At 36.4% G+C, this 60948-nt stretch overlaps 4 protein-coding genes across 11 annotated transcripts; 2 read left to right on the top strand and 2 right to left on the bottom strand.

Annotated features, from left to right (window-relative positions):
• Nucleotides 1-16002: 16002 nt before the first annotated feature.
• On the top strand, nt 16003-21258 carry LOC137948435 (cryptochrome DASH, chloroplastic/mitochondrial). 3 transcript variants are annotated; one of them, XM_068794518.1, is made up of 14 exons: nt 16003-16414; nt 17068-17201; nt 17340-17489; nt 17578-17689; nt 18342-18690; nt 18850-19063; nt 19377-19466; nt 19604-19859; nt 19956-20068; nt 20138-20236; nt 20332-20379; nt 20519-20629; nt 20724-20814; nt 20891-21258. In XM_068794518.1, exons 1-14 carry the CDS (start codon nt 16165-16167, stop codon nt 20989-20991), a joined length of 2118 nt encoding a protein of 705 aa, XP_068650619.1. In that variant the 5' UTR covers nt 16003-16164; the 3' UTR covers nt 20992-21258. The 3 variants fall into 3 exon arrangements, with proteins under 3 accessions (XP_068650619.1, XP_068650620.1, XP_068650621.1); XM_068794519.1 differs by lacking the exons at nt 20724-20814; nt 20891-21258 and having other exon boundaries at nt 20337-20379; nt 20519-20574; XM_068794520.1 differs by lacking the exons at nt 20519-20629; nt 20724-20814; nt 20891-21258 and having other exon boundaries at nt 20138-20222; nt 20332-20352.
• A 6216-nt stretch (nt 21259-27474) lies between these two features.
• LOC137947621 (probable serine/threonine protein kinase IRE) lies at nt 27475-39049 on the top strand. The gene is made up of 17 exons (XM_068793418.1): nt 27475-27895; nt 28221-28288; nt 28365-28541; nt 28628-29950; nt 31242-31414; nt 31748-32003; nt 32208-32300; nt 32401-32541; nt 32623-32715; nt 32877-33087; nt 33211-33296; nt 36885-36973; nt 37701-37752; nt 37841-37897; nt 38018-38194; nt 38596-38676; nt 38768-39049. Exons 1-17 carry the CDS (start codon nt 27475-27477, stop codon nt 38852-38854), a joined length of 3585 nt encoding a protein of 1194 aa, XP_068649519.1. The 3' UTR covers nt 38855-39049.
• A 542-nt stretch (nt 39050-39591) lies between these two features.
• On the bottom strand, nt 39592-45835 carry LOC137948324 (arginase 1, mitochondrial-like). 6 transcript variants are annotated; one of them, XM_068794375.1, is made up of 7 exons: nt 44882-45835; nt 44470-44651; nt 43262-43421; nt 41784-41917; nt 41111-41320; nt 40468-40578; nt 39592-40159 (listed from the first exon to the last, which is right to left on the bottom strand). In XM_068794375.1, the coding sequence occupies exons 2-7, from the start codon at nt 44608-44610 to the stop codon at nt 39899-39901; spliced, it is 1017 nt and encodes a 338-aa protein (XP_068650476.1). In that variant the 5' UTR covers nt 44611-44651; nt 44882-45835; the 3' UTR covers nt 39592-39898. The 6 variants fall into 6 exon arrangements, with proteins under 6 accessions (XP_068650476.1, XP_068650477.1, XP_068650479.1 ...); XM_068794376.1 differs by having other exon boundaries at nt 45008-45835; XM_068794378.1 differs by having other exon boundaries at nt 45247-45835.
• Nucleotides 45836-51408: 5573 nt separating this feature from the next.
• Nucleotides 51409-53052, bottom strand: LOC137947805 (MYB-like transcription factor ODO1). Its single transcript, XM_068793589.1, has 2 exons — nt 52307-53052; nt 51409-52217 (listed from the first exon to the last, which is right to left on the bottom strand). The coding sequence occupies exons 1-2, from the start codon at nt 52567-52569 to the stop codon at nt 51719-51721; spliced, it is 762 nt and encodes a 253-aa protein (XP_068649690.1). The 5' UTR covers nt 52570-53052; the 3' UTR covers nt 51409-51718.
• Between the last annotated feature and the right edge of the window lie 7896 nt (nt 53053-60948).

The following is a 60948-nucleotide window of genomic DNA, read 5'->3' as shown; positions in this document are numbered from 1 at the left end:
GAGGTTAAAAGGGTTGGGATAAGAGAGAAGTAAAGTAGGGGGGAGAGGGAGATAGAGTGAGAGCTAGAAGGAAAAGTGAGAAAATGAGAGGAGAAAAGAGAGGAGAGAGGCTAGGGCGTGAATTTAATAGGGTAAATAGAGACAAGAAATATTTTAGAAATGTTTTGATTAATTTTTCCTTCAACCAACACCCCTATTTGTAATAGTATTTGGGAAACTCCTTAGTCAACTATGATCACAGAACTCAAAGAAAGGTTCTAGCAAATTGAAAGGATTATACGCATTTAGGAGAGATTATAGGAATTAAAATATTATAGTAATTAAAGATAAATCTAATCTAGTAGGATCTTCTCTTATAAAAAAGATGAGGGATTTTTTCCTTTTTGCCCACATGCCTGACTCTCCTTGGGTATTTTTCCTTTTTGCCCTCATTGCCCTATGCCCCTTCATTCTTAGAGGTTGCACTTTCTATTTTGTGGTGACATCTCTTTTTTATTTTTCTTCTTCCCTTATTCTCTTCTACTTTTCTTCTTCTTTTGTCTTCTTGGGAGTAATTTTGGGTTTCTATCAAGGATGCATATGGTCAATAAAATATACAACATAATAGAGAGGAAATAAAGTATATGAATTCAAAATGGATTGATAACTATCTTAATTCATATCAACAATAATATTAAACACCAATAAGTGATCTGAAGTGTCCAACAATCAAATTCAAGAGCTAGTATAACTATACTTAATACTAGTTTGTTTTGTTTGAAACAATAGGCATCTTAAACATTGCATAAAACTAAAATATATTTTACAAACTCTTGAACGGGTAGTCGTGTTTTTTTTAAATAATTTAGATCAATAAAGAAAGATAGGAAGTTACTAACGAAAAAAATTTAGATTAAACTTAGAAGAGTTATTTTAGTGAGATTAAGGTAGAGATCAATCAACCCTATGAGTTCAAATCAGGAGGTTTCGCTAACCTTCCCCACACTATCAAAGAGCTTAAGCTAACGCTTGACCAAAGCATTTTACCTTTTATGCATATATATTATACAATATTAGAAAATAAAATTTTATATTTTTATTAAATTATATGTTCATATTATGCTCAAAATTAGATCATATTATGCTCCAGATTAGTTTCATATATATTGTGCATGACATAAATTTCATATATTATGTTTAAAATTAATTTCATATTATGCTCAATATTAATTTTATATTATGTTCAAATTTTATTTTTATTATGTTCATGGTGTGCTTATATGTTGTGTTCATATTATGCTCACATTAGTTTACATATTATGCTCATCTTAGTTGAAAAATGAGTTAATTTGTTATCCTATTATACTCATATTAGATTCACATTGTGCTCAAACTATGCTCATATTGAGTTCCAATTGGGCTAAGAATATTATTAATATCAACCCCCCCACACCACCCCCCCCCCCCCCCCCCCCCCCACCACCACCACCACCACCATAAAGTTTATACGACGATCTCATTGTATTTTTCCTCCATGATAGAAAAGACTCCTTGTCACATAAACACTATTCTATTGCACTCCAAAATATAAGTAGTTTAATATTCCACATATAAACAGTCATGGGACATCATATACCACACAAATATATAATAATTAAATAACATTCATCATATGGACACCATTCCATAATACTCAAATAATAATACAATTTTAGTATACTTAAAAAAACAAATTAATGATATATAAAATGCACACATCATACACCAAACAAAATATATAACAATTAAATAAAGTCTATGCACCATGTGAAATATACAGTCTTTTGAGTAGAACCTTTTGAAAATATAGACCATAAAAATACATATAATTCATGCAATTGATGTAGATAATTAATTATTAGTATACACTCATTTATAGGTAAAATATTAAAACTATTATATAAATATTATAATTAATTACATTATAGTTTCATCAAATTGTAGTTGACTAATGTAATTTAAATAAATTACAATGTAATTAAAAAAATTTAATTAAATTATCTTATAACTATTTTTATCATATTTTCTTTGATTGAATTATATTTTAATAATTTAATTTAAATCAAATAATATTAATTTTATTATATTTTAATTAATTAAATTGTAATTGAATCACTCTTACTACACTTTGTAATAGGTTAAATAATAACATTATCATAATTAGTATTATTTAATTATATTATAGTTTCAGTAAATTATAGTTTATTTTATTATTGGTTAAATAAAATATAAGTTAATTAATTAATAATTTAATTTAATTATTTAAATTATTTTCATTACACTAAATTATAGTTTGACTAATTAATTCCTTAATTATTATAATTACTCTAATAATAAATAACTAATTAATCACATTGTAGGTTAATCAACTAACCACCCTCCCCCTACAACAACTTTGGTACCCCGTGTACGTATGCATATGCATAATATTACAAAATATAAATAGAAAAATAAAAAACCTAACTTTGTTGCCACCAGAGCAGGTTGTCGTTGCTAAGCACCAAGGGGTAACTGGCTTGGGAAGGTCAATTCTCATTTGGTGGTTGGGAGAGGAAGGATATAAGACAAGTAAAGCAAGAAAAAGAAAAAAGGTAACCCTAAAACTTTGCTAGTAAAATTTTATTTCAATGGCAACTGTTGGCAAAAATAAATGCACTTTTGTTAGAAATTTTTTCTCAAGGTGGGAAAATTCTTGCCATGAATCGTTTACCCATTGAAAAAAAAAATCTCTAATAAAGTGATATCTCTACAAATAAAAATAATTTTTGTAGGCAAAACTTGAAATCTATGTGTAAGCCTAAACATGAATTTCTAACGACATGAAATTCAACATATAAATTGAAACGGAAGCAAAGATCGTACCTCCTTCCATACGCTTCAGATTCCGTAAGTATCTCTCTCTGTTCGGGGCTTCCGATCTCTGAACACTCTCGGCGATAGCTAAACTGAAGGGGATTGAGTGACGAGACGAGAGACCAAACTGAATCCAAAAACCGTAACTTTGCCAACCTCCCATCAAGGTATTAATGGCATCATGTTACCGAGGGTGTTGCAACTGGTAACAGTTTGAGACTATACTTAATGAGAAACTGTTTCTCATGATAAAAGGGTTAATATTCTCCCACTTGGTCCAAACTTCTAATATAATCTTAAACCCATCAATAATCTGAATTTAAGTAATAAATACATGAATCATGGCGATAGGTCCTCTAATGACGAGTATTATCTTCCATGTATTACTATGTATTTATTTCTTATACTTTATGAATAAACCCTATTTTTACTCTTGGTCCAACACAGATGAATTTTCTCAAAATTAAGGTGCACATAAATATGAGAAAAACATCACAATAATTAAGAATTTCACTGAAATAACATTGTTCATACAATGAAAAATTTACATAATGGAACCAAGTCCCATATTCACAACATGATCCTTGAATTTAAATGGAGGCATGCCCTTAGTCAAAGGATCTACGAGCATTAAGTCAGTGCTGACGTGCTCAATGACCACTTTCTTTTCTTTAACACGTTCTCTTGTGGCCAAATACTTTATGTCGATGTGTTTACTTCAACTTCCACTATTATTGTTCTTGGCCATAAAAACAGCAGTTGAATTGTCGCAATACATTCTTAATGGCCTAGAGATAGAATCCATAAATCTAAGCCTAGAAATGAAACTCTTAAGCCATACACCATGTGAAGTAGCCTCAAAACAGGAAACTAACTCGGCTTCCATAGTCGACGTGGCGGTCAAAGTCTGTTTGGCACTCCTCCATGATATTGCTCCATTGGCCATCAAGAAAATGTATCCTGATGTTGATTTGCAGGAATCAATACAGCCAGCAAAGTCAGAATCTGAGTAACCAATGACTTCTAGATTGTCCGTCCGTCTATACATCAGCATGTAGTCTTTTGTTCCTTGAAGGTACCTCATTACTTTCTTTGCAGCTCTCCAGTGGTCCAACCCGGATTACTCTGATATCGCCCTAACATTCCAACAACAAATGCGATATCAGGTCTTGTACAGACTTGAACATACATCAGTTTCCCGACAGCAGAAGCATATGGAATGTCCGTCATTTGTTCCCTTTCAAAGTTGTTCTTCGGGCATTGGTTCAAATTGAACCTATCACCCTTCACAATGGGAGCTACACTTGGTGAACAACCTTTCATCTGAAATCTCTCTAACACTTTATTAATAAGGGTTTCCTGAGACAGACCTAAGATACCTTAAAATCTGTCTTTATGAATCTTAGTGTCAATGACATAAGATGCCTCACCCATATCCTTCATATCGAAATTGTTTTACCTCATGTAGAAAACCCTTATCATTGGTTGCTAGCAAAATGTCATCCACATATAAAACAAGAAAACAGATTTTACTCCTACTGACCTTCTGGTATATACATTGATCCATAATATTTTCTACAAAACCGAATGAATAAATTATATTATGGAATTTCAAATACCATTAGTGGGATTTTAGCTTGCAAACCAATTGCTCACCAGCACTAGAGGGGAATCCTTTAGGTTGTTTCATGTAAACTTCCTCCTCTAGATCTCCATTGAGAAATACCGTTTTCACATCTATTTGTTGCAACTCTAAGTCAAAATGGGCTACTAATGCCAAAATTATGTGCAAAGAATCTTTCTTAGATACAGGAGAAAAGTTTCCTTGTAATAGATTCCTTCTTTCTGAGTGAATCCCTTAGCAACAAGTTTTGCCTTGTATCGCTCAATGTTACCTAATGAGTCTTTCTTTGTTTTAAAGACCCATTTACATCCAATGGATTTAAATCCATTAGGCAACTCAACAAGATCCCAGACTCCATTACTCTTCATAGAATTCATCTCTTCCTGCATGACATTGTACCATAATTTTGATTCTTTACAACTCTTGGCTTCTGAAAAATACATCGGATCATTTGCAGCCCAAATGTCAGATTCTTGCAGATACACAATATAATCATCAGGAATTGCTGATCTCCTGAGTCTAGTAGATCTTCTTAATGTTGAACCATCATTTTCCTGAGAAGTATGTGGTTCGACTAGATGTTCAAAAGTGTTTGGCAACTCTTGAACTACCTAATCTATTGGAATGTCGTCAGCATTTTGTGGAAATTCAATGATTGGTTGTTCAACACCAGTTTGTACTTGAGGGATGCTGTGAATAATGACCAATCTATCACTTGAGGTGGAAGGTTGAGATTCTGAATGATCCTTCTCAAAAACTATGTTCCGAGTTGGATTCCTCCCACTGATCAAGTCATTTTCAAGAAATTTTGCATTTCTTGATTCCACAATCCTAGTGTTGGGAGATGGACAATAAAATCCATAACCTTTAGACCTTTCAACATATCCAATTAAATACCCACTAATTGTCCTTGGGTCCAACTTCTTCTCTAGTGGATTATAAATTCTCACTTCAGACGGGCATCCCCAAACGAGCATATGTCACAAACTCAGTTTTCAACCTTTCCATAATTCAAATGGCATTTTTGGAACAACCTTGTTTGGAACTCGGTTTGATATATACATTGCCGTCTTAAGTGCTTCAGGCCACAAGGATCTAGGAAGATTAGAGTTGCAAAGCATACTCCGTATCATGCCTAATAATGTTCGATTTCTTCTTTCTTCTATACCATTTTGGTCCGAAGAACCAGGCATGGTATATTGGGCAACAATCCCATGTTCTTGAAGAAACTTTGCAAATGGCCCAGGTGCTTGTCCATTCTTTGTGTATCTACCATAGTATTCTCCACCTTTATCTGATCTCACGATCTTAATTTGCTTACCGCATTGTGTTTCTACTTCAGCCTTAAAGATCTTAAAGGCATCTAATGCTTCATTCTTATTATAAAGCATATAGAGATATATGTATCGTGAGTAATCATCTATAAAAGAGATAAAGTATTTCTAACCATGTGAGTCCATGTCTGAACTACATATATCAGTATGTATGATCTCTAATATGGTTGAACTCCTATTGGTTCTGATACCAACTGTAAGCCTAAACATGAATTTCTAACAACATAAAATTCATCATATAAATTTAAACGGAAGCAAAGATCATACCTCCTTCCATACGCTTCAGATTCCATAAGTATCTCTCTCTGTTCGGTGCTTTCGATCTCTGAACACTCTCGGCGATGGCTAAACTGAAGGGGCTTGAGTGACGAGACGGGGAACCAAATTGAATCCAAAAATTGTAACTTTGCCAACCTCCCATTAAGGTATTAATGACATCGTGTTACCGAGAGTTTGAGACCATACTTAATGAGAAACCGTTTCTCATGATAAAATGGTTAACACTATGCCCATGAAACTTAATTTTGCAGGCAAGTTTTCTGTCAACCGAAGTGATTTTTCTTGTAGTGTAGAATTGCAAAAGGGGATTGGGTTTCTTAAAATGATTACCCATCATCGCCATATCTATAGAAGGAAGTCCACTTTCTTGATCCTCTCTCCATCATTTTTAGTGACAAATAAATACAATAGACAAATTATTAAAATGACTAGAGGTTACAGTTACACCTTTTTTTAAATAAAAAAATATCTTATGCTCATATTGAGATGCTTGTATTAAACTTTTGGCTAGATTTGTAAATATAAGATATAGGTTGTCATACTCATAAATATAATATCTTAAAGGGCCATGCAAAATTAAGAAATTTGTCTCCTAGACTTCTTGCTTACCTCACGATGAGTTTAGTTAAACTCTATGTGTCCCATGAAACCATCGGGGAAGGACAAGTCCCATGAAACCCATTCAACAATCATCTTTACTCTTCACTTTGATTTCTAATTAGTGTGTCCCATGTGTGATATCCATAGTTAGTGCACCTTTGAAGTGAAAGTGAAATGAAAAGTGAGGGGGGTTAAGTGAAAGTGAAAGTGAAATTGAATGAACTACTGAAAGTGAAAGTGAAAGTGAATCACTTGTTGGTATTAGTATGGTAGATATAAATTGCACCGGAAAACACATCCATGTGTTAGTGCCCAAAATGACAAATGTAGTGTAAACAAGAGAATAAGTTACTTTTTATAATATACTTAAATAGATCATATACCTAAACAGATAATTAACCAAAACAAATATGGTTACTACCCTAATATGTAATTTAATGTAGTATTAAAATATATTAATATACTAATTAATTAAATAAGATAGATTGTAATTTAGTCTAATATGTAATTTAATGTAGTATTAAAATATATTAATATACTAATTAATTAAATAAGACATATTGTAATTTAGTCTAAATTAATACAATAATTATATGCGACAATTAATTGGCGCGCTATTTAATTATAAAAAATAAGTAAAAAAATAACAATAATGAATATAATATAATATTTTATTAATAACATAAGACATATTTTATGTAGTATAAATTAATAATATATTTCCACAAAGTTAAAATCATTAGTTTAATTAATTATAAAAAATATAATTAATCAAAAATACTTGATCAAATGTTGACTTTAACAATATTTTAATTACCACTTTTAAATCAATAATTTAATATAGTATTAAAAATAATGAATATAATAAATAAATAAATATAATATTTTATTAACAACGTAAGATGAATTTTTACATAGTATAAATTAATAATATATTTCCACAAATTTAAAAATTATTATTTAAATAATTATATAAAATAAAATAATATTTTTTTTTATAATGAATCGAATTAATAATGAGCGAGAGCGAGAGCGTCGAGAGGAGAGTGAAATCCACTTTCGTGAGCTGAGACCCGAGTTCAGGTGGATGAACGAGGATTTCAGTGAGAATCCTGATTCACCCACTTTACCCATGGGTGAGTTCAAGTGGATGAACCCGTTCATCTAGGGGTGGCATCGAACCGAACCTGCCTATGTTCGAGCCAAGTTTGATTTAAATTTTTTTTTAACTTGAGCTTGAGTCGAGACCAGCCTCGAGCCTAAAATTCTTATCCAGCTCGAGCTTGAGCCGAGTTCGAACGCTAACATACATTTAAAACTTCTCAAAAAATACATGTCTCGAGTTCGAGTTCCAACATATATTTAAAACTTTTCAAAAAATATATATCAAATAAATTGTATATAAAATTATGCATATATTTTACATAAAATTGGGCATGACCTCTACATAAAATTAGGCATGACCTCTACTTAAAATTGGGCATAACCTATGTACATAATACCCGCATAAAATTGTTTATACACTCCATAAACACACTGCATAATATTATGAATAAACATTATACAATAATCAAACACAAAAAATTAAATAAAATATCAATATCAATTTACAATCACCCAAATAAAAACTATAAATCCAGTATAAAGTTATAAACTATATCTCTTTCACTTCATGCTAGACAACAATATACTAAGTCCCCGCATGAGCAAAATCTCCACCTATGACAAAAACAAAAAAATAAAACTTATTATTGTGAGATAAAAAAAATACTCTTCCACTACTAGTTACTTAATGTAGTTAAAAAATATTAAAATTACCATGATGAGAAAAACATGTAACTGGTAGCATTATTTCCATAATCTTCTTCTTAGGCTATAATCATAAAACAAAATTTTAATAAATAAAACTAAAAAATATCATAATAAATAATAATTTAAAAGAAATTCACCTTTTGATTTTTTTTGACACTGTGAAGAGCCCAAACCCAATCACTGTCATAATTCAAAGCTTGAACTATATTTGGTGCCAAGGAAGAACGATATGAATCTATTATTGTACCACCAGCACTAAAAGGTAGACTTTGAAGCTACTGTGGATATGGGAATTATAAGGATATTTGCTGTCATATTAGATAATACCCAAATTTTCATATGATTCACTTTCCACCATTTTAAAACATCAAAATCATATTGTGAAGTTTTCTCACAAATATACACACCTTCTTCAAGATAATTTTCCAATTCTAACCTTGGTAAATTAACTACTTCCACTTATTTCACATAAGTCATTAACTTTGACCAACTTGAACTTGATGAAGAATATGACCTACGAGTTGTGCAAAAGCCATAGAGTTAGTACTTGAAGCAATCCCTTCATTTCTAATATCCACATTATATAAGGATACATATTCATCATAAATCTCATATAAGGTGCATCGAAGTAAGTTTATACTCATCGTAGCATCCTCCTCAGAATATATCTCTAGAAAATACATTTTGATCAACCTTAATTTGACCGTTGGATCCAAAACTGAAGCAACAACCATCAACAAATTGCATTCACCCCTGTACTTCTCAAATTTCTCTTTAATTCTATTAACTCCTAATGAAACCATTTTCATTTTTAGAATAAAAATTCAGAACTTTTTTTACCCTATATACCTCACTAAGGTACAAATTATAAGTAAGGTAGTTACTCCCATAAATTATATTAGTAACTACATTAAAAACTTTTGGAATGTCACACACCATTTCAACCTTTTCCCAGTCATCAAGACTTATCAAACAATCATAAGTTGGTTTTCTAACTTGAAATCTAGGGAATGCATCTTTGAATTTTAATGCAAAAGACAACATGTCATAAGTGGAGTTCCAACTAGTTGGACAATCAATAACCAACCTTTTTTCACTAAGTTCTAGTTGTTGTAAAATTTCAGAAAAAAGTGTGAAGTTTAGCCTTGGATAGATTTATGAATTTAACACTCTCATGCATGTTCTCAATGATATCATTAATCTGAACAAGACCATCTTGGACTAATAAGTTCATAATATGGGCACAACAACGCACATAAAATAACTTCCCACCACAAACCAATTTTTTTTCTTGAAAAATCTTCTTTCAAAACTCTTACAAACAATATGCAGCATTATCAACTGAGATACTAAATACTTTATTTTTTATTTTCCAATCTTTCAAACACTTGTAAATAACATCTGCTATGTCAACACCACAATGAGGAGGAGGAATATGCACAAAACTCAAGACTTGTTTTTGTAGCTTCCAATTACTGTCAATAAAATGCCCAGTAATAAGCATGTATTCAATCTTTTGATTCTGGGACTTCCAAAGATCCGTGGTAAGATTAATCTTGTTAATCTCTTTTAATAAAAATTTCAATTTCTTTTTCTCTGCCTCATACACCTCCATACACTCCTTAATGGTCTAGCGAGATATTTTTTCATAATTCACATTTGCCATCTTCATTACAAAATTAAATCTCTCCTCTTCTACTATCATAAATGGATGCTCACGCATAAGAATCCAATGAGTAATGAGTACTCTCATTTTAGCTTGATCATATTTGCCTCCAAAATCCATAAAAGGATGTCCAGATGGACTTTGATCAACATTAGACCCTACTAGTTGAAAGTTTATGGTTTTTTATTTTCTCATTGCTACTTTTCTACCAGGACAACATTTCAAATGTCGATTCATATGTGTGGTCACTCTACTACTAATAACACTCAAATTGGTTTTACAATGAACACATTGAGCCTTTTTTGTACCATTAAGTGAGACTTCTTTGAAATCCTACCACACATGAGACCTTTTTTGTCTTTTTGAACTATGGGTAGAGTCACCTTCATCCTCATTTAGAGTACCTTCATCTAGGCTCACTTCTATTACATTAATAATTCTAGACGAATATGACTCTAGTGGAGTTGAGTCACTATCTATGGCCACACTAGAACTAGTGTTAATTATTGATGTCAATTGAGGAGGAGGTGTTGACATTCTTACTTCTAAAAAAAATTTACAAATTAAAAACATAAAAAAAAGGCAATCCAAACAATATTAGTAGTTCCATGCAAACTAGGTTTAAGCCCTAATTGAACTGGATAGATACAAAAAAACCGATCAGTACTGAAAACTGCTAGTTATTCTTCATAGTTTAAATTCCTAAGTGTACACTATCCTAAATCTGGATTCTTGAGAAAACCCATGAACAAACTTTATGCTAAGTTTGTGGCCATCTAAAGAAAACCCATACAAATACCAATAGGCAATAGAGAAGTGTAGGAAACTAACAAAGCTAGTTATCTCCATAATCTCATCTCTCACAGTTTAAAGACCTACAACAGATTTGCCTCTTGAGCAAGTTTGAGTACATAAATAAACTTGTTGAACCTTCTTCTATCCCATCAACTATTAATTTCAGAAAATAAATATGAAGGAAAGAACTCTAATATGCAGAAAATAGCAAACTATGAAAATCAATTTCAAGATTGCTGATTTTCAGGACTCCATGGATTTAGCTCATGGAGAAAAAAGGAGAGAAACCCATTGGGAGAAAACTGGAGGAAGAAGAGGTTATGAACTTGATATCCTAACCCTCCTCCTAAAGCCTCTATTTATAGATTAATGAAACTATTGTATTACAATAATACCCCTGAACTTAGGGTTTAGGGTTTAGGGTTTTAACCCTGGAACTTTAACTTAATTACATCAATGTCATCTCCATGAGATGATTCTTTATTTACCATCCTGCCATAATTGCATGTGGGCCTATGGGCCTTCTCCTTGATCTATGGGCCTTGAGCTCGTCTTCTATATCTCTTGGATACATGGGTTTTCCTTGGTCTTATGGGCTTGGGCCCATCTTCTAATACACTTGGCTATGTGAGTCTTCTTTGGTCGTGTGGGCTTGGGCCCTATCTTCCAACAAAGACTAAACATGAAAAAGGTGGAAGAAACACATGCTAGGCATTTCTATAGAAGACTATTTCTTCCAAACAGATGAAAAGGAATACTAGCAGACATAATCCACTCTCAGGTAATATTGCAATGCAGGTCATTAAGGCAATGCTAAAATATATTCTACTTTTACAAAATTGGCAGAGAGGAAATATATAAACATGGAAGAAAAAACAATGAGAAGAAAATAAAAGACATATCTAATCTTACCATGAGAAGACTCAACATCCAGAATGTGTGGGAAGAAGAGGTTGACGGGCTGTTTCGTAATAGAAATATATTTTTCTCATTACCCATAAAACTGACAGAAGGGAGAGTTTCTTTTGTGAAATAAGGAATAAATCTGGAATGAAAGAAAAACTCAAACAGAAGGGAGAATTTCTTACCAAAACTTTGATGGGATCTTCGCTTCAAACAGAGCTCTCCGAACCTTTTAATTTGCGGGAATAAGGTGAAGGAAACACACAGAGTGCCTCTAAGGAGCGAGAGGTGGTGAGTTAAAACATTAAAACAAAAAAATTAAAACGCAAAACACAATAGAACGGTAAGAGCTAAAAACATAAAAATCAACAGCAGGGAAAAATGAGATTACCTTTGAGAAATAAGGAGGAAGGATCTCCTAAAACATCATCAACATGAGGCATTCGTCCGATCGAAGATAAATAATGGAATACAGAAGATAAAAATGAAAAAAAAATAAATGTTACGTTGGCAATGAAAAAAAAACCCAAAAGATTAAGAATAAAACAATTTACTTCTTTCCATCACTTCTGTCAGGGATGAAGAAGTTCGGAGGAGGAAATCAAAGAGGAAAAAATCAGAGAGAGATTGAGAGAAAGGAATTGAAGAGGGAGAATGAGGAATAAGAAGAAGAAATTCCCCTATTTTCACTGAATCACAGCCTGACGAGTGATGAACGCCATTCTATGTTCCCCTGATTCCCGCCGAGAGAACGAATGTGGAAGAAACGAAGTCGAAATCAATCTCTCGCTCGCTCCTGCTCAGAGCTCCTGAAGTCCCACCTCCCAACTCCCTGAATCTTGTGCCGCACGTTAAGTTAACAAGCCGGCTCGCGAGCTTTCGAACTGAATGGTTCGGTTGACCTTTGCTCGTTAAATTAAACGAGCCTTATCTGGATCTCGAACTGAGTTCGAGATCTAGATAAATCGAATTGAACCGAGCCACTCACGAACCGGCTCGGTTCGATGCCACCCCTACATTCATCCACTTGAATTGGCACCTGGTGTGTGCACTAACGCATCTGGGTCAAGTGACATCGAACTAGGGAAAGTGAAAGTGAAAGTGAATTATTTTTTTGTGTCAGTGTGTTCAATGGAAAGTGCGTCGGAAAATACTTTGCTGTGTTAGTGTGCATAATGGAAAATGTAGTGGAAAAAAGAGAATAAGTTTATTTATAAAATACTCTGATAGATCTAACTTTAGAAGATTGTTGTATTTAACTTTTTGATTAAGTTAAATAATTTCACAATTAAAACAATATTAATTTACTTAAATATAACAAATAATATATCTACACAAACATGGTTACTTCTATAATATCTAGATATTTAATCAAATTTTGACTTTGATGTTAAGTTGTGGAGTCTAATTAACACTTTACCCTCTGGCATGGATTGACATTCGCGATAAGGTCGCTATGGGGTTTGGGAGCCCACGGCTGGGTCCACGGTATATTGATTATTGTGTCATTAAGGCCAGTTCGGGGATTTGACACTTGTAATCCGATTGTCCTAATTTTCTCTTTATATATAGGGGTGTCATTGTTAGGGTCTCATCACGTTGATGAGAATCATCATTTGAGGAACATCTCGAGTGGTCAGAGAGAAACAGTTGTAAGTGTGTGCGATCTTTCTTGTAAACTATTTCATCTTTATAGTGGATTATTGCAATGACGGAAGACAAGAAGTAGTCTCACCTTGAGGCGAACTTGTATAAATCTTGTTGTCTATTTTGTTGTTTGTTTTTTCTTCTTCTGCAATTATTATTATTTCTCTTGTTAGTTTGGAATTAGGGCACTCGATTCCTAACATTTCACAATATCTTAATTATCACTATTAAATTAGTAACTTAATATAATATTAAAATTTAATATAATAAATAATTAAATGGGATATTTTATTAATAAGATAGATGTTAGTTTAGTCTAAATTAATATAATAATTACAAGTTAAAATAAAATTATTAATTTAATTAATTATAAATATACAATACTTAAACAAAAATGTTTACTTTTATAATGTCTAGATACTTGATCAAATTCTTACATTTATAATATCTTAATTATCACTCTTAAATTAGTAATTTAATATAATATTAAAAGTCATGAATATAATAAATGAATAAATTGGATATTTTATTAAAAAATAAGATAATTTTAGTGTAGAATAAAATAATAAAATAATTAAAAAAATAAAATTATTCATGACATGGTTCGGTTTAGAGAGAGTGGGCAGCAAGACGAGAGAGAAGCAACAAGATAGCAGGGTTGGGTGAGGCCGAGCAATGACGCGAGGTCGAGCGAGAAAGAGGGGAGCAACAACGAGTTCGAGGGCGAGGGCAAGGCCCATCAGTGACAAGAAGGATGCAGAGAGTGTTGAGAGAGTGAGTGAAAGTGAATTACATAGTTCATTCATTTTTACCACACTAATTATTTTGGATAAGTGAGAGTGAATTCGAATTCACTTTAATTTTCCCTCATGGTGCACTCTATAAGAGTGAGATGTATTTCACTGTGGAAGAGTTAATCGACTAACTTTATATAATAAAATATCCTTCTTATATAACTATGTGATATTTAGATATTACAAAAATACAATTTGATTATAATTTTAATATTATAAAAGTAAGTATTTATTTAATTATTATATTTAATATATTTAATTAATTAAATAATATTAATTTAATTTTCTAAGTATTTTTTAATTTATTAATAAAAAGGTTAAGTAAAAATTATAAAAATAAGATATATCAAAATATTTTATTAATAAAAAATCTCATTGTAGTTTACAGTGCATTTTCCATTTCACTTTTAGTTTCACTTTCGCTTTCCATTATTTAAGAATACCTTAGGGGGTTAATCCACAATGAACTTGAATTGAAGTGAAGAATTGAATTGAAGTAAAATGAATTGATTCAACTTCAACTCTTGTTTGGGTGTTAGAATAGACGAGTTCAAGTAGCTGGAAAACAGATTTTAGTGTTAGTGCCCCCAAATGAAAAATATGATATAAAGAAGAGAATGAGTAACCTTTTATAATATACTTAAATAGAACATATACCTAAACATATAATTAACAAAATCTCATTTTGTAATAACATAAGATATAGTTTAACATTAAAACTCACTATTTTAATACAAAATAAAAAATACATAATAAATAAATAAATATATTAATTTATCAATAACATAATATATATTTTACATATTATTAATTAATAATATATTAAAAAAATGAAAAACTAATGGTTTAATTCATTGGATAATTAAACCAATTATGACGATGGTTTAATTTTTCCCAACTTCGGAAAAATTAAACATCGTCTTCGTCTTCCTCAACGGCGGCCCAGTGGGCAACGGTGAAGAGGTGGGCAACGACAACAGAGGCGACGCTCCGATGGTACGCTGAGAGGGAGAAAATAGGGAGGTTGAGAGAGAAGAGAAGTCGGGAGGCCGAGGGGCTCTGCGATAGAGGCTCGGCCTCCCGTGCTCTGCGACAGAGGTCGAGAAGGAGAGGAGAGGGAGGACGGCCGACGGGGGTGGGAGAAGAGGGAGGAGAAAAAAAACACTTTGCTGAAGGATCGCGGAGGGAGCAGAGATCGTCGGGAGACGAAGGCCAAGGAGAGGGATAGCAGAATAGCTGGGGGGAGGGGAGACGAAGCAACGTGCGTTGCCCGTGGAAAGCTGATGATTCGTAAAATAGATAGGAAACAGTTTTGTCCCGTTTTGCCTGAGTGAATGAAATGGTGTAATCTCACTTCAATTCAAGTCTTTTTACACTAACCCCATTTTTTTATAAACTAAATATTGAGGGGGGGATAAACTAAATATTGAGGGTGGGGGGTGTATTCGTTCCTTTTCATTGTGGAATAACCCCCCCTTAGTTTTTTGTCCTTTTTTAACTTCAATTAACCGTTTATCCCAATAAGGTCATACTTGTGTCCCCTTTTAGAATTCATTGAAACTTAAACCCTTATTCTGAAAAGCCCTTTCAGAAGGCTCCGCTTTTTCGCTGTCGTGGAGCTTCCCTCACCTCGACAAATCCTCCGATTCACCGTCTCCATGTAAAACGGCCGAAATTAAAATTTCAGACGAAAATGTTTCCCTCTGTTTTTTCTCTTCCACTACTGCATTTCTGGTTTGAGAGGACGTGAAATGAAACCCTAGATTTTCACAGAAGCAGAGAGTTCTATGGATATCTTCTTCACCTGGCGAACTCAGTTGCTGTCGCCAGTGTTCTCCAATGGCCTTTGTTTTGGGCCCCCGCGTTCAATTTTTTCCTTCTTTCCGCGTCTATCCTCGAAGACGCGTCGTCCGGTCGTCGAAGGCCGTGGCGATGGCGGAGGGACGAGAGGGGGCGAAGAAGGAGAACGGGGTGGCTTTGGTGTGGTTCAAGCACGACCTCCGTACCGATGATCACCTTGGTCTACTTGCTGCTTGTCAGTATCCGACGGTTCTCCCTCTCTATGTTTTTGACCATCGGATTCTATCTCGTGAGTGCCCTTTTCTGTTTGTTTCGGTTATTTTGTGGACATAGAGAGCTTTTAGGTTAGAGTGGACTGGGGAAGGATTGACCTGCTCTTTCTAACAGGAAAAAAAAATGTTTATTTTAATGGAAACAGCGACAGAAGTGGCAATGCAGATATATTCAACTTCAACTTTCCACATTAAAGTTTATATATATTCAAACATACAAATTCACTTACTTGACATGGTTTTACCCTTCGATATGGGGTTTCAAAACCTCATTCAGCCCAGGCCCTCAGCTAGAGGTACTCTTGCCTATAAAAAAAAAAGAAGCAAAAACTGAGGTACTTTTGTTCAAGAAAATGGCGGCAAAAAGAAAAAAAAAAGCTAAAAAAATGGCGGAAGGAATAAGGAAAACCCTGATTTTCTAAACTAAAATGGCAGCAAAGAGGGAATTCATATGCATTGTTTTTCTATATGTAGGTTATGAAAAAAATGCTATTTACTTCGGCAAAGAGTATCTCGTTTTTTTATGTTTGCGTACACTGGCGAGGACGTGAGGCAAGAAAGCCTCTCTCTGTTGATAAAATGGGAAATGTTACGAGCAGGAAATTACTCTTGCAGTAGGTTATGATTTCGGACAACTTGGGTTCCTTAAATCTCTTTATTCTTTGTGTAGGATTTTCTGATGAGATGCTGGAACTGGCTCTACTTGCGCTGGAGGATTTAAGGAAATCGTTGAAGGATCAAGGATCTGATTTGCTGATTAGTTTTGGGAGTGCAGAAAATGTCATAGCAAAGATTGTCAAAGAGGTTCTTTATCACATAGGCTTCTACTCATATTTAAACCTGAAACTCCAAATTAATGCGACGTGAACATTCATGTTTGTTTCTTTCCATGAGTAAAGCATCAGATTCTTGAGCCATTGGATTAAACTCATAGTACGACAGGTGAAAGCCACCCACATTTTTGTGGAGGAGGAGGCTGAGTACAATCTCCGTGTCATGGTTGATGCTGTTGAACAATCTTTATTGAGTGAAGCTGTTTTAGGGGGAAGACCTCAACTTGTGTGTTGGAGAACTCCATTTTATGATATCAAGGTTGCTCCTTTTGTTCATTTTTATGCATGCTTTTGAAATCCTTGGTTTGTGACTTCTTCATTCACAATATGAATGGGTTTATGTTTAGGACTTGGAGCAGCTACCTGTGTCGTACAGTGATTTTCTAAAGCTTAACATTCCTTTCACTACACCACTGACATCCCCAAATATACCCAGAATGAATTTGGGGTTAGATAGAGGTACACCTTGACCTTTTTAAGTTCTGCAACTGTCTTTCTGTAGCCAATAACAAGCTACTGTTGCTACTGATTATTTCATTCAACTTGACTGATAGAGGTACACCTTGATGACCTTTTTAAGTCCTGCAACTGTCTTTATGTAGCCAATAACAAGCTACTGTTGCTAGTGATTATTTCATTCTACTTGACTATGTGTTAAAATACCAAAATGATCAGAGTTTTTTATAGACTAGAAGTTTGTCTTTATGAATTTGTTAATGAGTAGGAATTTCAGTTTCTTGCTCAATTTAGACTAGATAATTTGACTAAGTCATGTGATAGATGAGTAAAATGTTTGAATTTTAATCTTTAATTTTCTTTTATCATGTTTGTCTGAGACAGAATAGTAACTGATTTTAGCAACTGCCCAGTGGTTTGATAATGCTTTTAGTGCCCCTGGTAAAAGATTGTTGTAGAGAAATTTGTTATATAATAGAGGAAGCAGACAGTTTAAAACCCTTTCCCCCTATTATTATTACTAATATTTTAAATTTAGTGCAATATTTACTTTTTATTTTTTTTCTAAAAGATCACATCAACGAGTCGGTCTAGTTTTATATTATACTAGCCAAAATTAAGAATAATGGTGGTTGAATTTTGCTCCATGTTTCAGGTGTTTTGCCAACATTTGATGATTTGAAGAAATACTTGACTGAAAGCTCATGCAAATTGGATGAGTCTTGGAACTCCAACAAAGCAAGATCAGCCCAAACAGTGTTAATGAAGAAGGACATTGATTGGGTTGATGTGGCAAGTGATTCTGTTGAACGGTTTTCTCAATCCAACTCAAGCAAAAGTAGACTATTATCATCAACTTCTAAAAATAAGAAGAAAAGACTGGAAGGCAGTGTTTTTGTATCAACGGATGGAAACATTGTGGGAGGTGGAACGGATGTAGTCTTGAATGCATTAGCTGCATATTTGAGATATCTGGAGGGGACTGCTAGAGATGATTGGCAAGAGTATGTGATGAGTAATTCTTCATTCTTCAAATATTTTATGTCTCAGTATATTTTCACAGATTTATATTTTGCAGTGCTCCTTTTTCATACTATCTGCTGGGTCGACTGCATCCTTGTGAAGTTCCATAAGTGTATCTAACTTGCATGGTATAATGACAGAGTGCACGAAAAAACACGTAATACCGATAGTAGGAAAGGAGCTTCATTTGGGGCCCTGTTTGGGGCAGCCCTTCAGCTTGGTACTGTATCAAGGAGGAGAGTCTACTATGAAGCAATCAAGTATGAGAAAGAACGAAATGCTGGGTTTCTATCTCCATTTGGTTATTCAGTCCATACGGTAGCAGCAGCTGTAGAAGGGGTATCCTCAATGGAGGTATGTGTCAAAGAGCCTTCCTGAGAATATAAATAGAAAATTATAAAAATCGTAGATCTTCTTAACATTCTATGAAGAAATCTGAAGGGAGAAAGACGCTTCCATGCTCCTAGCTCCATTTGCATGGATGCAATTAATGATGTGCTCACTGCACTTTGAAGAGGCTGGCCTTCTAGTACTCTTGGGTTGGCTAGACTGATGATGTTGTATGATTTACTTCTAAAATTGCCCCACATACTTTGTTAGATATTACATCAGCTTGTCATAGATTTACTTCTTAAGGTTCATTGATGTAATGATTTGTCTGTTCCAGTGGTATTCGCTTGTCTCCTTAAGAAGCCAGACATTGAGAGGAGGAAAATGGTCTGTTAGAGTGTGGCGATGGAAAGGACATCTGATTCAGGTAACTGCTATTGACTTCATGTTAGAGTTGATTCCACTCTTATCTTTCCCTGCTTTAGAGATTCTTCCTACCTAGATAAAGTATTTACTTAATTAACTCGAGCAATTGGTTATGATGCTTATGTATTATATTTCCAGTACACGGCTCTTGGCCATGAAGGTCCTGCTGTTCTCCTTGTTCATGGTTTTGGTGCATTTTTGGAGCACTTCCGTGACAATTTGTCCAGTTTAGCCAATGGTGGAAATCGAGTCTGGGCCATTACACTTTTAGGCTTTGGAAAATCAGAAAAACCAAATGTAATGTACACTGAATATATGTGGGCAGAACTGCTGAGAGATTTCATTGTTGATGTTGTTGATGAACCAGTCCATCTTGTTGGCAACTCCATTGGTGGTACTTGAAAAAGTCCTGTTTCCTACTTAATTTCAAGTCACTGAAACCTTTGCAACTATTTGATTTATATCTAAAATTTGCCTTCTCTCTGGCCAGGTTACTTTGCCTCCATTGTGTCTGGTTGTTGGCCTACTCTGGTCAAGACTCTTGTTCTTATCAATACAGCTGGTTCAATCATTCCTGGATATTCTCCTGTCCAATTCACTGAAGTAAGTTAGCTTTCTTTCAAAGACTAAATATTACAGTATAGGAATTTAGCTTTTCATTAATTGTTTCAGGTAGGACGGACAACAGGGGCTGTATCACTGGCAACTCGACTGCTTTTGCTGTTCTTGAGGCTAGGAGCCAGGAGCATACTGAAGAGTTACTACCCAACTGTTAAGTTTACTTTCCATAAGTCTGTTTATGCTATCAGAGCATGATATTCATTTCTAATCAGGTGGATGTTAACCCCATGTATAAATATTTGCAGAATAGTTCTCGAGTTGATGATTGGCTTGTCCACGAGATACTGAGAGCTGTATCCTCAAATGCAACTAAGACATGGTCACATGTCTGATTCTTGAGAATACACACTGCAGTGAATCATAACATACTAAGTGAAAAAGTGCAACCTATGCTGTATTTGTTGTGTGTGTTTTCCTTGACATGTAATGCAGTCGCATGATCCCGGTGCTCTGGTTGCTCTTGAAAGTGTTCTCAACTTGAGCTTGTCAATTCCGCTTAATTATCTATTTGAAGCGTTTGGAGGGAAAGTCTTGGTCATTCAGGTGAAGTTAAAAGCAGAAGAGAATGGTTAATGTTGATTATGCTGCCTAGAATTTGTCCTTTTGCATGTGGGCTTAACTTTTCCTTAAAATCTAGGGGATGAAGGATCCATTGTTGAAATCTGAGTCAAGAATATCCATGCTTAGGGAGCATTGCAGTGGCATCACCATCAAAGAACTGGATGCTGGTAAGTGTTTTAATCCGTCAGGAACTACATATCTATCTAATTTTGTCTCATCGGTTACAATGTTTTATTCTTTCAGGCCATTGCGCTCATGATGAGAAGCCGGAAGAAGTGAATTCTATTATTCTGGAATGGACAACAGTGATGGAGAAAAGCCTTCAATCCTTGCTGAGAGGTTAACTATGATAAAAGCCTTTCGTAATTGTGAATATGCTTCCAGGCATTAACTGGAGAAAAGTATTAAACCCTTAGAGTTTGAGTTGGAGCTTGCTCTCACCATTGGATTTTGTTAATTAAAAAGTTGCTTCTATCATTCAACCCTGTGATCGATGTGAATTGATTTGGTCGACTTTACACATTGAACATTCACAATTTCTACTGAAACAATCCTGAGTGGGGAAAAAGTCCTCTCTGATTTGGCTGTTGTCATATAAAGTGGATAAAGTTTCAATCCTTGGTTGTTTGATTTTATGTTTCAAATTTTTATGAATTTTAAAAGAGTACTTTTTGAACGCCATCAAGTGTGTGGTGTGCCCCTCCCTTTCCTATAATTTCAAACAGGGTCTTAACCAACTGCGTAGATTTGCACAAAAAATCTTCAGTTTATTACATATATCTGTTTACTGTTTTCATCTGTAGGAAAATTAAAATCTAATTTCAGACTGTCCTCATCTAGATGGGTTTCGGTTTAACTGAACGGTAACGATGAGAGAGTCTTGTGCAGAAATGTAGAGGAGAGATTGCAGAAAAGTTGGGTATATAGAGGATTGTATAGATGAAATGCTCCTACATTTCAGCTCTTGGCCTCATTCATGCTTCGGTTCTAGGCATTCATAGTATTATTTCCCTAGTTTGTTCCAATAGCTCATTGTATACATACATGTTTTAACTTAGGTCTCATAGCTCATTGTATACATACATGTGTTAAATTAGGTCTCATATGAAATGATCTATTATTTGTTGAATTGAACTACGATTTTGTATTAATTTAAAGTGGTATTTATATACAATTTTACAATAAAAATTACCTAAACCGATGGGTGATTCAGAGAAGTCAAAGGAGTCTTATTCTTATGAACGACTCAACTGATTAGTTTATAGAGTCAAGGTAATCTATTCTTTATGCCACCTTTGAAGATTAACCACGGTTAGAAAGACCAATCTTATCTCTTAGTAGCTAAAACTGTGAACGTGTGAATAACTTGGTAAGGAGATCAAGAAGTTAGTCAGTAGGAGCAATATGAGCAACACAAAGTAGACCAAATTGAACCTGATCACGGATGAGGTGATAATTAACTGTTACATGTTTCATTCTGGAGTGAAACATGGGATTGGAGCTTAACTGAGTGGCACCAATATTATCACAATAGATTATAAGAGAAGATTGTAAAATCACATTAAGTTCAGTAAGTAGATAAGCACACTCACCGACGTTCAGCAGTAGTAGCAGCAACTAATCAATACTCAACCTTAGTAGAAGAACAAGCAATAGTGTATTGCTTCTTTGAAATCTAGGAAATGAGATTATGCCCAAGATAAATAAGGTAGACACTAGTGGAAGAGTAATCATCTTTATTGCTAACCCAATCGGCATCTGAGAACCCATGTAGAGATATAGGAAACTTACGATGTGGAAAAAAACCCTTTATCCAATGTGCCACATAAATATCGTAAAATTCTTTTAATAAGTACCTAATGCTCGTTAGTCGGTTGGTGCATAAACTGGGACATCTTATTGACAACAAATGAAATATTAGGCCGAGTGAGAAAGAAATATTGTAGGTTGCCAACTACTTCATGAAACTGAGATGGATTAGAAAGAGGAGAGCTTAAGGTTATTGTGAGTGAAGAATAGTTCGTGGCAATGGGGTGACAATAGGTTTAACATGTTCCATATGAGTCCTTTTGAGTAGGTTTTTTATGTATCTGTGTTGAGAGAGTAATATGCCATTGCGATGCGAAGCAACCTCAACTCTAAGGAAGTAAGAAAGAGAGCCAAGATCTTTAAGAGAGAAGCATTGAACGAGGCAATCAACAAATTGAAAAATAAGGTCATCACTATTGTTAGTAATAATAGTATCATTGACATATACCTGTAAAAATAGAACATGCTTGCTAGTATTGAGAGTAAATAGGGAAGTATCAAAGTGAGAATTCTTGAAACTTGAACCCATAAGAAATTGACGCAATTCATGATACCAAACTCGTGGTGCCTATTTGAGACCATAAATAGCTTTATGAAGTTTATAGACATAAGTTGGAGGGTCTCAATCAACAAAGCCTGGTGATTGTGCCATATAAACATTTTTTGAGAGCCGACCTTGAAGAAAGGCATTGTTGATATCGAGTTGACGAATGGACTAACCATTGCTAACTGTAATACTAAGTACAAGTCTCACTGTGGTGGGCTTAACAACTGGGTTAAAAGTCTATTGGTAATCCACACTAGGTCGTTGATGAAATCCTTTGGCCACAAGACGAGCTTTGAATCGGTCAATAGATCCATCAAAGTGTCTTTTTATTTGAAAAATGCACTTACAAACAACAAGATTAGTGATATCATCAGGAAGAACCAGTTCCCACGTCCCATATGAGCAAGAGCATCATATTCTTTAGACATAACTCGATGCCAGTTATGATCTTTGAGAGCTTGAGTCATGGTAGTAGGTTCAAGTTCGGGTTAGGATGGTAGGTGTGTGTGAAGGTTGGATTTTTGAATTGGTTTACAGATATAGTTTTTGGCCTGAGTGGTCATGTGATATTGGATGAGTTGTCGGGTGGTAGATCATTTCTTGATGGATAGATGAGTAGTATTTGGTGATAGTTGGATGTGTCGTGGTTATTGCTCAATTTTTGTTTGATATGTTGGTGTCTCAATGGTTTATGAATTATCATCATCGATTAAGGGCGCCCTAGAGGTGGAGTGTTAGAAGTTGGTTGTGGTGACGAAGTTGATGAAACGTAAGCACATGGGGAATCCAAGTATCTATGGTGGTGGAGGTGGGAGGAGGTAAGTGATTATTAAGGAGGTTGTAATGGAAGACTGACTCTACAAACTTGACATGACGAGAAAAATATATATATTTGAAATAGATTGTTCAAAACACAAGTAAATATTTTGAGATAACGAGTATCCAAAAAATACACATGGTTTAAACCTTTGATCAAGTTTGTGAGATGTAAATGGACGAAGCCAAGGATAACATAAACAACAAAAAATATTTAGTTTAGAATAATTTGGACTTTTGTGGAAAATTAATTCTTAGGGAGATGAGTGTAGCGGTTGGCATCTTGTTTATTAAATAGACAACAATGGCAAAGGCATGGGACCAAAAGGAAATTGGGAGGCATGAGAAAGTATGGTGAGACCAATTTCAACAATATGATGGTGTCGTCTTTTTTAGTAGCCATTGTGTTCAGGTGTATGGGGGTGGAGTGGTTAGGGGGGAGATGTCGTTTAAAGAAAGATAATTTTTGATACCCATAATTGTTTGAATAGAGTTTGATAATTTTTCTTTTGAAGTTATTTTAGAAGAGCTTAATTGTTCTTTTGGAAGAGCGTGATGACCTAATAGATGATGGCAATTGGATGATGTGGTTTGACTTGAGAGAAAACAAGAATTAGAGAAGACATAGATTTACTAGCCGACTACTTATACATCTCTAGTACTTCCCATCAAATGGATCGGTTCTGTGTGAAGATCTTTCACATGAAAGGAAGATGGTAAAAATTCAACAAAAGCATGATTAGTAGTGCAAAATTGAGTGATAGAAATAAAGTTATTTTGTATGGTTGGTACACAAAGGACATCATTTAAAGTAAAGACAGTAGTGGGGGTTGGAAGATATATAGAACCAGTGTGGGTGATGGGGAGATTAGTGCTATCGCCAATCATAACATCATCAGAGCCAATATATGGTACATGAAGAGATAAATTTCTCAAATCTATTGTGAGATGGTGAGATACTCCATTCTCAAGTAACCAAGTCGGATTGCTGGTGGTGACTTTAGCAACATAATGAGCTCGTGGCTGCCGAAGTATGAGGTGGAAATCCAGTGTTGGGTGGTTGAATTGGTAGAAGTTGAAATAATGGACATCACTTAGCCGAGTGCCCTTCACAAATCTGACAAAATCCCAAATAAGGACGAGGTTGATGTCGGTTGTTGTAAGTTGGCCAGGGTTGTTTGGCTACAGGCACCAGCCCGCATGACCAGTAGGATATTGAGAGGGAGATCGCCAGTTGTTGTTGGACTTTGGTGAACTCCAAGTGGTATTTGTTCGATTTATTGGATTTTTAGTAATTGGAAGATGTGCATAAGGTGTTATGTTTGCATGAATGGTTGCTTCAAAAGATAGAAGTTTTTCATGAAGTTCATCAAAGGTGATAGGTGTATCTTGAGTTTGAACAACACGAACAAACTCTTTGTAGTCATCTCTAAGTCCATCAAAGACATTTTCTGTAAAATCTTCCTAATCCATTTGTGCTTTTAGTATGGCAAGTTCATCTACATGGGATTTAATGTATTGAAGAAAATCAATGATATTCATAGTATATTTGGTGGGATTTTTTAGAAGATTCTTGATTTGTTTAATGCGGCCACAAGATGGTTTGGTGTATGTATTGGCAAAAATAGTCCATGTTTCTCTAGAGGTGGTGGCTTGAGCAATGAATGGGATAATTGTAGGAGATAAAGAGCTGACGAGGCATTAAGGATCACTTGATCTTGTCGGATCCAAACATTGTAAGCTGGATTTAGAGAGAGGTTTGTAGTGAGGGTCTTTGGTAGACAAGGTTTGGAGCCAAGGAGATCATACAGAGTTTCAAACTGAAACTTCCATGAGAGAGTTGGTAGAGGTGAGTTTGAGAGGAGTTTGTGCAAAAATATTGATTGTAATAAGGTGAAAATTGTTGGTGTTGAGCACTGTTGAGTGCACTAGAGCATTTAGAGCTTCGTTTGTAGTGGACATAGTGATTGATTTGGTTGAGTCAATGTATGTAAAATAGGTAGTGAGTAGGTAGTCTAAGACCGTGAGATTTTTTTTTTCAATCTCTCTCACATGTGTGAAATTCAGACGTGCAGCTCACTTATGTGTGTTGTCTTCAACCACCCGTTGATGAAGTAGAGAGCGGTGATTGCAATCACCAAAAAAAGAAACTGGTGGAGTTAATGGAAGTGGATCGCATCGAACTACAATGACACCATCCGAAGGAGATATTTTACGGTGACGGGGGAGAGGCTAGATGAGCGAATGGTGGAAGTACTGATCTCGACGAGGGAGAGCAAGACATTCCTGCAGAAAGCGATACAAAATCAAGGTCGTTGACGAGTAACAACGCAGACCGAACGGCGAATGGCGCCTAACAAACGACGATGCATGCAAACAAATAATAGGGTCAAACGATAGTCGAGCAGAGGAGAAAAGGAAGAGAAAGAGACAACAAAGATTCTGAGTGGAGGTGGTTAGAACACAAATGCAACGAAGGAAAATTAAATGCGTTGCTCTGATACCATGAAAGGAACTATTGTTTGTTGAATTGAACCACAATTTTGTATCGATTTAGAGTGGTATTTACATACAATTTTACAACATAAATTACCTAAACAAGCAAGTGATTTAGAGGAGTAGAGGAGTCTTATTCTTATGGACGACTTAATTTATTAGTTTAGTCAAGGTAATATGTTCTTTATCATAATGTACACACACAAGTTTTATTAGAAAGATATGTCGATGAGATAATATATAAATATACTTTCAGGATAGATGTTACAACTCTAGGATTGTAAGATATTCAATTAGAAATACGATTATGATATTGCACATCTCTGAATCTCTCAAATAATATTGGTTTTATGCGTCATATGACGATCGTGCTGCATGGCAGCCGATCTTAAAGACCCAACACTACCGTCTGACTAGCAAGCTGAGGAAAATAGGAAGTAGGAGGACCTTCTTATTATTATTCTTACTTATTTCACATTCCCTCTTTTTAATATGATGATAATGATGATGAGATGATGACAATGATAATATCAACAATAACAATAATAACAATAATAATAATTATAATAATTATAATATTAATTTTTTTCATAATAGATATTACATAGCTTTGTGGAATCCAGGTCAATGGAGTTGGGTCGTCGATTGATTCGTAATGACATTAATAATTTTAAATAAAAAATCAATCGACGAAGAACTTGTATGAGCATTACAATATCTCATAATGATAGGGGAGGACTATTGTTTAAAAACAAAAGGGTGAGATGTGCAAACCCTCCTCACAATGTAAGTAAGCTGGTTAGCCAAGTTTGATCGACTTGTTTACAATAAATCCGCTAACATCAATCGGGTTTTATCTCCTTTCATTAAATAATTTTTATTTCTTAAAAGAAGAAACCTTTCTAATTTAGTAAAAATTAGCCAAAACGGACTTTATGCTGTTTTTTTCTAAAAAAAAGCGATGGTGTTACCCTTTAGAAGCAAAATGGTTTTACGCGCCATATGATGGTCGTGTTTGCATGGCAGCCGATCATGGTGGAATCGCCCACGAAGCCTCCTACGCCCTCATCTCCCTGCCCCCTTTCCTCGACCATCTCACTCGTTACTCACTATGTCTTGTATTCGCCATCCCCATCCCCATCCCTATCACTTCCCGTCCATGCCCTCTCCCTCTCCTACTCCTGATGACGCCTCTCTCCCCTCTACCTCCGACGCCCCCCACAATGAACCAACGCCGCCGCCGTCGGCCTCCACGCTGATGAGGAGCAAGCTGAGGAAAATACCCCATATCCCCATTCGCCGCGGGAATGCCGTCAAAAACGATAATGCTGAGGAGGAAACAACCGCGGATAAGCAACCCGAGCAGGACCATTCATCGGCTCCGATCGCTGCGTTCTCCCTCGGACTGAACCATATCCGCACTAGATCTACGCGTTTTCACCTTCGCTTTTCCACCCCTCCTGCTGCTGTTGATGCTGATAACGCGAAGAACAAGAATAAAGACCGCGATGTGCCTAAGGATCGACTACGGGTTAGGCTCCCGCCCCTTCCCCCGCTTGGTTCGTTTCTACCTGAACACGGTGAGCTTCTTTTTCTTCTTACGTGGGAAGCGTATTCTTTTATATTTTTCTTTTGCATGTTCTCGTCGCTACGCCAAATGTTCTTCTTTGGCTTGGTTGCGTTTTGCTATCGCCGTTGCTGCGAGGCACTTTTAGCAGCTCCTTTTTTTTGACTCTACGCACTTTAAGCTCATGCTTGACTACTAATCCGATTGTAGAATTCGCGTTATCCTGTCTTTGATTCGGGAAAATGCATGGAGTTGAGATTATTTAGTGGTTTCCATGTTGTATTTAACACTTAATGGGTGTGTCTGCCTCAATTTTATCTTCCATTTAATCTGTACAGGGAAAAAAAATCTATTCAATCAATCCAAATCCCTCAGAGGTCCATTCCCACCCTATCCGGAGGCTGAGGTAAATGATGTGGCTCGGCTGTTAAAGGTTTTATATATTCTTATGTTCCTCAACATGATTAGAACTAAATATGCAGGGTCATCTACTATTTGTTGACACAGCGAAATCACAACGTTTTCAGGCTATTGTCAGAGTCACCAGTGGTCGTAGGAAGATAACTTCTGCCAAAATCAAGAGCTATTCCCATGAATTGAATTCCAAAGGAGTCCGTCCTTTTCCTGTTCGGAAGCCTCGCTGGTTAAGCCATCCAGAGGTGCTTGTTCTTCTATCTTGTTTCTCTATACAAGTTTCTGTCTTCTGTAGTTCACTCTATTTTTTTGTTGAATGTATTTATTGCAGGATATTATGGCTGTTATCCGAAAAAAGTTTGACAAATTAAAGGAAGAAGTTGACTCTGATTTAGGTATTTTTGCCGGTGATCTGGTTGGCATACTTGAAAAAAATGTTGATTTTCTTCCAGAGTGGAGGAATGCCTTGGAAGATTTATTGGTTTTAGCTCGACAGTGTGCCAAAATGTCACCCGCTGACTTCTGGTCACTGTGTGAAGGTATAGTTCAAAAGCTAGATGATCGAAGGCAAGAACTTCAAATGGGTATTGTCAAGCAAGTGCACACGCGCCTTCTTTTTATTCTCACAAGATGCACACGGCTCCTACAGTTTCATAAGGAAGGCTGCCTAGCAGAAGGTGAACATATTCTTGGGCTTCATCAGCTCAGTGATTTGGGAGTTTATTCTGGACAAGTCTCAGGTTACAAGAGTTTTTTTAGTGGGAAGGATCTAACAGATAAGACAAAGAAGTCCTCCCATGGGCATGACCAGGATGGTACAAAACCAAGTGCAGACCAAGGTTCTGACACTGCTAAAAATCCTTATTCAACTCCAAGCAAGAGTAGGATATCTTCTTGGAAGAAACTTCCATCTGCAACTGAGAAGAATCAAAAGAAAGGAGAAGGTGCTGGTGGCTCCCCTCCCTCAGTGCATATAGTTCTGAGAGATGAGGCAAAGATGGTTATGGATGAAAATACTGAAAATGAATCCTTAGAACTTGCTATTGGGACCTTCACTAATATGTCAGATTCTTCCACAAACAAACAAAAGATTTTATGGAACATCTGGGGAGAGCAACACATTGCAGTTGATGGGGATTCAATGATATGTCGGATTTGTGACAACTCTATACCAACAGATCGTGTGGAATACCACTCTAGGATCTGTACCATTGCTGATAGATGTGACTTGAAGGGATTGACTATTAATGGCAGGCTTGAGAGATTGGCTGAGACTCTTGAAAGAATACTGGAATCTTATTCACCAAAAAGCACAGATACTTCAGAAGGCAGCCCTCGGGCTGCAGAGCGATGTATCACAGAAGACTGTGATGCTCCATTTCCTACGCAATGCAATAATTCTCAAGCTTTGGAGGAATTGAATGATTTTCTTCCAAATTCTGATCACAGTTTGATCACAGATGATCAAAAGGATTTATTGTCCACATCATCTAAAATTAATAATGCTGTAAGTTTCACAACTCGTGATCGGGCTCGGGTTGCTTCATCATCTGGTAGCATTACTCCTAGATCACCACTCTTGACCTCATGGACTAGCCAAGTTGGTATTCTTTTTTCTGGAAGCCGTTTAACAGTGGAGCTAGAAAATATCCAGGTAACTGTTTCCATACTCTACCATTTTGACCAGTTTTTTATGGTATGTCTCCATGCTAACTCGAAAAGCATTTTCTATATTTTCTGTATTTTTATTCTGGACAAAAAAGCACATTATCTTGGAGATGAATCATGATACTCTGCTACAAGGATCCTCTGTTCCTTTGCTGGAACCATAAAAAGTAGTATGGCATCATAATCACATGATTAGGAAGGAGAAGGTGTAAATTTTCATCCCCCATTTTTCTTAGGTGTTGATTTCACACCCTTTTCTTCTTTCTTTTTTTTTTTTTTTTTTTTAAAGAGAATGAGAAAAAGATTTTATTGAGAGAATTGGGACAAATTACATTACATTGGAGACATTTATAAGGAGTCTCAAATGACTAAAAAAAAAAGAGCTAAAATCCATAATCTAGGGGAAGAGCACTTCCTACAACAAGATGATTCTGGGAAGCACTGGCTTTAGCAAGAGAATCCAATTAGTTAGTCAAATTTCAAAAAAAGGAACTTCCAGTTAAATTCAAACTCTAGACATTATTAGTCTGCTTCTGGTTATTCAAATTTGTAGGTAAACTGGATCCATATTTGGATCATTATTTGGACAAGATACATGTGTAAGCATATATTCAATGGGTTTTGCTATCTCGTAGTAGTGTATAACTTGGGAACTGCTTGTATTTCCAAATCGGTTGAACATTGAAAGTCTTTTTAAGGCATATATTTGCACTTGAGCTTTCTTATATAAGAGGTTATCCATTCATCATCCTTAAGTGATTTTGAAAATGCATGGTGTACTCCAATGGCAGAATCTACAATATTGCATTAATCAATATACTGCAAGTAGTCAACTTCATGAGCTATGAGCAATCACTGAATTAAGCTGTCTTTAGCACAGAGTAGTTTCATTTGAATGATACAAAATGAACTCTAGCAGGATCTCTGACGTCTGAGACCTCTTTGTGAGGTGAACACCTTCCTCCAATGTTCCATGCTCCCACATCTGTACTAAAAGCCAATTTGGCCAAGGGTAATTTGAAGTATTTCTTCACATCCAATCAACTTCCGTTAGCATACAGATAGCTGTCAGTGCATGGGCCTTTTTCATTCTCTCAATACTATCATTCCAATAAAAGATGGCTTTGTGCTCTTTTCATTTAACTTATCTGTTTTCTTTGTAATTCTGCCCTTTGATATTCTGTTATGTTCTTTCCCCTTTATCATATAACTCGTTGTAAGCCTAAACTGCAATTCTGTTCAATTACTTTCTCTGCAATTATCATATGGTCTGGCAGATACAGACTCTTTTGGATATTACTCTATCCATTGCAAGAGTAGATAGTTATGAGCTCAGGTCAATGAAGCAGTTGATTTCTTGTCTTGGTGCTCTGAGAGATCTTCACCGGGATATGACAGTGAATGCGTTGTTTGTAGACACATTTGGCCGAAGGATAGAGAAATTATTACAGTGAGTTTTAATTCATAATAATATTGGACTAATGAATTTTTTTTTTCAGTGAGATTTACAGTCTTTTTTCATCTATCCTCTTTGTGAAGAATTCGTACTTGTGACATGAAAAATTTTAAAATCTATTTTCTGATCACTCAAGTTAAACTCTCATTGTTATTGTATGTGAAGTGAATACATATGATTAATTTTTCAACTTTACAAGATAGGCCCTCCATTAGGTTCATTGTTGTGTAAGTGGATCAGACAATTATTCATCTACTAGGTAGCCGTGTACTTGAATCAACTTCGTTTTCACTAACTGTATCTCAATATGTTGGGTGGACTCTGTAGGGATAAGTATGTAGAACTTTGTGGGCAGATGGAAGATTATAAATTGGAATGCTCAAGTTTTACAGCTGAAGAAGATAACATTGTGGTGGTAGAAGATGATATCAGCCAGAGCTTAAGAACTAGCCCCAGTGGTTCAAACCATAAGGAGCGGACATCTATTCAGGATTTTGAAATTATAAAACCTATCAGTCGAGGAGCATTTGGACGGGTTTTCCTTGCACGAAAAAGAGTAACTGGTGACCTATTTGCTATAAAGGTATTTACATATATATATATATACATGCTGCCAATTTCTCTGTTGTCTTCTCTTCCAATTTTCTATACTTAAAAAACTTTATTTTGTATCTTATTCATTTAAAATTTTAATATGCCGGTTCCCTTATCTCTCTTTTGTTTTTGTTATTATTATTATCAACTTTTGAATATGGGTTTCTCTGACAGTCTTTCTACACGTCTGTAGGTTCTTAGAAAAGCTGACATGATCCGTAAAAATGCAGTGGAGAGTATTTTGTCTGAGCGTGACATCCTAATATCAGCTCGTAATCCTTTTGTGGTGAGGAGGTTCTCTAACTTTGTGACTCTTTCAGAGGAGACATTTAAGTACCTCAATATACTTATTTGTTAACACTTTTTTGGTATATATTGACCTACAGGTCCGATTTTTCTATTCCTTCACTTGTAGGGAGAATCTTTATCTGGTAATGGAGTACTTAAATGGTGGAGACCTTTACTCTTTGCTGAGGAATTTAGGCTGCCTGGAAGAAGAAAGGGCACGAATATATATAGCTGAAGTTGTAAGAATATATCATATCTCTCTTAGTACGTTAGAGTTATTTCCATTTGAAATGCACGTTATCCTTTTTAACTAATTTCAGGTTCTTGCATTGGAATACTTGCATTCTGTGAATGTGATTCATCGGGACCTGAAGCCAGATAACTTGTTGATTGCTAGTGATGGTCATATCAAGGTGGGCTTGTTTGTTACAAAAATCTATGGAAAGTCCAAGTTTATTGTGTTCTTTATTGTGCTTAGAAGGATGTCATCAACCTACTATCCAAACAAATAAATTTTGGTGTCCTGTATATTGACTATATCATTTCTCATAAGGAGCAAATCCTTCTCTTACAGTTAACAGACTTTGGACTGTCTAAGGTTGGTCTTATAGACAGCACAGATGATCTATCAGGTCCCTCTGTCTTCAATTCAAGTCTCATTGGGAAGGATGAATCAAATTCAACTTCAACTGTGCAAACACAAAAAAGAGAAGAGCGTCAAAAGCAATCAGTTGTTGGTACTCCTGATTATTTGGCACCGGAGATACTGCTTGGAATGGGACATGGTATCTAATCTAATCTCAGGGTTTTGCAACTATTTTCATATTTGATATGCTTGATGGTGGCTTTAGGTTTTTGGTTCCGTATCTACTTCTATTTGATGTATTAGCTTCTTCTCTGTTTCTTAGGTACAACAGCAGATTGGTGGTCTGTGGGCATTATCTTGTACGAGTTGCTTGTGGGCATTCCTCCTTTTAATGCACAAAACCCACAGGTGCTTCATATATGATCTACAACATAATAATCTATTAGTGACTTATTATGATAGTTGTACTTTTCTTTGACGACGTTTTCCTGTAGGTTGTACGTCCCATAAGGATTGGTTAGTATTCAAGAAGTACATGCAAGGGTTTGTTATATTGATGAATAGATCATCCACTGCACATATGTTGAGCACAGAGGCATTTCAACCGTTCTAGTAGGCTAATGTATAATTTGCTCAACAATTGTCAGTTCATAACAATTTCAGTGTAGATTCCAGTGGGATTGTTTGTGGGTGAAAGTTTCACCGCTTTGTAGTTTTGCTTATATTCCTCGTCTTAGTCTAATCATTTTGAGAGTGAGAGTTGCTGTAGGAAAATAGTTCCATATTGGTTTGCGTTTTGAAAGCTCCTGTGCTTAATGGTAGGAAAGACGCTTCTTCCTAAGTGCAATTAGTCATTTTGGGAGAAGCAGACCCAACTTCAGTATAGTACTAGAGTAGGTCAAAGTCCATTTTTTTTTTGTTTAATAGCCTATATATGTGTTTTCTATTGTCTGTCCTGTTATGTTTTCCATATCTTGGGTTAGGTTGTCTGTTTAAACTTAGACATGGAGAAGAGTATTGTTAGGTAAAAAGTCCCACTATTTCATAGTTGTATGGGTTATCCATATCTTATCTTAGTTGTGTGAGAGTGAGACAAGTTGGTATTGGAAAATAGTCCTACAATGATTTGGGCTTGGAAAACCAAATGCTCTTTAGTGGGAAGAGGCCTCCTAATTTCGACTAGTCATTCTGAAAGGATTTTTTCTTATTTAATGTTCATTATGCATACATACTACACCCTCTTCACTGATGAAACTTAATTCAAGACTTCATATTAGGAACTCCCTTCCCCTCCCCCCCAAAAGAGCATACCTTCAATTGGGATTATTTACAGTCATGTACCATTAACTTCTCAGCTCAAAATAGAGGCTTATCTACCTTTCCTCGTACATTTCTTGTTTTCGTAGATAACCATTGACCTCGTTTCCTTTTGAAATAGAAGATATTCATTAATTTCTTCATGTTTAGTAGCTTTTGGACTTCACCCTACCAAAGGCACCTCCAATCCGGATGCCCTGTTCAACAAGGTCGACACCAACGCCGCAGTTAACTATTCATAGCTTGTTATCCGAGATATTCCTTGACAAGTGGATCATGCACTACAAGGTACAGCATTCCCCTTCATGACCGGTACAATCATCTGATCCCTCTTTTCTAAGGCAAAATGATGGTTCTGTAGAAATACAATTACCAAGGTCCATGTCAGACACCACAACGATCTTCCTGACAAAGATCAACATGTCCATCCGGTTACAAAGATCGAAAAGCCGCTCCCAACAGCCTCCTTTAATGCTGAAAAAAGCGTAATTACAAATCCACTTTACTAAATGGCCACAAGTGGTGGGACTTAGATTGTGATTGCACAGGGTGTCAGAACCCTATCGACAGTGACCCTGACGAGACATCAAGGCGTAAAAGCAAAGGGAAAAAGTAAAAGTCGTCCAATGATCTCCTCAAAGAAAGATATGAGGTTGTTAACCCTCAGGTAGGCTTCTTCAAAGACCCGACATGCAAGTTTGATTACTATGTCCTATACCCTAGTGTTGAAAAACAAGAACAAGGGCATTTTTGGTTATTTTACCTTTTCGTTATTAATATTTCTTGATGTAATCTTATTCTACATGTCAAACTATGTCTACGGACCAAATTTCATGTAAAGGAGATATAGAGAATTAGGGTTTTCGCTTAAAGTAAGAGCAATGTTGTAAATTGTCCTCACCTACTCAACCCTAAATCTATAAATAGAAACTGGAGGAAGTCCAACCATGAATTTTCAGTTTTCTTTTCTCAATTTCTCTTCTCCAAGCTCTCTCCTTCTCTTTCTCTCTCTTCAATCTTTCTTCTTCTTACTTTTTACATGGTATCAGAGCAATAGATCGCATCTGGAAAAGATCTTTGTAAGTTTTTTCTCCTCTTTGAACCAGAAATCTACATAAAGGAAAATCTTTTTCCAAGTTTTTGGTTTTTGGTCAGTAAAAATTCAAATTTTTTCTTTTTTTTCTCTGTCATAACCCTAGGGTTACTGGTCTTACTATTCTAAGAACATATTCTGATGTTCTAAACTACCAAAAGAGGATCTTTTATGCTGATATGGAGGTGTGCACCAAAATTCCAGAACTGTAGCTGCTGACGTCAGTCCTAGTGCAGGTTCCAGTGCATTTTTTCTTATGAATTTAATCCCCTTGTAGGATTTTCTTAACTATTTGATATGCACACATCTTATAACTGCCCTAATTATATTTTTTTACATGGTGGGGCCCACTAGAACTGGTTGATTTGGAATTTTTTGAAGGTTTTATTTGATCTTCTATATCTGATATGGCTGACTCTGGTGAGGTTTACACTCCAGTAAAGGGGTCATATAATCCTGATGGTAAAGATATGATCACTATCACCTCTGATAGTTTAAATGGTAATAACTACCTTACTTGGTCCAAATCTATTAGAATGTACTTGAAGGGCAAAAACAAGTTAAAATTTATTAGAGATGACCCTCCTGTTCCTCAGGATGATGATTGGGAGGCTGAAGATAGTCAAGTGATGACTTGGCTTATCAACAACATGGAATCTAATATCAGGAGTCAAATTATGAACTTTGAAACTGTTAAGGCTATGTGGCTATCCTTGGAAGCTCTTTATGGACAAGAGAGCAATCTTTCCAGGGTAATGAATTATATATTGATTTTTTGGCTTGAAAAGGGGTAACAGAACTGTGACAGACTACTATAGTTCTTTTTTGAGCATTTGGCAGGAAATTAATGTCTTTCATCCTTTTACTACGGATGAAAAGGAACTTCGAAAACAACAGAGTCAACTGCTTGTGGCGAAATTTCTAGATGGATTGGGTGCTGAATTTGACAGCATAAAGGCTCAAATTTAGGCCTCAGATGAAATATCTAACCTCTCAACTACCTTTAATAGGGTACAAAGAGCTGAAAGGACTATTATGCCTAGAGTTGGAAAAGATACTAAAGCGGGTACTGCCCTTAATACATTGGCTTCAACATCTAATTCTATTGACTCTTCCAATGGATATGATGATTATTATTATCATTTTTATTATAATTTGTATTATTATTATTATTATTATTATTATTATTATTATTATTAGCTGTAATAGTGGTAGTAGTATTAGTATTATTTGTACTTCTAATTTTATCTTTGCTGCTTGAATAGAGGCTTATATAGCTTTTCTCATGCATTTCTCTTTTTCACAGATACCATGGATCTTATAAAAAAGAACATATTCACAAACTCTTTTCTTGTTTAGTAGCTTCTGATGTTAGTTTCTCATTGTATGACATATATGTACATGTTTTAGTATTATATTGTCAAGTAATGCTCTTATGTTAGTAACTCTTAGATTTGTATTATGCTTTTTGAGGTTAGGACTATTACGACTACTTCTACTTGTTTACCATACCAGCATATCTTAAGTTCTGTAATGTGCTAATTTAGTTCTGCATTTGGCTTTACTTATTAGTCTTTTTCCTGCAGAAAATTTTTGATAACATAATGAATCGAGATATGATTTGGCCACGGGTTCCTGAGGAGATAAGTTATGAAGCATATGATTTGATTAACAAGTATGCCCTGTTGAAGAGCAGTCTACTTTTCCTTTATAATGTCCTTGGTTCTGACACAAGTGTCTTGCAATTCAGATCCAATTAAAAAAAGTTTTCTTTTCTTTCATGTGAGGCTAAATCTGTTTAATTTAAACCTGTAGGCGTAATGAATTAGTTGATAAGCAATGTCAAACAAGATTTCCAGTTAATTGGCAAGTCCAAGTGACCTGGACCACCCAACTTTCTGTAGTTAGGTTTGCCTGTGGATTTGCTTGGCTGGTCAATCTAGGTCAAGTGACATGAGCTGACTGGCCCCATATTGTGGCTTCTCAAACTTATCGCCCAAGAACTGTAATATTCCCTGACCTTGATCTGAACCAAAACTTTTTTTTTTTTTTTCCATCTCATGAATCTCCCTATCTGTATGTGTTTTCCTCATTTTTGGGTTAAGCATGTAAACCAGGTCAGGTTGGTCTTATCAGACTTTGACCAGATCTGTTCTATATTGATGTTTTTTACTGGGGGTAGTCTGGATTATGTACAGTCCCCTTTATTTATGACTCTGATGTAGTTCATAAATAACTTCATTATACGTTTTAGTGATGAGACAACCATGGTGCAAACCCCTAAAATTAGTGCCACCAGCCTCCCACTTTCATCACCTTATGTACTCACACAGCACATAACGTAACTTTTCAGTCAGAAGCGTCTAGCTTATTTGTGACCTCTAAATTTTTACTCCCTACAGATTGCTGATAGAGAATCCCTACCAAAGGCTAGGGGTGACAGGTGCTCAAGAGGTAACTCTAGTAAACTTATAGTTAAAATATTTTGCTCCATAGCTCGCCTCATTTCATTAGTTCCAACAAAATTTGATCAATGTCATAGGTGAAGCGCCATCCCTTCTTCAAAAACATAAATTGGGATACCCTCGCTCGGCAAAAGGTGATATAAATAGACATAATTTGATGTTGTCATCAACCATTCGCTACTGATGTTCAAGTATAAAAGTTTTTTTTAACAAAAAAAAAAATAGTAATACTGATGATCAACTCTTGCTTGTAGGCTGCTTTCATTCCCCCTATTGATGCCTATGATACAAGTTATTTTGCAAGCCGTTATATATGGAATCCAGCAGATGAAGAAGTGCTTGCATCTGCTCATGATTATGATGATAAGTGTGATTCATCCAGCGTTAGTTGCAGCAGCAGCAGTCCACACAGCTATGAGAATGATGAAGAGGTAAGAGTTGGATTTACCATTGTTGAAGATATATGAATGAATGTGCATATGATCAATATTGAGGGTACATAAAAGATTATCACAAAACAGTAGCAGGAACAATAAGTTTTCAGCATAAACTTCTCCAAAGCTCAGTCCCTAGTGCTGAAGCCAATCTACTAAGTCGGTATTCCAATTTTACACATGCATCTAGGCCAAAGGCATCTGATCAAAAGAGCTTCCATATTAGTGGTGGTGGCATGTTTAGAATAACTAAAATGAATGAACAATCCAAAGAGCTTGAAACAGTGATTCCTTTCTCTTTTTTAATAGTTAAAAAACAGGTTATATCAGACACAAGACCAGCTTCCATATTATTATGTATGACACCTAATCTTTGTTAAACTAATCTTCTGAAACAGGTAGACACTTGTGGTCATCTTGCCGATTTAGGTGGACCAAACCTTCAAGTGAAGTACTCTTTTAGCAATTTCTCGTTCAAGGTAGGAAAATGTTCCCAATTTTCAATTTGCTCAACTATTATATCTCTAGGACTTCAACAGCTAATTTCCTTCTTCTCTTGATTGTGTATAGAACTTGTCTCAGCTAGCTTCCATAAATTATGATATGATGAAGAATACCAAAAACCCGAAGAAGTCTTCTTATCCTCCAGTGCCATGACAGTGTTTACGTTTTTGCATGGAACGGAACTGCTAATATTTATACCGGCAAAAACAGGCATTCTGCTTGAGTTTCCATTGTGGCATTTGTTTATGTGCTACAAACGGCAGCATGACTCCATAGGAAAGCAAATTCCCGCCATTCATGTGGACGAGGAAGCTGGAATGATGGGTTATCTAGTTCATATTCTTTGTTCACTGGGCTATGTAATTGCAAAAAAATTAACTTCCAGTGACTTTGTAAATATGTGAGTGTAGATTGAAAAAAATTAACTGCTTATTGTTTCTCCTGTTAAATGTCGAGGCATTAAAGTGCAGAAGAAGGGACAGGCAAAATATATTATTCCTGTTGTTTCTTCAGCTGAATGTTGCAGAAAAATGGCGTAAAATGGAGCAACGAGATTCTTACAGATTTAACTGAAAATCTAACTTCATATAGGTAAAGCAGGATAGAAAATCCAGAACAAACATGTTTGAAAGTTTTTACTTGAAAGAGTTCGATCATGCTTGCTCTGGTCCTTTAGAACACATTGCCTACCTTTTCCCTGAAGCTCGTAACCCCTTTTCTTCTTAGAAACATGAAGCATTATTTATTTTATTTATTTTTCATAAAACGATAGTTACAGTAAGTGGGTCAACCATTTAAGAATAAATAGCAATCACAGACGATAAATAGCAATTTTTATTGATTCCTAAAGAATAAGCAACGTTAGGAGTCTGTCTCCAGCTCATTGATTATCATGAAGAAACACAAGCAGTAAAAACAGTTTGCCATATCAAGGGCAATAAATACCAGTTCACATGGCAATGAGAATTATCATACAGAAATTGGAAAACGGGTGGAAAGGATAGAAAATCCGAGTATTAATGGCTAGTCAGCCACTGTGCCTCCAAGTTGAATACAGAAGTCCATGTAGAAGACATGAAATTCACCTTTGGATTTCATCTTTATTATTCATGTAACACTGTTAATGACATCAAGGACATTTGAATTTACATTTTTTGTGTTTCAAACAAGTAGGTTTGGTTGGAAACCTTGATCAATTCACTTGGATATTTTTGCTGTAAGTTCTCTTACCAGCTTTGCAGCAACCATAGCAGTCATTCCATCAACAGTGTCTCGTTGTGGGTTAAATTCAACTAAATCTGCAGCTACAACATCAGCTTGGAGGTTATGGAGTATGTTGAGGACATCTCGGAAGGAGAGGCCTCCAGGTTCAATATGTGAAACTCCAGGTGCAAATGCTGGGTCAAGACAGTCTATGTCTACTGAAATGTAAACGCCCTTAACGCCTTCTCCAAGTTTCTGCACAGAGGAAAACAGAGAATCACGTTATAGCATTAATTCCATGAATTATCAATTGCCTGAAAATGGATTGCGTTGTTTGAAATTGAAGATTAATCATGTCAAGACTATGTGTGCAGCCAGAACAGGATTATTTTCAAGGATTCAACTTTCAACATTCAGGATAAGAAGAGAATGTCGGTAATAGACTTGGATATGTGTTTAAGTATGCAAATGTGTTTCCAGTTCTACAACATTCTATGGCCCTACTCAACTATATCAGCATTGCACAATTAAATGTTCTCATGGATATAGAGAGAGAGAGAGACCAAATTCTCTAACAGTTCACGATCTCTTGAGAAGGTACGCATTTCGTACTGCTCTACCCCAAATCTTTTCCCTTGCTCGCGTCCTTCATTTGTTATTGATCTTATACCAACCTTAAATCCAGCAAACAAAGAAAGTTTCATCACTACATCGAATGAATAGAAACTATAATCAAAGAAAATCTTTAAGAATTATGTCCAAAGGAAGAAGGCTTGGCAAATTAAAGCTTGGATAGAAGTTAATGTCAACTTCAAAATAAGTTCAAAAAGACCCTAGCTGTCTACATAAAACAGAAAACGAAGAACCCAGGAAGAAAATAATTTGAAAGGGTGACATGAGGCTGATAGTTCACATAAAACTTTTGGTCCAATATTTTATTCTTTCAAAACTGAAGATTCTTTGTTTTATTGGAAAGGCATGAAAAACCGATACTGATAGCACCCCCGGACACCTCTGATGCACCTTACTTGTTAAAAATGATAAGACAACTAAAAGAATGCAAAGATTGAAATAACTTTCATCATGTAGAAATGTGAAAGAAAGGTAGTAAAGGATCCAAGTCCCTCAGAAATTCTAAAATAGCAAGCTTTTTCACATCCTCGAATAAACTTTCAGTTATTAATAACTAGATATTATAAAAATTACTTGCAGAAGCCGCCGAGCATAACCACCCTCCATTATTCTTGCAAAAGAAGAAGCATGTGAATATTTATTTCCTTCAAAAGCATGATATATATCTGGATGAGCATCCAAATGAAGAATATCCACAGGTCCTCCGAGCTTCTCTGAGGCAGCTCTTACAACAGGGAAAGATATTGAGTGGTCGCCTCCCAAAACCAAGGGACGCAGTGGATACTGGATAACATGGGCATTATTAGCAATATTTTCAAACTCGAAAGAAAAAAGTTGAAAAGGAAAGGATACAATTAGTGTTATGAACAGATTACCATATGCATGTTATTTAGCTTCAAAAGATAACTGTAGACCTTGATTTACATGAAGACAGAGGCCAACTAACAGATTACTTAGAGAATTACATAGTAGACTGAATTAAAGATGCAGGTCCTCCCATATAGTATATACATTAATTGAGAAATAGACCAGCAATGTGAAACATAATCTGTTTATACGAGTGATTCAATCCTCAGGTTCAGAAAGCTGTCCTGTGAAACTTTGTCACCGTTCTCATTTTAATACATTTAGGCAACCATTTTGTAAATATTACTTGACTTTGAAAGATGCTCTCGAGGAAGCATTCTACAAATTTTTTCATGCATTAGAAGGCAATATCCAAATAATAGTATAAGAAGAAGTTTACTTCTTCCATTACTGACTTGACAGAGTCACTGATAATGTTCATCAATTTGTCATCATCTACCCCACAGTCTCGAAGTTCTTGTATAGGAACATCTCCAACATCAGTTAGCACCCGTGGATCATTTAATTCTTTCCCTGCATTTCATCAAAATTTAATTAACCGGAAATCTGAATTAAATCAACAACACAAAAAAACAGTATATCTGATATAAAGTTATTTTCTTAAAGGATCCAATATACAATTTTTTTAAAAAGAAGATACGATCATTTCAAAAAAAAAAAAAAAAGAAGATAAGATAGCCAAGAAATGTACCATCTTTCCTGCTAATGCAATATAAACAAATACTTCTTTACGCTCTCACCGAAGTTCAAGGAATCTGTCACCTTTTCTAATAAATTAGATATTTCTTTTCTTATCCTCTTTATATAATACAAAATTTAAAACAAGAATAATACAATCTCTAGCAACCTTATTTTCCCCATGATGATCCATAATTAAAAATATAGCATCTGACAATAACAATTGTATCACAACCTGGAGCACTGGTACCCACTTGTCATTTTTAGATAAGACAGACCTAAGATTATAAAGAGTGAAAACACAAGATAGAAAAGCTGCTTCAAAAAATTATAGTTTGACATAAGCACATAAACAGTGACTCCTCTCAGCAAGCGTGAGAGGCTGATATGTATTCTAGCAACTAGCTGAAACAGAAATGCATTAGCAGATGTAAATGAAGTTTAATGACTAATCATGCTAAGCAGTTACATCCAGCCCTTAAGAATCATGTCCATCAAAGGTTTCTACAACCAGCAAACATCTGCAACATGTTTCAATATAGTCAAAACTTACTCTTGTGACTACAAAGGATGTTACTACAAAGGAAGACTCAAATAAATGTTACCCAGAATATTGACAGCAATTTCTGTTCCATAGCGCAAAATGGATGAAACTATTACACATTTAATCAGGGTTTGCCCATATCATATCGAATACCACACCAAGACCTTTAAAATTCTGATTTGATACACCAATACATATCGTCTATCACATTGGGTACAACAGATAACAACAATTTATAAAAACCTGATTTCCAACTTTACCATTACAGTATTGACCACCTCAAAATCCAAAATACATATTACCTAAAGTGCGACATGTATCAGCAATGCCAGCAACACTCCATTTTTCATCATAGCATCAGAATTATGTGATAACTTCAATTCATTCGTAAACAGTTTTGGCAACAATTTACTAATAAGCACGAGTGAATTACAAAAAACATGCAGAAGAAGAAACTCCTTTTAGTTGGAAATCATTAAACAGTTGAATGCTACATGCAAGCGGAGGAAACAAGTTCTCACATTAGTGAAAAAAAAACAGGAAATGCTTTTTCATCATTTACATTCTAAAAATGAAACAGAGTAGCAGATCTCTAGGGAGGAGAGGTGTGAATCTCAGGGCTTTCAACAGCATACCTTCTTCTGTTGTGGAGTTCGTGCTACCACACCAGATGGCCTCCCTAATGCGAGGAGGAGCAAATGCAGGTCCTTGGAGATAAGAAGAATTATGACCCAGGGGAACGCCAAGAAGTGATGCAGATGCCACAGAACCTCCTAAAGCTCTTAAAAGCTCTCCCTGACAAAGAATAAACAGTAAACTTGAAATATAATCATAAATTGTCAACCAAGATGAAAGTGGAGCATAGTTAAGAATAAACTATGTTAACTTTGTTAAGTTGGGTCCAAGGCCCATCCCAAAATGACTAGCCAACTTAGGAAACCTCTTTCCGAATTAATACACTCAAGATCTTTGTACTCACTGATCCATGTGGGACTATTCCTTAACACTCCGCCTCACTTGTAGACCCTCTTTTGTCTACAAGTGGATATTTTAGGTGTAGGTCCTATTTTTGTGGCTCTACAAGTGGATAATTTTAGGTGTAGGCCCTCTTTTGTAGCTCTACAAGTTGATAGTTTTAGGTGTAGGCCCTCTTTTGTGGCCCTACAAGTGGATAGTTTAGGTGTAAGAACTTTTTTTGTGGCTCTACAAGTAGATAGTTTAGGTGTAGGCCCTCTTTTGTGGCTCTACAAGTGGATAGTTTAGGTGTAGGCCCACATATGAGTACCCACTCTGATGCCATGTTAAGTTAGGTCCAAAGCCCATCCCAAAATGACTTGCCAACTTAAGAAACCTTTTTCCCAATTAATATACTCAAGATCTTTGTACTCACTAATCGATGTGGGATTATTCCTTAACAAACTTATTCAATATTGGAACTGTGGTGCATCAGCCAACAGACCAGATATCCATACGCATGCATTTCATGTATTGCTGTACACATATACTAGTGCAGAAAGAGATCCTCAGATATTTATCATTGTTCATCTTGAATGAGGTCATTTTCAATGGCATATGCAAAACATTAAATTCTAGAGTTATTAAGTGAAGTATACTATTTCAGGCATTACAACCAAGAAACAGAGGGTTCTATTAAATGTCTGAATCATGCAGAATTCATGTAGTATTTGCTCAAGTTTGAAATATATCATCACACTTGAACAATCAACCTGGTTGAAGACAAGTATCTGGAAATGAACAGGGACACCAAGACATGGTGTAAAGAACAACTACACCAAAAGAGGAGCTATCTGATGTCATATATGGAGACAACATTGAGGAATACCTTAAGCTTTGCTCTCTCACGTATAAGGGTAAGGGAAGCATCTATAACACGCTTTTGCCCATTTTCTAGCAAAGCAGCAGGGACATTTGCAGTATTTAGTTTTTGCAAGTAGTGGACCCCCCTCCTAGCTATGATTGACATTTTGCTAAGTAGACTGCTCCACTTGTATTAAGTCTTGGATACTGCTTTGCCATACAAGCAAGGAAAAAAATTACAACAGTGGTTACTCTCCAGGCCACAGATTGAAAAGGTTGTGGAAGAATTCAGATAGAAGGTTCATCATATATTGGTATTACAAAAAAAATTGACTTAAAAAAATGATCCTAATGAGCTGATATGGTAGAAAATATTACAATTCTTGCATGAATATGGACAAAAAATATTTATAACAAAGGCTGGCCATGAACGTTACATTGGAAACAAGGACCTGAGTACAGAGTACGGGAACTCGTCGTAGGTCCCAGAATTACAGCCATCTGAATCCTACGAATGGGGGATAAGAAAATCACACTAACATGAAAATAAACATTTCCTAAACCTTGATGAACCAAAAGCTCTTTATCGAGACATGAACACAGAATTCTGCGTTGATTTTCATCCATCTAGTATTCGGCAGGGAAGCTTTTTCATCATTCACCAAGAGTTTCTACATGTCTTTACACAGAACAAATGGTACTCTTTCTCTCAGCAAACAACAGAATGTTTTTAACCGCCTGAAGATCAAACAGTGATCCTGCGTACTCAAAATATAGATTCGTAATACAAAATCATTTTAACCTTCACAGCTGTTCCTGTTTTCAGAAGTGGTACGGATTCCAGGCCAACAACAATTTTTAACCCGTCGTCACTTATTCCATTTGACCGTCTCCTTAACCACAAAAATCAAGTTCAATCAGAGAATGAAAGAACAGCATGATAGTAAAGCAACGGCCACTCAAAAAGGCAGGACGTGATATTCTACTACAAATCATAGAAAAAGACGCGTCTCTCACGAGACATACAAGTCGCAGGCACCAGGAGATCAAAATGAGAAAATGGAAACTAATCAACACTAGCAGGAGCTATGCACTATTTCAAGAAAGAAACACAAAAAATTTCACCCGAAAAATCACGCCCAATAGTAAATTGACATAAGGCACCAGAATTCATTAAACTGAAAGAGAGAGATAAACGTCGAGTTGCGTATCAACTTCAAAGTGAACAAAGAAGAGCGAAGACGCATTGATGGACCAAATAAGAAACAAATTTGTTTTATATGGAAATAGCTGTGATTGATCTTCCTACGTCACGGAGCAACGAACCACCGAAAAAGTGAACAAACCAGACGAATCCTTTAACAGGCAGATGATAAATTAATTTCTTTTTCGTGTCCTTTAACAGGCAGGAAGATTACGCAATTCAAGTAAGCCGCCGAAGGTTCGATTTCCCAGGAGTCCAGGGCCTGCGGAGGCCGCCAGTGATTCTCTATTCTTCCGAATCGAAGCATTGCAGGGTTGATGGGCTCTCCTAGAAATGGATCTAGAGTAAAGATTATTGGGCTTCTATGTAACATGTCCCGGAAATTGTCCAAATGACAATTTTATCTCACCACGATTTTTTTTTTTTTTGTCTATTTTTCTCCAATATGTAAAAAATCCTCTTCAACATAAAATTCTTTTAAATTGTCAATTAAACCAATGTTGTTAGAAGACTCAAGAATGATGGTTAAGTTGAACCCGAGTCAACTGGGTTTGACTATCGATTGACCTATTACTAATGTCGCAATTGAGTTTGACTATCGATTAACCTATTACCAATGTTTCATTTAAAACTTAGACACAAAAACCAACCTATCATGCCATTTTTAGTCACGTAAACTAAGTAACAATTTTTTGGAATAATAATGGTCAAATTCTTATTTTATTTTATTTTCTTTTCCATGGGGTTCGAAAGAGACCCTTAAGTGCTTTTCTTTTCAATTCCAATCAAGTTGCTTGGGAGAATTTTAGCAATTGGACTTTTATGTGATTTGAGATTTATTAGTCAAATTGAGAAGGTACAATTTCAATTGTGAGAAATTATCAGTCTTTAATACCCTACAGCTCTTCAAATGTCTTCCTGTCCATGTTAGACTTGTTTCCTTTGTAGAGAATGAGGAAATTTGAGCACAAGTTTAATGAGCTTAAGCATGATCATTGAGTTCTACCAAACCTCTGTTGATAACCTTTAGTTTTTTCATTAAAAGTGAGATGCAATTAACACAAGTTATGAGGTCTACATTCCATTAAAACTCCAAGAAAATTGGCCAAATGGTTAGTGCATCAAAATCTGAAATTTTCTCCTGAGATTAAAACTTTTGACTGGTAAGATATTAAGATCACTCAGGGATTTAATATCTTGAGAATTCAACAATGACTTGATCTTTAGGAGAGTGAGAAGAGAGTTCATTTGTCTAAAGATCTCTTTCTTCTTATTCAATGTGCAGAAGAGTTCTCTCTCCTTCATAAACACCTAATAAATGAGAAAGAAAAAAAATGAATAACTCACTGTGATTTAATTTTCTCCAAAGAAGCTTTATAAGTGAAATGAGTTGTCATAGTATTGATTTCAAATAAGAGGGAAGTGATCAATTGCACTTTTTTATTCTTTAGTAAGCAATAAATTTACTTCTTGGTCATGAAACTCTTTCTGGTAGAAAAGCAGCATTTCTCCTCTTTACAAAATAAACAATCTTGGTTACCCACCATGTCAGAACATGCATCAAGCTTCTGTTGTTAATAAACACTTAAGCAATTAAATTTTAGAACTATACTGTTTGTTGCCAAATGATCAATTCAAGATCCATTTGGTGAAGTGGATTGAGGCATTCCAACTTTATAAAAAAAGTGTGAGTGGGAACCTACCTGTTGAAAAGCCATATCATTATTTCTAATTGTATGAGGGTCAAACATGAACACTAAATAATGGTTGTAGAATCAATGGATTTAATAAATGAGAAACAATTTATAAAAAAATGAGATATGATGTGAGAGGAAATGGTAAAACAGATTCAACATGGGGTACCCACAAGATAGTCTCAAGCAATTTATTACTTCCAGCAATAAGATCCACCCCAGTAGGCCTGTCATGCCCTTTGTAGGGCTTAAGATGCACATATTCTATCTTGAAACTCTTCAGAAATGATGGCAATTCAATAAAGTCATGAGTTCTTCTGAGAGTTGGCTGTTTTAGTTTTTAGTAAAGTAGGTTATCAGCAGCAGAGGCCACCACCACCCACTCTCCATATCCTCATCAAAACGTCATCAAGTCTCAAGCTATTTGTTACTGCCTACACTTCCTCTGTAAGGGGTTACTTGACAACAGAAAGATGAGATAACCAGACCAGCTTTCAATTGAAAAGGAAAAAAAAAAAAAAAAAATTGATTGGCGTTTCTTGTATTCCCTTTTCTTGGGGCTTCCTGGTTTAACTTATTTTAACTAGGAGCTGGATAACAACCCAGAAAAGTTTTCTTCACCAACTTGAAAGAGGACTGACGCGTGATGACAAAATTCCAAATCAAAATCAATTGCTTTTCCTTTCCAGTCTTCGGCATTGAATCCCTGTTTTAATCTGGCCAAGCAAGGAACCCCACACATGCATAGTTCTAAAATTACACTGCTTAGAGAGTGACACATGAGGAGCAGATGATGTCAGGATGACGACCCTTTGACACCAGCATGACTCAGAGGCATTCCATCAAATGGTTGGAGTTGTTCTTCTGCATGTCTTCTGTTCGGAATAAGAAGAGCTCAAAGCTCAAATCTCAAATCTTTGAGACTCACCAGAGAATTCTCTACCTAACCAATGAAAACGTGACATATTACTGTTCCGCAGGCGGTAATCATGTCTCTGGATGACTTATGCTGCAAAGAAGCTAGACAGGGCAAATCGCTCAATTCTTGCACTCTCTTTGACATGGAATCACTCCTCTACTAAATTTCCGCTTTTAGTAGGTGATCTGAACTCCACTAGTATTAGTGTATGTCAATTATCATCTGTATGGTTTTTCCTTTTCTTTTCACATGAAAAGAGAGAGTCGGCAGACGACAAGCAGTCTGGTGAATAATAAAAAGATTTCAATTGTACCCCCAAACCTTCAAGATGTACACATTTAATCGGATCAGCTTTCTTATCTCTGAGCAGCAACAAGAAATGTTTGAAACTCTGTACCAGGTGGAACATCAAGGAGTAATTCATACTCAAATTTGACTTTCTGGGTCTTTCTTCTTTCTTCCTACTTTTTTTCACTGGAAAATCAAGGAGACCTCCTTTTTTACCCACATTCCGAGTAACAGTGGAATGATCAATGCTTAGAATGAGGCCTATTCAAGTCATCTTTTCTTCAATTTTCATTCTTTAAACACTCTTCCCATTCCTTTCTGCCAAATGATTTTGTTCTGGGCTCTGAAAGTCTGACCATTATGCCTTCCTTTAAAACTCCAACAGTAAATGGTGCTGCTTCTTTCAACATAACTGAAACCCGCGTGGGGAATACCCAGAAGCTAAAAATGCCTTTTTCTATTATTTTCGTAGACAAGTAGAAAGAGAGCTACTGCTTTTCTCATAATAAAGCCCTTACACACTTTTACTAATCAGCAGAGACGGACGAGGCATTTTTTATCAATAACGCCATGAGAGCCAAATGCAAAATATACAAGACGAGTTACAGGTGACTCAACTTTGCACCCAGAGCTCTCTTTCCATTTGGGGTCCACTGATCCACCTCAAGACATCAAGCAGAGAATCTTACCACAATCTAATCATGAATCAATCTGTCCATTGCGAGGTCCCCTCCTCCAGGTCCTTTTTCTTGCACATTCTAATCTAAACACAATATCCTTTCCCTTTCACCCTTACAGTGGCAATCTGAAGTTTCGTCTCCATCTGGGCTGAAGATTGTTACCTTACAAAGGTACACCACCTTTCTTATTTTAAGACGAATAATCAAGAGTAGATCAGGTTAGTACCTTACTGTTCAGCGTTCGTTCGTTCGTTAGAATTGATACTGTTTTTCAGATTGAATTATGAATGATATCGCAGCCACTGAATCCCAGTCTGTTTACCCACCCAATCCACCTCTTTTAGTTTAATCTAGTGAGCTTTTATGTTAAGCTAACCTGTGCGGTTGAAACATGACCTAAAACGCTCGTCGCCTCTGTACTTATTCGGAGAGAGAGAGAGAGAGAGAGAGAGAGGGATTTATTTAACCATTCTCAGCCTATGATTAAGGTCTCCATTGATGGTTAGGTGCGAGCACAACATCATGCAGAGTGCTTTGAATAATAAAAAGGACTTAAGCACTTTGTTCAAAACCAGAGGACCCCATTTGATTGTTGAGTCCATTAAGCTAACAAGTGCCGACAGTTTGCTTAAAACATCTTTCACCGGGATCATTTGACAAGTTGTTGGAGATCAATTGAGATTTTGACAAGTTCTTTCGCTAAACCTGTGATTACTTCCTCATCCGTCCCTGTTCTCTCGCTAATAGCTTTTGGCGGCAACACACACGAAGGATTACAGCTAAGAACGGTCATCAAAAACCCATTTCCCCTCACGAAATTTTCTTCTCTCCTGGGTGAATTTCAAACGGTCCTCCTCGTGTTCTTAAATTTCAAACTAGAAGCTGTATCGCATTTGGTGAAAAGGAGAGAGATTTTTACGAGTTTTTATCCCGTTGGAGATCTTCCAAGTAAGCTTGATGATTGGAGTATCTCCCACTCCAGGAAAGAACTAAATCTATTTACACGGCTCTTGGTTGGTTTAAGCCACCTATGCAACCATGGTTTCTTGTACTGAATCTATATCTAATTATGCGAAAGACAGCACTGAAGCATTTCTTACACGAAACTTAAGCTAAACACCGTAAGAATCTTGAATAATTCTTAAGGTTTAGCTGAGTGCATAATTAACTTAGAAGTTCATGTATTATTTGTCAAAAATTAGACACCCTAATTCAATACTAATAAGAGTAATAATAATTAAAAAAAAAAGAAAAAACAAGCACGAAAAACATAAGATTTATACAGTTTCACCTCAACATGAGACCAAGTCCTGTTTTCTGCTGCTACAGTAATTTAACTATGATGATGAAGTAATTTACAAAAAAAATCACACACACTTCAGTGTTTTTTCTCTAACCTCTCTTAGCCATAACTGATGATCTTCACAATGATAACCCTAACAACAACGCCCTCAAATATAAAGAGAAAACTAGGGCAACCGTAATACAAGTATAAAATCTCCAAATTATTCTTAATGAAATAGCAATCAATATATAGTGGACCTAGTGGGGGCTCTCTGCCCCCTTTCCAACCCCCATAGTGACCTTACTGCGAAAGTTGATTCGTGTACGAACTCAGTGTAAGGCTTACTTATGAAGAGAACTTGAGCTAGGTTTCAGATTCTGTACTTGTTGTTTCAGTTAAATGTACTAATAGTAAATCCTTTGCTTGCTCTTTCCTTCTATTTTACACAAAAAAAAAATACATTCTCTTGTCGGCTTCTCTTCAGATGCATCTCCGTTTCAAAATTTCTTGTTTTGGACCCTACTGCTCTTTGGACATTTCATTATCTCCACTGCCATCAGAATGCAAACATTCAGGAGGAGGCTTTCTTTGTGCAAAAGAAAAGGATAGTTTTAGAAGAAGGAACAGAAGGATACTTAAATACAGGAAAAAGTTGAAAGTACCAACTAAAAATGGAATTGCCAGCATTTTCTGTTTCAGTAGAATGAGATAAAGAAATTATGACTTCCTGGTCCCTTTTATCCATGAGGGAATGATCTGCCAACTTGAAAATCCAGAGAAAAAGGAGGAAAAAAAAAAATGATGCGGAAATTTGATTTGAACAGGAAAAGATCCAACCCCTTTTCTCAAACATCTGTACAAAGAAACTGTCTTGCATTGATTTCTTCATAACTTAATAAAATTTACAATTACAACAGCCTAATCACAAGAAGCACTGAGACATTTGAGCCTTGAAACTATAGTAACCTTTTTTTTCATTTTGCACGATTATTACAGATATTCATCTGCCTTTTTGCAAATTGAAAGACCGCCAGTATCAATATGGGTTCAGTTTTTGTTACTTCAAACTTAATCTTCTTCTTTTATTTTTCTTTGTTCTCTAACTGTATAAATGAAAGGAAAAATCTAAAATGAGACAAGGGATCGTTTAATAACAGACACCAAGTATTTCTTGTTATCAGACGTTCCCTTGTGGCATCACTTGTTAGAGTTTGTCTGAGGATTGTGCTGTATCCACACTTCCAAAAGCCAACTCTTCAATCCCAAGTGCCTGGTAGTCTAAGAGCCACTCACAGTTGTCTTCCCATGTTGTCACCCCGACACTGCTGTAGTCATTTTCAGCACTGGGAAACTTCCAGGAAGCATCCACCAAGGGAATCTCATCACCCCAGAGACTGCTCATCAATGGGTCTTCATCACTGTAACCCCCCTGGACTCGGAGCTCATTACTGGATGAATTTTCAGGTGGGCTTGAGTTTTCTTCTGAAGTGAGTTGGCTATCGGTTTCCATGGACTGGTACCCAAGTTGGTCGGATTCCGGTAAGACTGTAATTGTGGAGGATGAATCCTGAGTTGCTTGGAGGGGTTCATGAGTGATTGGGTCTATGCCCATCTTTGTCAGCTTCTTCTTGATATGGGTGTTCCAGTGATTCTTGATCTCGTTGTCCGTTCTTCCTGGCAACCTCGCAGCAATCTTGGACCATCTGCAGAATAAGAACAGCATTAGACAGACAGAAGAACCAAGGTAAGAAAATGGGAGGAGAAGCAAAGAGTGTGTTGGAGATGGACGAACCTATTGCCCAAGCGAGCGTGGAGATCTATAACCAATTGCTCCTCGTCTTCTGTAAGAAGGCCGCGCTTGAGGTCAGGGCGGAGGTAATTGGTCCAACGAAGGCGGCAACTCTTGCCACAGCGAAGGAGTCCGGCAAGTTTGGGTACAGCTCGCCAGCAACACTGGCCATTGGTAAGGATGAAATTGATGAGCTTCTTGTCCTCCTCGGCAGTCCAAGGCCCCTTCTTCACACCAAGCTTATCACAGCAAGGTTGCCTCCCCATCACTGGCAAAGCTCTAGCGTGTACCACACCTCCAAACAACGGAAAGCTCCTCCACCCACCTATAAATAAGAGCGACTTGATTCACAAGGGGAAGCCACGATTCCCGGGTCCATCAACTCAATGAAAGGAACATCGGAACTACAATTACCTGTTCCAATGTCCTTTTTTTTTTTTTTTTTTTTTTTTTTAATGAACTGTTCCAATGTCCTTTGCTCCTTATGATTGCGATGGTTGATGATGGGCGACCAACGACTTTGTTACCTGTAGGCAGCTCTGATTGTTACTGTTTTCCCACACTTTTCACTCCCAAATTGCACTCTTACTCAACCATCCCATCATCCTTATCGTCATCACCTCACCTCACTCTCACTTTTCCTTCTTCGTTTTTAAATTACTTCTTCCTTCTGCTGCTGCACTCGAATTGTATTATACATTCATATGCAGAAAACGATACCAGATTATGGTATCCACCATTGGCGGCACTTCAGAGTAAATTACTCAACACATAGTAGTGGCTCCAGATACCACCTGGGTGCTGGATTTACTTACTCCTAACAAAGGAATATATTCGCAAACCAAGCAAGAAACCCACTGGCATCCATGGACTGTGGACATCTTGTCTCTAATGACCTCTTTTTTCCTGTTCGTCATTTAATCGAACGGTTAGCAGGTTCACCCCAGAAATTTGTGGGTTTTTATTGTTTGATTTGTAAGAGACGAGAGTTGAGCCAAAGGTGAAGTAGTGGACGAAAGTTCCTGCCCCTTTCCTAAATCTATGGAAATCATAATATCTGATCCCGGCTAAAGCTTTCCAGACTAATCGTTTAAGCCACCGGGAGGAGAAGGGAGGCACAATCGGCACCATTAAATCAGATTGCTCTCATCCATCTTGTTCACGAGCGTTCTGTTTTTAGCCAGAACCATCATCTCTTTCCAGTATCTTCGTCTTCACTCTGAGTACAGAAATTTTCGTAAGGCCTCTGTTTGTTCTTTGTATCAGAGTAAATCGTTACGCAGAAAAGCTGACCCCGTGACACACGAAACACCTCCACGAAGAAAAACCAGTCAAGATTCACCCCCACAATTATATTCTTTGCATCTGATGATAGCTCCAGCCCGCCTGTAAAACCAGTTGTGGCAAATTGAATCAAATCTCTCCTCAATTTTTTCAGCAGATTTGTAAATCTTCAAAGTGAACACACTTGACGTTTCGACTTGTTTGTTTTCCACTTGAAAAAGTTGTAGAGATAAGACTTCACCCCATGTTTGCCTGCCTGCCCGCCTGCAATATCTATGGCTTCTTACTTGAAAAGGCTCAGATTCGCCCACAAAATGGCTGTCAACGGTTTGAGAGGAACAACCATTTTTTTTCTCCTGAGATGCCCCTAGGGAAAGGTAAACCCAATAAGAACGTTACCTCATTATGACGTAGCCGTACTTGAGCCTTAGCAAAGGAACTTTTAGGATAAACACTCTAAGAAAGGGGATTAGAGAATGATATTTCCTTTGGTTTCGTCTTAGGATATCACATCTTCAATTATTTCCGAATTCACTGTTTGATGAAGCAGTCCAACCAGTAAGAGCAATGAGCATCAAACAGCAATGAGTTTTCTTCCTCTTGGAAACTCCAACTTTTTCAGGGACAATGCATTCAAACTTGTGCACAGATGGGGAAAGATGGTTGCTTCTCATCAAATCTTCGATGCATCAAATCTAAATATGAAGTATCATCATTGGCTGCTAGAAACCTGCCACAATCAATTCATACAACCATCAAGTTACAACTACAGATTGATATATGCAGTTATCTTTGAACTTCAACTACTTGGGTCTTGCTTGCCCATCATCTTCGCAACGATGGGAGCCACTTTGGGATTTGCCTGGTGCTTGGACAAGTTCGCGGCGTTCTTCATCACTGCACCCACAACCGGTGTCAGGAACATGATTCCGTATGTTCAAGTTAAGAAAATTGAACGGAAAATCAGAACTTCCTATACAAATTTCAAATTGCATATCAATGACATCGGATGTCCTCAAGATCACAATTAGTGTGATGTACTGTGTTAACACTTTTTCTATCTCATCAATACAAACATAGCAAATAAAATACGTCTGTGTATCAATGGCGACCTTTATCACGGAAGAAAGCCGGAACCATACATGACTGAACAGAGAATCTCTAAGACTTATTATTCTCGAATAAATATATAACATCTCTGGACTGTACCTAAAAATTACTGATTGTCAACATTTCCAAACGTCAAGAAAAACTTGACTTTCTCCAAGGAAAAACTGCATTACTGGCTTAATTGAAAATCTAAAAATCCATCACTTGTAAATGGCATATTGATGATTTCTATCAGTGATAGCCTTCTACTACTAGAATGGATATTAAATTTTTGTCTCCAGTCTTTCACCATTCTTAAAAATTCCATAAGATTGTTCTAAATCAAGTTCACCACAAGGTTGTAAAGAAGACAAGACATTGAGAAGATAATAAAATAAATAATATTACCATCTTGGAGAGCTGCCATTAGGGGTGGCTTCGAACCGAGCCGGCTCGCGAGCCGGCTCAATTCGGCTCAGTATCGGCTCGGTTCGACTCGTCATTTATCGAGCTCGAGCCGAGCTCGACCGAAGCTAGGTTCGGTTCGTCAGCTCGAAATGAGTCGGATCAGTATGAATCGGTATGGATCGCGAGCGGGAGCGAGAGTGAGGGGGGAAAAATTTTTTCCTCCCCCCTCGTCACCGCCATCCCCTCCCATCGGTTGTTGTCGCCTCCTCTAACGCCGTCGTAGCTGTTTGCCGGCGTCTATACCGCCGTCGCAGCTGCTCGTCGGCCGCCTCTGTGGCCGTCCGTTCGATTTTTTCCTCTCCTCGCTGTCGCTTCCGTCGCCGCCGACTCCGTCGTAGCCATCATCCCCGACGATAGGTCCTCCCCGGCGCTGTAACCCCTTCCCTCCGCGTCGTCTTGGCAAAAAACCACAACAGGGGAGAAATAATCTCCCCCTTCCTCGCGAGAAGATGATCTCGCACATGCGAGATCATAAAATAAAATAATAAAAAAAACTTTTTCCTCTGGAAAAAATTAAAAATAAATTTTATAGAAATAATTTTTTATAAACTATTAGTGTCTCATGTTTTTTTAAATATTTTTTAATTAAATTTTTTTATTAAAAATCATATAATTTTCTAAGTAAGATTTTTCATACCAAGATGGGATAGAAAACTGTATAGAAAATTTTTGAATAAGTATTTAACAGTTGATGTTGTAATACTTTTAGCATGAATCAATTTTCATTGCAATTTTGTGTTTGATATTTTATTTAATTAAAAATTTATCGATAAGTATAATAATATATTAGATTGATTATTAATTTTTATTTATTTCCCTAGAAGAGACAATAAAAGGTCCATTTAACTTTCTTAAGAAAATTTTAAAATATTTCCTGTAATTTTCTAATAAGTCACTAATAGTAATAAGATTTTATTTAAAGGTTTTTTTGGGAATATGTATCATAGGAAAAATATTTTTAGTTTTTCCTAGAATATAAAATTTTATCTAGGGGCACTAAGGTGGCTATAATAAATTATGGCCAGATTCAAAAATTACAAAACAAGCTCGACAACAATTGGAGTAAAAAATATTAATATTAGTGCATTTTAATCCATTATTGAGATTCAATCCTGAACCTCCCCTATCATTATATTTTTTAAAAATGTATGCATAATTTTATATATAATTTATTCAAAGCCACCCCTACGTGTGAGATCATAAACAAGGAAAAAAAAAACTCTTTGTCCCTTCCTCATGGCTCTTAAATAAATTGAAAAGATATTTTAGTAGAAATACGTATCTAGAGACTATTAGTGGTTTTTTCAATAAATGTTGAAAAGACATTTTTAATAGAAATATAGGGACCATTAGTGCCTCATATTTTTTCAAAATATTTTTCTAATTATAAATTCTTTTTAAAAAATCATATAATTTTCCAAGTAAGATTTTCTTGCCAAGATGGGTTAGAAAACCATATAGAAAAATTTTGAATGAGTATTTGACAGTTGATGATATAATACTTTGAGCATGAGGCAATTTTCATAGCAATTTTGTGTTTGACATTTTATGTGATTAAAAATTTATCGATAAGTATAAAAATATATTAGATTAATTATTAATTTTTATTTATTTCCTTAGAAAAGGCAATAAGAGGTCCATTTAACTTTCCTAAGAAAAATTTAAAATATTTCTTGAAATTTTCTAGTAAGTTAGTAATAGTAATAGGATTTTATTTAAAGGATTTATAGTTTTTATTTGGGTGATTGTAAATTGATAGTGATATTTTATTTAATTTTGTTGTGTTTGATTATTGTATGGAGTTTATTTATAATGTTATGCAGTGTATGGAGTGTATAAACAATTTCATGAAGTGTTTATGGAATGTATAGACAATTTTATGGAGTGTTTATGAAGTGTTTATGCAGGTATTATGTATATTGATTATGCCCAATTTTAAGTAGAGGTCATGCCGGATTTTATATAAGTATTATATATATAGATTATGCTCAATTTTAAGTAGAGGTTATGCCCAATCTTATACACATATTATATATATAAGTTATGCCCAATTTTATGTAAAATGTATGCATAATTTTATACATTTTATTTGATATATATTTTTTGCAAAATTTTAAATGTATGTTGAGGCTCGAGCTCAGCTCGAACTCGTTGGGCTCGAGCTCGATAATAATTTTAGACTCGAGAAGAGGCTTGGCTCGAATCTCGGCTCGAAATATTTAAATCAAATTCGATTCGAACATAAACAGGTTCGGGCTCAGCTCGGCTCAATGCCACCCCCAGCTGCTGTTTAAGTAAAAGAAAATGACAATATTCACTTTAAACCAAAATGTCAGAACAAAATAAGTGGAAACTGTCTAGAAGCACAAAGAAGACACCTATGTCCACGTGAGATCATACAAAAGAAAACTTACATTGAGAATTTTGCTCATGTCAATATTTCCAGGAAGACCACCTGACCAGCTCCAGGAAAAGCTCCAGGCATCCCACCACCTGGAAAACCTCCTGGCATACTACCACCAGTAAAACCTCCTGGCATGCCTCCAATGTTCTATCGGAGGATGACTTCTCTTGCTTTTTAGCTATTTCATAGGCAGCCTAACAAAGGACAAACTGATAAGTTAGCCATCGTAACAGTGAGTGAAAAGACACTAATTCCAATTGAATAATGCCGCACCTGTGATTCAGCTTGACGGCGTAGCCTCTCACGCTGTAGTTTTTTCACCTCTCTCTCCTTGCACAAGCGCTCATATTTTTGGCGATGCTCCTCAATCTTGTGAGCGTTGGGTTCAACCTAGATTGCAGCTCATGTGACTGTTAGATACCAAACTGTATCCAAAGCAGTGGTCACTTGTGAATTATAAGAAACTAGTACCTTCTTCAACACTGCATTGATCTCCTCATCACAATCCAGCTTTGATGCTAAATGTAGATCTTTGGCAGCCTCTTCCCACTTGCCAAGCATTGCCAGGGGATTTATAACTTTTTGCAGAGTCGGGATTGATCTGCAAACCATCAGATTCCAGAGATGCTTAGAGCAACCAAAGACCAAATAAAAGCAATATAATGGAGGAAGTATGCATCTGTTTCCTGTTAGTCCGTAGATGCAGTTGCAAACACAGACTCATTCAAGTTACTTAAGGGTGTTTGTACACACATAAATATAATAGCGCACATCTCTACCCATCAACATATTATCTAAAATACCCAGAATGAGTGTATTGGCCTCCTGGTGCAGGGATATGTAACCTGCACTTTGAGTATGTAGTACATATAAAATGTTGAATAAATTTGACATATACAACAACCAAATTGCTATTATATTCAGTTCTAGTACTGAATACAAACTTCACAATGGGAAAATACACATCCACAAAACATAAATACACAAATAGGGTCCACAGATACAGTATTAAACAGAAATCAAACTTGAGAGAAAAAGGAACCTCCTTGATGTGCACAGCGACACTATTCAGCAGCAGCGTCGCTTCTCACACTCTCTGTCCAGCAATGACAACGTTGGCTTCCAACCCTGACCTCTTCTGACAACAATCCCGAGTCCCGAGCTCCGGCTCCGGCAACAACAGCAAGAGCTCCCGGACTCCTCCTCTTCCGTCAACGGCGAGAGTCTCTCCAACCTTTTCTCTTCCGGCTACAACGAGAACCTCCCCAACTCTCTCTCTTCTGTCAACAGAAGCCTCCCGAGCTCTCTCTCCTTTCTCCCCGATTTTTCCTTTTCTGTTTCTGCTCTCACACCACGCCGCACCAACGATTTTTCCCTTACCCTGATTTTTTTCACCTTTACTGTATCTCACACCCGACGCATTGTGTGTCTACGGCTTAAACACAAAAAAAAAAAAGTTGGGCCCACACGGGCTGGGCCAGCTAGTGCTGATTTTCAACACTCCCCCTCAACACCAGCTCTCATGCCTAGATCATGTATTTTCAACACGGTCATGCCTTGTGACCTCCTTCTCTTCTGGCTTCCTTTCCCTTGATTTTCTGTGAAACGCATCATCAGAACCACTGTTTTCATGGCTCAAATAGTTGGGGTTCTCACTTTTTCTGCCTCTAGTAGCAAATGAAGAATGTGTGAAACCGTATTTGTATCGCTCTGGCCAATCCTTGTATAAGGTCCTGTTGCGCCTCTCACTAATGCCTCGAGGTTTTAGCGCAACTGGTTTCAACAGAATGCCTCCTCTTATCTTGTCTGTCATAATCCCTACCATCTCCATGTGTCATGGATCTATCTTCCTTGTTATCTTTTTCCCATTCCATTTTCTGGTTGCTTCGGTCTTCTCTACCATTAGAAGACTTCTCAGTTGCTACCTCTCTTTCTTTTCTCCCAACCTTCGAACTCCCATATTGAAGAGGTTTTATTGGATCTAAGTCCCCTAATTTTTCTCCTGGCTTAACAACTTGATCTTTCTCTATCTCCTTAAGATCTCTCACTTCTTTCATGGAGCCTTTATCCCCCTTACCGATGTCTCTTTCCATCTTCTTAATGTTTCTATTTCCCTTATTGTTATCATGGTGTTCAGTAGTCAATTCAGATTTCACAAGGGCTCCTCCAATAGCAGCATCTGAAATAGATTCAATAGCATTTGATGAGATTTTATCTTGGGAACCTTTACTTCTCCCATCCTCATCCTTCATCTGGCAGTCATCGTAAACTCCAGAGACCCCACCTCTATGAGCAAATGGTCCTGCCTCTCCATTATTTACTCTTGATTTCTGGTTTTGTAGGATTCCATTATGACTAACATTGCTTCTCTCACCATTCTCAAACATGTGACCTCCATTGGTCTCCTTGTTCAATGCCTTAGACACATCATCCTTTCTCTGCTCAGTAAACTGAAGTACTCCAGAGCTATGAACCTCATCATCAAATTCATCATCATCTGATGCATAATTCCCAAGACCCAATACATCACCAGGAGAGCTAGAAACATAATTTCCTTTTGAAGCTTCATCTTCTATAGCATTCTTCACTTGCTTAATAGTTGTGACTGGGACTAAAATCTTTGTTGAAGCCTTTTGTGTGGGGACTGCAGGGGATGATTGAGATGCCATATGTTTTGATGAAAAAGTGTGCTATTAACTTCAATCTCTAGGCCATCCTCTTCATCCCTCTCAAATTGTTCTTCTCTTCCCCCTTTCTTCAACATATCATCACTTATTTGTTCAGTAGTTGTAACAATGATGGCTAATTCTTCTTCCCCCATAGCCAAGTGTCATTCTTCTTCCTCCATAATAAAATGTACTTCAGCATCCCACTCCTCTTCAATCTTATCCTGAGATGTGTAAGTGGCAGTGTTACCTTCAATAGACTATTTCTGGGACCAACAATTTCTTGTTATGTGGCCCATCCTCCCGTAGTTGTAATACTTGACATCAAACTTTCCACTTGACAAGGTACTCTGTTAGCCGCGGTCTCCCCCTTTGGCGTAACTGTCGGTCGGCTATAATGTAATCTACGTGCCTCTCAAAGGTTGTAGTTACATCAATGGGTGGTCGGGGAGGAATGACACGTCCTGGGTCATCTTTGTTGTAGGGCTTAAGGTTGCTCACATGAAAGACATTGTATATCCTACGTCTGGTTGGTAGTTGGACTTAGTATACAAGCTTACCAATGCGTTTGGTGATAGGAAAAGGTCCTTCATACCTTTTGATGAGACCTTGTGCGTAGAGATCGGAATTGTTCTGTCCGCATCTTGATCAAGACAAGGTCGCCTACCTGGAATTCTACTGCTCGCCTTTTCAAGTCCGCATACTTCTTCATCTTCCGTGCTGCACGGTGAAGA

This window comes from Aristolochia californica, unplaced genomic scaffold (assembly GCF_029961685.1).
Source record: "Aristolochia californica isolate CCGP_79_NKW_82.1479 unplaced genomic scaffold, dmAriCali1.0.hap1 SCAF_13, whole genome shotgun sequence".
Classification (NCBI taxonomy): domain Eukaryota; kingdom Viridiplantae; phylum Streptophyta; class Magnoliopsida; order Piperales; family Aristolochiaceae; genus Aristolochia; species Aristolochia californica.
The sequence above is the reverse complement of the archived record's forward strand: the minus strand, read 5'-3'. Positions and strand labels throughout refer to the sequence as shown.

Excerpts from the sequence above, each read along its gene's own strand:
- LOC137948324 (XM_068794374.1), bottom strand. The coding sequence starts at position 44,610 with ATGTCAATCATAGCTAGGAGGGGGGTCCACTACTTGCAAAAACTAAAT. Across the intron at positions 41,918-43,261 it reads GAACTCCACAACAGAAGAAG|GGAAAGAATTAAATGATCCA; the intron begins GTATGCTGTTGA and ends GATGAAATGCAG. Across the intron at positions 41,321-41,783 it reads TCAAGTCAGTAATGGAAGAA|TATCCACTGCGTCCCTTGGT; the intron begins GTAAACTTCTTC and ends CATGTTATCCAG.
- LOC137947621 (XM_068793418.1), top strand. The coding sequence starts at position 27,475 with ATGCCCTCTCCCTCTCCTACTCCTGATGACGCCTCTCTCCCCTCTACC. Across the intron at positions 33,297-36,884 it reads TTAATGCACAAAACCCACAG|AAAATTTTTGATAACATAAT; the intron begins GTGCTTCATATA and ends TTTTTCCTGCAG. Across the intron at positions 37,898-38,017 it reads ATACCCTCGCTCGGCAAAAG|GCTGCTTTCATTCCCCCTAT; the intron begins GTGATATAAATA and ends TCTTGCTTGTAG.
- LOC137948435 (XM_068794518.1), top strand. The coding sequence starts at position 16,165 with ATGGCCTTTGTTTTGGGCCCCCGCGTTCAATTTTTTCCTTCTTTCCGC. Across the intron at positions 16,415-17,067 it reads TGACCATCGGATTCTATCTC|GATTTTCTGATGAGATGCTG; the intron begins GTGAGTGCCCTT and ends TTCTTTGTGTAG. Across the intron at positions 17,202-17,339 it reads TAGCAAAGATTGTCAAAGAG|GTGAAAGCCACCCACATTTT; the intron begins GTTCTTTATCAC and ends ATAGTACGACAG.
- LOC137947805 (XM_068793589.1), bottom strand. The coding sequence starts at position 52,569 with ATGGGGAGGCAACCTTGCTGTGATAAGCTTGGTGTGAAGAAGGGGCCT. Across the intron at positions 52,218-52,306 it reads CACGCTCGCTTGGGCAATAG|ATGGTCCAAGATTGCTGCGA; the intron begins GTTCGTCCATCT and ends CTTATTCTGCAG.